Here is a 69,592-nt window from a genome sequence, read left to right on the forward strand (position 1 = left end):
GAAGGAAGGAAGGAAGGAAGGAAGGAAGGAAGCAAGCAAGCAAGCAAGCAAGCAAGCAAGCAAGCAAGCAAGCAGGCTGAACAGATGTCTCAGTGGTTAAGAGCTCCTCTTCCAGCACCACACGGCAGCTCACACTGTCTGTAATTCCAATTCCAGGGGATCCAACACCCTTACACAGACATGCATGCAGGGAAAACACCAATGTACACAAAATAAAAATAAAATCTTAATTTAAAAAAAATTGTTACATCTACCTTGGGTGTTCTTGCTTTCTCTCTGTTATTAGTAGATAAAGCCAGCTGTCCTCTCCTGAGGGCCCAAGGCAGCCTATGAAAAATTTACCTACCAGTCAGGTGAGTGAACTTGGAAGCAGATTCAGCCCAGTCAAGCCCAATGTAGCTGCAGCCCAGATCAACACTTTGATTATGATCCCAAAACAATCCTCCTAGTGAGTCATTCCAGGATTCTGGTATAATAGATACTTGTTACTGTAGCCCATTAATTTATAATAATTTTATGCAATAATAACTAATAGAAGTCCTAAATCATTGGTGGATTCTGTATCGTGTGCTACTGAATCATCTTGGAAATTCTTTTGTATTGTATGTCATTGACCCTTCATTTAAAATTCTATCATACTCAGTTGCTATTATATTGACACATGGCTAGGCTATGTATAATAACATTTTCAGGACCTGGAAAAATACGGATGGAATCTCACATATTTATAAATATTTAAAAGTTCCAAATGAAGCTAGCTAGATACCTATTAAAATGTACTTTATTCTCTGTCTTGACAGAGGTGCCCTGAGATTCTAGAAAATCAGGTTCCCAAATTTAAAACTACCAGACATTTAGGAGATTAACACATTGTTGAAGGAAATCCAGGCCCCCAGTTCCTGTGCACAATGAAATGTTCAGAGAAGGAAATTGAGTCTTAGTAACAGAACTTGTTCCTTTGTTAGTTTTATTGTGACCAACTGATGATATAGAATCCACTGGGTTTTTTTTTTCCAACTGGAAAAAAATTTACCTAGCCTTTCCAATTTCCTAGTTGTTTATAGTCGGTCTAGTTTGGATGGATGTATCAAAATGAGCACTATTCAAATTATATGCTAATTTACATTTACACACAGCTGCCCATGGGTGTTTTTCATGTTAACCTGAAACAGAACTAACATATTAATTAAAATGAGGTTCTGAGAAACAACCAGCTTAGCATCCCTTTGGCCTTATTCAGAGAGAGATGGTGGAAATGTCTTCAGAGGAAATACATAGGCTCATGTTTGTGATCAAGCTGTGGATGGATGTAATTCTCTCACTAAATTTGGGAAATTAAGGTGATTCACAGAGAACATCAACTCGCCACGAAGTTACAAGGAAAGCCAGCATACTTCCAAGAATTTTAATGTGTTAATCTGGTCTATTCTCCTGAATAGTTTAGCCCTCTATTCTCAAACTGTTCACTGTAAACTACCTCAGTGGAAACCCCAGCAAAAAATAAGAAACAATCAAGAATTTAAATATAACAACAGCAAAGCTATTTCTTTTCTGCTGCATAAAATAACCTCTGGTATAACCTCCCATCTATAATACATTTTGAAATTTTCTGTATTCCAACTTGTGATTATTTAATATTATTTATCTAACCAGTGATTCAGTGTCATTCAGAATTTTGAATTTATCATGTAATAAAATTACATGGACAACCTCATCAAGGGTTACTATACAATGTTTTACAATTTTTTAAAATAACTTAATGATAGTTGATTTTTATAAGTTGAACCCAATAATCTTTAGAACTTCTAAGTAGATGCCAAGATGTTAAGATCAGCATAAGTTATTTGGCCTTCCGAAACATAACACAACAGGGTAAGATATATTTTAACTGCATGTTGAAAATATTCAGGATAGGAATCATAATGTTGTAACTGAAACATCAAAATTTTATATTTTTAGCCACAAAGAATATATATATATACATATATGATAATAGATAGATAATAGATACATAGGCAGATGCTAGATAAATGATAGATTTATTGATAGATGACAGATAGCTAAAATATAGATGATGATAGATAAATTGATAGAAGATAGATAGATAGATAGATAGATAGATAGATAGATAGATAGATAGATAGATAGATGTGTGCTTTTCAAATATCTTTGGTACATAAAGAAAATGGAGGCACAAATGCTTTCTTTCCATGGACTTAAATGGCACTGAGAGTACATTTATTCATTCGGCCAATCAGCAAGCCGATAAGCATGACTTGCACACCAGACTCTAAATACTTTGAAATTAAAGACATGCTTCCTAAGGTGCTTACTAAGCACTACAGGGGAAACATGGGGGAATTGTATTATAACCGGTCTCAGTACAGAGAACACTAAGGTGAGAGGGAAAAGGTCAGCAACCTGGAGTTGGAGAATCCTTGCTAAGAAGCAGTAACATGAAAACTGATCCCAGAAAGGCATTACAGATGTACAGAACTGAAATAAGAAATTTCTGGAAATAGAACAGAGGCTAATGAAGAAACAGAAGATTGTAATTGCTTAGTATGCTGAGGAAACTACAAGCAGATACACATAGGAAGCTAGATCTGAAGATTAAAGTAGGAGAAAGTAGATCTCCTATACAGAGATCATACAGTGCACACAGAAGCACACACACACAGGTCACACAGTGCACACAGAAGCACACACACAGGTCACACAGTGCACACAAAGAGGGCACACAGTGCACACAGGAGTATACACACAGGTCACGCAGTGCACACAGGACCACACACACAAGGCACACAGTGCACACAGAAGCACACACACAGGTCACACAAGTCACACAGTGCACACAGGACCACACACACACAGGGTACACAGTGCACACAGGAGCACACACACACACACACAGGGCACAAAGTATACACATGAACACACAGGGTACACAGTGCACACAGGAGCACACACACACAGGTCACACAGTGCACACAGGAGCACACACACACAGGTCACACAGTGCACACAGGACCACACACACAGGTCACACAGTACACACAGGAACACACACACAGGTCACACAGGTCACACAGGTCACACAGTGCACCCAGAAGCACACAGACAAGTCACACAGTGCACACAGACATGTTTACATGCCCAGATCATATATCACACATGCAAATTAATAATAACAATAAATAGACTAATTTTAATTCACACTAATTAAAATGTAAATTAAGGTTGTATGGGTAACAAAATTCTTAACTTCTCATAGACTGTAGGGAAATTCATGTTTTATATAAATCTCATACACATGCACCTTCAATCAATGACTGGTTCACATCTCCTCTTCCTCTTCCTCCTCCTCCTCCTCTTTCTTCTCCACCTCCTTATCACCTTCTTCTCCTCATCTTCTGCCTCCTCCTCCACCTCCTCCTTCTCTTCTGCCTCCTCCTCCACCTCCTACTTTGTTCCTCCTGCAACCAAAGGCACTGGAAAGAAACATAAGCTTCTCTTATGAGAAGCGACAGCAATGCTGGTCTCATGTTGAGTTCTCCATGAAGAATTCTGCATTCAGAATATTTGATAAAAGTCTTATCAACACTGTCTCTGCTTCAACTTTGATTTCCATTCTTAACCCATAGTAGGAGCCCAAGAAACAGTTGTACTAAGTACATCCACGTGCTATTATTAATATCTTTCCCATAGTGTCCACAGTCACTGTTTTTAGCAGACAGTTGATATTCATGCAAGCAAGCACAGTGACAGCCTTCTAAACATGTTAGAACACAAAAATACCATTTTAGAATTTGTTTGTTCCTGAAATAATATTTTTGAATAATTATCATTGAGAGCATGGAGTAGGTAGACTTTGATATTGTATGTAAGAAGTTATGTTCACTTAAGATTATTATACTTTTTATGACACCTAACATAGTTAATGCAGAATATATAGATGGGTTGATGAAGAGAAAAGGCATTAGGTGCGTCACTACTTAAGCTGCACTGGAAGCACAGAAATTATTTTACAAGAAAAAAAAAAAAACTAAGAGGAAAGCTGTCTCTACCTCTGCTGTGTTAATTAAACAGATAAAGCTTGTTCTGTCCCCAGATGGTTATGTGGTGAAACATACCAATTGTTAAAGGGAAATAAAAATTAAGGGCTTATTTCAAAAAGCCATTTCCTGGTCTAGGAGGAGGGAGAGAATGTAAAACTCCACAGTTCTATGAAGAGGAAACATGGCATTAGAGATCATGGGGGAATTCATGGGGGATCCGGGAGTGTCTTGGGAAGGAAGGAATGAGAGAGCAATGGGAGAGATCGGGAAGATGCAAAGAACCCATGTGTTTCCTGGGACCCCAGTCTTGTAATAAGCCCTGTGCCAACACATCTAGCAATGCCTAAATGTTCATCAAGATGTTTGGCTGTGGGTCTCTGTATCTGTTTCCATCAGATGCTGAATGAAGCCTCTCAGGAAACAGTTATGCTAGGCTCCCGTCTGCAAGCACAGTTGAGTATCATTAATAGTGTCAGGGGTTGGCTCTCTCCCATGGGATGAGTCTCAGGTTGTGCCAGTCATTGGCTGACTGTTCTCTCAATCTCTGCTCCACCTTTATCCCTGTGCATCTTGTAGGCAGGACAAATTAGCTCTGGCTGTTCTTGAATTTACGCTGTATACCAAGTTGGCCTCAAACTCACAGAGATCTGCCTGCTTCTGCCTCCCAAGTGCTGGAATTAAAGGTATTGGAATTAAAGGTATGTGCCACCACTGCCCAGCTTATTCTTTAATTTTTAATTCATTCTCTCTCTCTCTCTCTCTCTCTCTCTCTCTCTCTCTCTTTCTTTCTCTCTCTCCCCCCCACCCCGTGTGTGTGTGTGTGTGTGTGTGTGTGTGTGTGTGTGTGTGCGTGCACGTGCGTGTGCGTGTGTGTGAGTTTATGTCAGCAGAGGCCAGGAGAGGAGCTGGAGTTACAGGCAGTTGTTAAGTCACATGATGTGGGTGTTACAAATTGAACTCAGTGTTCTTAACTGTTGAGCCATCTCGTTAGCCCCTTGTTTCAAACTTTTAAACAATTTCTTATCCTAAACTTAGAACTGGAGGTAAAGTTTCCATGCTTCTAAGACCCAGGCCACAAGATTGTAAATCTTAAAAAGTAGCCAAAATCAGGAGGAGCTCGATTGTTAAACAGATTGGTACAGATGGCTGAAGGTGATACAATAGCTATCCTGTAGAGGCAGCAGAAAGTCCATCAAATGCTCTATGTCCCTTCTCTTTATAAAGCACGATGATATTTCGTAGGGATCATCCTGGGACGAATGGCAGTCATGCATTGTAATCATGAAATCTGAAGTTGTTTGGCATAGTCTCAGTTCTGTGAATGTCCCCTTGATCCAAATTGCTGCAGTCACCATGACTGTGCCGGTGACTTTCAAGGTGAGTCTGTGACAGAGGACAGAGGCAGGGTACACGGTATCAACAGCTGAGATGCCCTGTCCTCCTCTCCTATTTAATCCCAACAACTCTCTCACCAACTAAAAATATAGTAATAAAATAATAAAAATCAGTTTCTATTACATTTGAAGGCCTCCATGGGGAGGAAATTCTCTTCTGAAGTGTGGCCATGGAGATGACCACACTCTAGTGGATGGCCTCACACCCATGAGCACATAGGCAGCAGTAACCAGATTTGGGATGCTGTGAAGTTGGAAGGAGACTCTCTTGGGAGGAGGTCTGGCTAGAATTTGGGGGGAGGGTATAGGAGGTGGCTATCATCAAAATATAGCTATTAAATTCTCAAAGAATAAATAAAAGGTATCTTCCAAACTTATAAAGCCTATGATTAACATTTTTTTAAAAAAATGTATAAATGCAAAAAGAAAAAGGGGGCATGGGATAGGGGTTTTCTAAGGGGGGGAATGGGGAAAGGGGATGGCATCTGAAGTATAAATGAAAGATCTAATAAAAAAATAAATAAATAAATAAAAGGTATCTTTTAAAACCTACGCATACAATGCCATATAACTCAGCAATTCAGCATTTTTCCCATAGATAAGAAAATCCCATACAAACATATCAATCATGGTTTTATCTATAATAGTCAGAAACTAGAAATCGCCACACATCATTCCAAAGGTGAATGGTAAGACTGGGGTGCATATATACCACAGTACTCAACTGTGACAAAGGAATAGATTACGACATACACAACCTATAGGAATCTTTAGAAAATTGTACCAATGGGAGGAGAAGCCAAACCCCACTTGGCACAGACTATAGCTATATTGGTATATATCACATACGTAAATGGCACAAGACAGAGAGGAGACTAGTGTCCACCCAAGGTCAGGAATCACCAGTTATAACTCAGTAATGGAGAGGATCCTTGAAAAGACAATACAATTAAGTATCTAGATTACAGTGTTTGTTACATGAAACTATAATCATAATAGCAATGACTGAGTTACACACAGAGAGAGACCCACACACATATATAACCATGTATATACTTGTACCAACACTAGTTTCCTGGTTCTGATATTGTGCTTCAGTTATTTAAGGTATTAAAATTATCAGGCATTGGGTGCAAAGTGTTTTATCCAATTTTCAACTGCCTGTGTTTGTACAACCATCTCGAAATAGAAAATTATGTAAACAGCCCCAGATGCTGCACATTTGTCTAGGACATGTCTATACTGCAAATGCTCAGAGTGTGTCCCTTCTGGAAGTGGAGGACTGATGGGGCACACCTTCTTAGACAGATCTCCTTGACATTTATCACTTACAATTTCTGTTTTCTTTTAGCTTCTTTAACTCCAAGATCATGTTTAAAAAAAAAAATCATGTGTGAATACCAAAGTCTTCTTTTACCTGTCACAGAAGTGTTTTAAGCAGCAAGTGTGTATGTAATCTGTCTGTCTGTACCGGAAGTGGGTAGCATGTGGAATATAGTAATTATGGGAGACTCTGAGCTATGCCACCTACTTCCTGTATAATGTCAAGAAAGCTATCTTGTAGATCGATTACTTATCTGTAGAATTTGCATAGTGATCTTGACCACAAAATGTGGTACACTTGCAGAATTAAATGAGTTAACGCACACAGAGGATCCCAGAAAGGTGTCTGGTACACAAGAAGCACTCAATAAATGGTGACAATTGTTATGTCTCATTGTTACTGCACACCTGTGAACAGGCGGGTTCTATATCATTTTACATAACGGTCATGTGACTTGCCTAAGATGGGAAGGAGATGTATCCTGTTGTTTCAGTCCAAACCCTCATATTCTTCCTTAACATTTGACAATAATAACAATAACTCTAATAAAAGTGACATCAAGTGACATGGTTATACTTCATGAGGAAATTGTCACCCCGAGAGGTAGGTGTAATTGACAAAAAGATCCAGCTAATGAGTAGTGAGATCAAAAGCCATTCCTGGCCTGGAACCAGAGTCCGGGCTCTTATTGACAACACTGTAAATGGGCCATGGCTTTACCCCTCATCCCGTACACAATTCCTAGACACATCGTTTTCAAGATAGTGTGTTAGGTTTGAAAACAATAAAAGGCATGAAATAACCCTTGATGCCAGTAGTTTGCAATCCTATCAAGATAGGAAACTACATGATCTGGCAAATACCACCTTAATGGCACAAAATAGGTACCCCAGACTCACAGAGCAGAATCTGGCCCAACCAAACAGGTCGTATGCAGGACCAGCTGTCCAGGTGAAGACAGAGAGGGAGGAACGGTCCAGGCAAAAGGTACACCTGTGTAGACATATTGGAGCCAGGGAGAAGTTCAGTGTAGAGAGATTGTAATATATGTAACAGAAGAATAGGGGAGCTGGGAATCTGGACAGAAATTAGACCAATGGATGCCTAGATGTTAAACCAAGAAGTCTGAATTTTAGCATACAGCTAAGAGGAAGAAGCGAGTTTTTAATGCTATCTCAGTCTGGATCCATGTCTCTGGGTGTGCATTCAGAGTGTGTGTGTGTGTGTGTGTGTGTGTGTGTGTGTGTGTGTGTGTTGGGAGCCATTTTGTATGATGACAAAGAGCCTAGTTGGGATCCCTGAGAGATCCACTCTTAGAACCACCAGGGCTTCGAGACTAAGGGTGGTGCACAACAGTCATGTATGTCCTAGAGGAGACAAGGGAACAGTATGTTCTTTGGGAGTCAGAAAAAAACAGGAGAGGTAGTACAACCGATGTGGTATGTTGAATCATCATCACAGAACTGAAACACATGTTCCAATGTGAACAAAGATGTCAGTAACTCTAACACTGTTCTTCTTCTTCTACAATCTGAAATCAATGTTCCCAATAAGACTCAAATATTGTCACTGAAATATCACCACGGCCATTAAAAGTTATTTTCCCAAGGATGGCTGCTTTAAAATTCTGAACTGGAATGAATGTATTGTCCCCAGTAAATTAGTCACTGACTCTGCCCTGCCCTATTTTTTCCTCTCCGTGTCTCGTTTGATTATTCCAAGCAGGTTCATCTATTTTCTTCATTGGCAAGCAGACAAGGAATGAGGGATGGAAGTTATATTAAGAAAAAAGTAAATGCACTGCAGCGCCTACTTGAAAGCCTTTCTGTGATAAAAGGACGGAACTTGGTTTAGGGGAGTCACGGAGTCAAGCATAAATGCTTTCTCTACCTACCGGTGTGCTGCAGAGGGAGGGGCAACACATAACCTGGAAAGCTAGGTGGGCAATTATATCCCTGCCAGAGAGGTTTATGAGACAGTATCAGAGGGGAAGTGCAACCAGGCTGTGTCAAACCACAAACGGCAGAGGGGGAAAACGTGGGGTTTGCAGAGATAGGGACAAACACAGTTGGCAACAAGAAAGGCATTAGTGTAATTAACAGCCTCTCCTTTCTGCTGTCTGAATGGGAGCAGAATGTCCCTTTCAGCCTCCTCAGGCCACCTGGAACCTAGCAGATCGACAGGATCCTAGGGACGAAGCCAGACAGGAGAGAGAACGGCTTTCCAAGAGAAAAGTCGGGACCAGTCAGTAACGGGTGACATGGTGTGTAACCCCTCAAATGATGTATTTCAGCCTTCCGCCGTGTCTGAAATGGCAGGTGGCAAAGCTTTGACCCCAAAAGAAAACAATTTGCACTGTTTGCACCCATTGGGGGAATTCATGGACGGTTACTTTTTCTTCACGCTTGGTGGGCACCAGTAGAGGTCACTGAGAATCGGCACACGGGAAAGAAAAATTTTGTGTCTGCTGGGCAGCTCAGCCCAGTGCAGCCTCGGATACTGGAGCTGTGGATTCTGATTCTGACTCTTGTTGATTTCCTATGGGACCTTGGAAGCAGGTACTTCTTTAGTTTCCTTCTTGGAGACATAGTCCTGGACCTTATCAGGAAGGAAGGAAGCAGGCATGTCATTCCCAAATCCCACCCCACCAGCTCATGGGGTTAATCCCAAAAATGCTAAGTTGAAATGTTTCTAACTATAATTAAACTAGAAAAATTTAAATACTGACATGTGGGTAAATGCATGTTTTACTTCAACCCTAAAGGATTGACATGTTTTTTCCAAAATAATAAACATCAAATGGGGTACAATGTCTTTGAGTGAAGAAATATGAAACAGTACACAAATACCAGGTTTTATCTTATTATTACTAAATTAAGAAAAAATGTTTTATTATAGTATGGTATGTATGTATATGAATACACTGTAGCTGTTTTCTGACACAACAGAAGAGGGCATCAGATCCCATTACAGATGGTTGTAAGCCATGCCCGTATGGTTGCTGGGAATTGAACTCAGGACCTCTGAACCTTCTGTTAAGAAGCAGTCAGCACTCTTAACCACTGAGCCATCTCTCCAGCCCAAATTGTACACTTTAAATGAACCTCATTTACATTTTTTTAAATTAACACAGACAGCAACAGTCAAAAAGCAGGGACTGAAAATAATCTTTTTTTCTTTTGCCAAAGTGAGGACCTGCATCTCTCTGGGATGATGGGGGAGGGGATCTCTCATGGTGATGGGGGAGGGGTCTCTCGATGCTCTGTTCCCATTAGGAAGTGTCCCTGACATTCTTTATCATCTTACATTCTGACACTAAGAACCTGCTTAATTCAGGCTACCTCCAGAACAGGGAGTATTATCAAATTTTCATTAGCTTGGATGTTCACTAGTGATCTCTTCCCACAGCTGAGTAAATATTCTTCCCACATGAAACCTGAGAAACGAATTGTCTTGACTCTGAAATGTATTTTCACGTTGAAGTTCAGAGAAGTGTGACAGTTTCCTACTCTCCGCTCCTCTCTTGAATAATCTAGCATAGCTTGAGTTTCCCCCTTCTTCCTTCACCCTCAGGATGCTCTTTCCCAAAGACAAGTTGTTATTGATAGGAAACCATCCTCACGATCAGGGAGCAATGGTTTGCCTGGGAAGAGAGAGGTGACCTGACTGGAAAACCAAACAGCCTCAAGAAAGCTGAATTCTGCTTCTGTTTCTCACTGGATCGGAAGACCGAGGTTCACCCTCCCAACATCTCTCCATGTGAAAGGACAGACTGAACACCCTAAGAATCTCACTGTGGCTTAACAGATGAATTCCTGAGGGGGCTCACTAGGGAAAAGATCGAAGCAGAGCAAGTGTTTGTGTACTTCAGGAATTAAATCACTTCAGTTGGGGTCCAAGACTAATCCAATGTACACAACACTCTAAGTCATTAGATTAGAGTCAAGTAGTTGACTTTAGGGTTCACTTGGCATAGTATTGACCCACATGTTTCTTGTACTACTTTAAGAATGTAATAGGGGAGCCGGGCAGTGGTGGCGCACGCCTTTAATCCCAGCACTTGGGAGGCAGAGGCAGGAGGATTTCTGAGTTTGAGGCCAGCCTGGTCTACAGAGTGAGTTCCAGGACAGCCAAGGCTACACAGAGAAACCCTGTCTCGAAAAACCAAAAAAAAAAAAAAAAAAAAAAAAAAACCAAAACAAACAAACAAAAAAAAATGTAATAGGGGGTTGGAGAAATGTCTCCATGGTTAAAAACAGCACTTACAGAGGTCTAGGGTCTGGTTCCCAGCACCTAGTAGTGGCTAACAACACCTGTAATACATAACACTCAGGCGCACACATTGAATACATACATCTCTTTAAAGAATGTGATTCAGATAATGATACGTGTCAGCTTTGCAAATCACCTGAAATTTCATCTTCACTTGCTTTGGGTTATTCCATTCTTTAAATGCACACCTTACAGACAAGTAGGGCTCTCGGCCTTACCCCTCGTGACATTCTGAAGTGGGGGGATTAAGACAGTTGCTTTTTGTGACAGCCCACCTATCTCTGTGGTGAGTCTGGCAACATCCTTGTCTAACCCATACTGCCAGAAACAATACTCACCAAACCCATGGTGAACAAAAGCTCTCTGGACAGCAGCAAAAGTCCCCTGCTGGTTTCAGCCACAGCTATGGACAACTGCACACCATTTGAAGTTCCTAAGCAACCACCATCCCTCTTGCCTCCTACCTGTTAGGATGCCCTCCATCCCTGAGAGATGGCACAATTCTTACCCACGAGTCTCCTGTTGTGTGGTCCATGAATGTAGTGCTGTGAAAGTTATCTGACTCCGTCCCTTAAAAACTCCAGCATTGCTGAAGAGATGAAGCTAGAAAGGCTCAAATCAAGCTTGAGGGAGGGCTTGAAGATGATGGGGTTTAGATAAAATCAGAACCGACTAGACACCTGCACCATGGCACAAAGCGAGTCTACTGAAACCCTTCCAGAAAACTCAGAGCAGAGAGAAGCAGAAGTGCATAATCTTTACAGAGAAGGTCACTCACTTCACAGGCGCTCGCTCCAAGGGCAGAGGGCAGAGGGCATTGTCAGTGTGTCACATCCTACATCATAGCTCCTGAGCTCTTGTAGAAAACAATAACAATTCTTTCCAAAAGCCATTCCTGAGTCTACGTGGCAAATGTGTCTAGTTTCGGTCTCACCAGAACTATTTCCCACCCCTTTCCACCCCAACCTCAACACCAGCTTCATAATCCCTGCAAAATGATGATGTAATTAAAATATTCCAGAGCCCAGGTCACAGGGAGCTGACACAGCCTGTCCCTGTTTGTCTCTCCTCTTCACGTTTCCCAGCCTCGCTAATGAGTGTGGGGGAGTATTTCTTTCTAACACCAAAAAATAAATAAAAATTTTTAAAAAATAACTTGGCATTAAAAAGAAAGGTGCTTCCACCCCTGCCATATAATTAGGCCTGCAAATGGGCATGTTCATTTTAGGTGAAGATAAATCTATTTTCAAATAGCCGGAGCATGATCTGAGGAAGGGCAATTTTACGACGAATTAACAGCTCTATACGTTCTCTTAATTGAGCGCGCATCTCTTGTGTTCTCCAAGGTGAGAGGCAGGCAAAGACCAATAAGTAAAATTTCAGTTCTTCTGTCCCGACCATCACAACACACGGAGAACAGGATCCGAGACCACGTGCTTAGGCGCAGACGTGTATTGTTAAGTGTGACATGCTCAATTTATCATTAGTTATGAAGTGAGAACGGATGAATACACATTCAATTTAGTTCAGCCGCTCTCTTCATTTATCACACTCCTCCTCCATCCATCATCCTCCCCCGCCCTTTTGATGCGAACAAATAACACACTTTCATAAGTTTAATCTAATTAATCATAATTGTAAGGTAATGTTCCCTTAATGAACCATACATCTGATTTTATAAAGTTTGTTGCAATTTTAATAAAATGTGTTACAGATAAAAATCTGCAAATTTTCTCTTTGAAGTCAGACTATCTCATCATTTCTCTCCCTGTGGATATACGTACACACACACACACACACACACACACACACACACTTTGTTCTAGGTCTGATGAAGACACACCACCATCGAAAGCCGTCAGAGCATGTGGCCTTAACGACAACCCTTTCTGCAAACTGCGACGTGTCCGTGGTTTTATGAGGTAATGTAGGAAGTTAAGAAAATTAATAGAGGAATAATGGGACTGCCGAGGATTCCTCTCTGCCGTTATTATGAATTTGAAGCCAGACTTTGATGGTCAATATATTGATAAAAACTCAGTACTGCTTGCCTAGCCTACATGAATCCCTGGGTTCCATCCCTTAGCATGTATGAGAAGCACTCCGGAGGCAGAGACAAGAGAACCAGGAGTTCAAGATCATCCCCAGCTACATAACAAATTCAAAGCCAGCCTGGGCTGCATGAGACTTGAAAGAAAAATAAATAAATAAATAAATAAATAAGATGAAACAGTAAAAAACAAGCTGTCTGTTGTGTGTGGTAAAGTTATGTATGTATGGTATAACTCACAGAACCTCTCTTCCTAATGAAACTCAAAAAAGTCCATAGGAGAGATGACGGACTAAATCTGTTAAAGGCTTAGTTATTCCCTATATTTGTGCGGAAAGACTGCATGGTGCCTTCACTGAACTTGTGCAAGCTATGGTTAAGGTGACGAGAGCATCAGAGACCCTCCACCCCAAGCCAAAAGAACCATTCTAACTCTAGCCTTTGAATGAAGTGAGGAATGGAAGCAAGACTTCCGGCTGCCGTTCTAGTTTCCCACCGTCTGCACCACAGTCACCTCCCAGGCCTGTTAGCTGTTTGATCCACTGCCTTCCATTAGGAAGAAAAATAGAAATTCTGTAGAGCCTGTGTTAATACGTAGGAGCTATTGTATAGCACTTTATAAGTTGCTTGTCACACTGCCACAATCAAAGATGGGACAGGCCCTCATGCCCTGTGGGGAGAAAAAAAAAAAAGTAGGCTGCAGTGCGCATGCGCTCCAGCACTCCTCTTTGCTCTCCAGCCTGCTCATGCAGCCTTTGAATGACTGCTGTTCTTTACCTCTCTCCCCTGGGCCCAGGGACCACTCCCCTTTACAGTCTCATTACTGACACTACATCATTCACCCTAGCTCCTTCCTTGTGTTCCTGACATTCTCGGGCCAGGATTTTTCTTAAATACCCTTTCTCCATGTAACGGCAGGACAAGACACTGGCCAAACTGAGGAATCAATTAACATAAATATATAGAATAGGACCTATTAGTCATTCCCTCGCTTTATGGCTTAAGGGCAGAAACCATCCAATAGTCCTGACATCCACCTTAGCAAAATGCTTCTCTGGCCTAATACTGATTACAAATTTCATTCATTATCCGCTGTGGAGCAGGTCTCATTAGAGATCAATGAATAAGAAATGACCACATCCTCACCAGCAAAAACACATGGCCCGGGTTAATTCTTTCCTAAATGAAAACCAAATAAATCTGCTGATACTACTCTTTTCACACGCTGACCAGTGTGAGCCTCCAGTCTTTGGGTGGAGTGTGGTGACGGCTAAGCCAGACCCATAAAAGAGTGGGTTTTGCAAACCCTTTGACAGAAAAATTCCACTAGCAGCAATTTGCTCTCAGTTAACAATCGATGTATTTCAGCTGAAAAGTTTGGGCCATTATTATATTATTAGAACAAGGCATTATTAGCTAATAAAAATGATATTGTAGCAATAATACTTCCAGACCCAAAGAAATGTTCATAATGTATTAGGTTTTTTTTTTTTTTTTTTTTAAGCCAGGCTAGAAAATAGTACAGCCGCATGATCTCTTGAAATCTGAATGACTATATTGCCTTTAAGACTAAATTGTAGGGGCTGGAGAGATGGCTCGGTGGTTAAGAGTGAGAACCACTCTTGCAACTGACTGAATCTCAGTTCCCAGAATTCACAGGCGGCTCACAACCACCTGTAACTCCAGGGGTTTTAACACATCTGGCTCTCAGGACACCTGCTCTCACACATGCATAGGCATACTCACATGTGCATACGCATACAGGCACAAGCATGCACACTTTTAAATTATAAAAACAAATGCTTTAAAAATAGCACATATCAAAATATTGATACTATATGTAATAATTATGGAAATAATAATTCATAATTATTAATTATTGAATAATCATTCAATAATAATAATAATTAGTATTATTATTATGTAAGCCATAATTACATTTGAATCACTGTGTAAGACTTGACCTGTACTATTTATGGTTGTCACTGGTGTTTGCTATGTACCCAGAAAAAGACGACAACTCAATAGGCACCTTCAGAGTGAGTGAAACTGAGGTAGTGGTGGTTGTTGTAGTTGTTGATGTTGTTGTTGTTATGTTCGTTTATATTTGCAATCCCTGCATCGACTGATTACCCCTTTGTGATAAGAAATGCAGCAATACGTGCATTTCCGCTTATTATCTCATCAAAAAGTCTTGACATGGAATCTTCTCCTAAGAAACAGTACCAATGGCTTAGAGAGCCTAGTGAAAAGTTCATTCATCTGGAAAATCAGTGGAAATTAGATAAGAAACTTACATAATGCAAATCAGATATCGGTGCTGCTAAGCATGCGAGCAGGTGTCTCTCTCCCAATCGATAGCTAATTGAGCAGGGGCTGCGCACCAGGCATTCTAAAGTTCCTTAGGATGCAGGGGGCCGGATACAGGGAGAACTACAGGAAAAGGAGCCTCTGGAGCCAAGGAAATTATACATTTTATTGGCAGAACGGAGCTCAAACACATGTAATTCCGTCTGCAATACAGTGAAACGTGCCGCAATACCCGTGAGCTGAGTGCCGTTTTTCAGCAAGAGGAAGAATGAAGGAAACCACAGTTAGCGTGGGGGAGGCCCGAGGAGGCTTCAAAGCCGAGCTGGCACCTTAGAAGATCCGAAGCTGAGCTTTGATAGATGGGAGGAGTGGGAGGTCTTTTCTACATTTAACCTTGAATTAAAATAAAACTAATTCCCAATAGGCTGGCATTTAATCACTGCAGAATCAAAAGGCCAAGCAGACTCGCTAAACACTCAGGAACAGATTTTTTTTTCCCCCTTAAGGCAGAGGGCATGCAGCAGCAACAACAAATTACAAACTTTGCCCCGGAGTCCAATGCTCGCTCAGGCCTCCCCTGCCCGGCCTGCCGAGGAGCGACAGGTTCTGGGCATTCAATTTGTTTTCTCCAAAGTACATTCCACTATCACCTGACTAGCATACTCCGGTGATTATTTGCTTATTGTCTGTTTCTACCAGCCAGAAGGAAAGCTGAAAGAAAAAACAAAGCAAGCCAAGGCTTTATTCTGTTTTATTCCCATCTGTATCCTCCCGACCTGTGACAGTTTCTAGTCTATGGTAGGCATTCAATACGTGATGCCCTACTGTGAGTAGCTCACTGCAAGGCATTCTGCTCTGCAGAGACTTCACTACCACCCTAACAGTCCCACAAGATAGGTGACCCCTGTAAGCATGTGGATTCAGATCAACAAATTTAGAATACTTCAAACGAGGGAGTAGCCAGAGGTTCCCACATTCATCACCCTGGAAAAGATTTTAGGAAGCTGGGGTCAAACCCTACAGAAGTGCTGTCAACTTCACTATATCTCCTCTGTCCTCCATCATGTGTTCACTTAAATATTAATTTACCCTTGTTCTATTTAGAGTATTGGTCTATATAATAAAGAAGATGTTCTTGTCCCAGGTCCTAGAACATTCCCTCACCTTAGCAATTTTCCTATTGTTGAAAGTGTCCCTGTGGCTCATGCTGTGTCTGTATCTCACATCTGAGTTTATGCTCACAGGCCAGAAAGTCCAGCTTTGTGACCAGAGAGCTGAAGCTTTGAGCCTGGGGATTCCATGCAATCTCCAGCAAGGAAGGGGCAGTTAGAGACCACAGCCAGCGGTTGAATGACCAGTGAGGGCTCTGACAAGCAAACTCTTTGGGATCATTTGCTTAGTGGATGTAAAGCCCTGTGCTCAATCTCACCAAAGATAGGGGGGCTTCAAGAAAAACATTGGATACTGAAGCTTGGTGAGCTTCCTGGTCGGTGAAAGCATGGAGATGCCGGAAGAGGACACTCACCTTACTAGATGTGGAAAGAATGTGGAAGGCTGTCTCTTCCAAACCGCCAAGACTCCACCTCTCATCTGTGCTTTTTACAATGAAACTGTCATTGTGAGTTATCCTGCACACTTCTCATGCTAAATGACCAACCCTAGACAAGCTGTGGGAACCCCTGAATGTGTAGTACACTGCTCAGCAGTACGTATAGCCCGAGGATCTTCTAATCTGTCTCGAGTGTTCGAAGTGGGAGCAATCCTGATGGGCGCTGAACCTTTAACCTGTGACATTGGCATAAACTCTGGGTGGTGAGCATAGAGCATCATTACAGTGTTCGAGTGTGGGGCAGAGTTCCTCACCTGTACAATGTCACATAAAATGATATTAAGAATTTAGTTAAATACTATACCACCCTTGTGTAACTATTAACTCTAAACCCTCAAATCAACACTCTGGCCAGAAATGATGATATGTATATTGTCATGGATTCTGTGGTTAGGAAAGCCATTTTGACATTAATCTCCAAAGGATACTTTAGAAGGAAGACCCCAGTTTCTTGCCTCTAAAATAATAATGGCAATCTATACCCCACATGCCATAAAATATTGTTGGGAGGCAGAGGCAGGCAGATCTCTGAGTTCAAGGCCAGCCTTGAACTGGTCTACAGAGTGAGTTCTAAGACAGTCCAGGCTACATAGAAAATCTTGTAGAAAGGAAGGAAGGAAGGAAGGAAGGAAGGAAGGAAGGAAGGAAGGAAGGAAGAAAGAAAGAAAGAAAGAAAGAAAGAAAGAAAGAAAGACTCTCTTTGAAATGTGTGCCCTGATGTGTTGATAAAAAGATAAAAAGATTTGGGATATGTTCTGTGGGTGTGTGGTGAGGTATGGGGGAAGGGGATGTCTCAGCAGGCCCATGACAAGGCATCTCTTCCCCCTGAGGGACCAGCCACATGGCTGTATAATACAGAATAGAGTTTATTCAGGGCATGGGGAGGGGAGTTAAGAGGGTAGTAGAGGCAGAGAAAGACACAGAGAGAGAGAGAGTAGAGAAGTAGAGGCTGGCCATGATCATGGAGAGAGGGGGGGAGGGAATGGGAAACTGTGAGGGACAGAGCAGGAGCAAGAAGGGACGAGACAGAGACCAAGAGGGCAAGAGAGAGAGGAGGGGAAAGCATCCACTTCTATAGTGGGTCAGGCCTGCCTGGCTGCTGCCAGGTAACTGTGGGGCAGAGGTTAGACAGGATGCTAACATGCCCACTGTCAGATACGGATTTCTAAGATAATATAGCCTAAGGAGCTATTGGATCTGAGTCTACTACACAAAACAGTTGGTCTGGATCATGTCCATTCACACAGCTTTTTCTGCTACCTGGTCAAAGTTTATAGCATGTGTTAGAAGCCAATATTCTGTTAGAAGACAGAGATTGTGATCTGTGAGACATTCACAGAAGAAAGCTGGGAAAAACTTAAAACAGAAACAATTAAATGAGTCATTGAGTATCTGTCGCCTTTGCTAAGATAATTCGACAGAATTTTCAAGAAAAACTGGAAATTGGACCAAGAAGGTCATACAACGAACAATTTTATACTAAGATGCTGAATTCAGTAATGTACTGAATATGCTTAATGTGGCACGTCGCTATTTCATTTCGTTTTGAGGGTACTGTTTTACCTTTCTACAATACTCCAAGGCTTTGTAAGTTTGATGCCATAGTCCAAAGATGCTATCAATTTTTCCAGGGTCACAGAGCCATCAAGGGCCACCTGCAAACAGCAATTTGATAGAGGACAAAGCAGCCCTTTTTGACTTAGCGCTTCTAGAGGTCATAATCACTCAGCGTTTCCTGTGTCTCATTCCTCTCCTTTCCCCCAGTCTCTATGAGGTCTTAATGCTGTCTCACTGAGGATCTGGGAAATAAAAATGCCGCAGAGTTCTTCACAGTCACACAGCTAAGATGTGACAGAATTGACTCAAGCCAAAAGACGAGTGTGAACCCACCACGTGCCCCAACAGCAAAAAAACACACACAGTGATACTCGCCTTGCTGGGTTAGTGTGATTCTGAAGAGCTGAAGTGCTGAATTTCATGTCTGTGACAGAATCTACGAAGTAGGAGCTCCCTGTGCTTTTAAAGAGCCAGGCCTTAATTTTTTTATTATTATTATTATTATTATTATTATTATTATTATTATCTTTAATCTTTTTTTTACCCTCCAGTCGTTATCCCCCTCCCTGTCCACCCTTCAACAGTTCCTCATCCCATTCCTCCTCCTTCCTGTCTCCAAGAGGTTGTCTCCACCCTACCCCACCCCACTAGGCATCCCTACTCCCTGGGTCTCAAGTCTCTCCAGGTTTTTTAGATGCTTCTTCTCACTGAGGCCAGACCAGGCCATCCTCTGCTGTATATGTGCTAGGAGCCTCAGACCAGCTAGTGTTTGCTGCCTGGTGGGTGGCTCAGTGTCTGAGAAATGTCTAGGATCCAAGTTTGTTGAGACTATTGGTCTTCCTATGGGGTCACGCTCCTCCTCAGCTTCTTCCAGCCTTTTCCCTAATTCAACTATAGGGGTTCCCTACTTCAGTCCATTGTTTGGGTGTTAAGTATCTGCATCTGTCTCAATCAGCTGCTTCTTGGGCCTCTCAGAGGGCAGCCATGCTAGGTTCCTGTCTGTAAGCACACCATAGCATCAATAATAGTGTCACAGGCCTTAATTCTTGATCAGATTTTTTTGCCTGACTCTAATGGAACCAATGAGGTTCTGAGGAGTTGCCAAGGTTTGAATGTAAAATGCCCACCAAGGTCATGTGTTTGAACCCTGAGCGCCCCGTTGATGACTGTTTGGGGGCTGTGGGATGTGTGTATAATTATTTTTTTTAAAACAATCTACGCTAACTGGGGCTACTTGTCAGCAACGGTGGTCTCCCAGCCCCCATGGCTATACCCAAGTGTGATCCGCCCACTTTCCCAAGGTTCGCTTGCCACAGAACTGCTTGCATTCTCAGTCATCCATCCCCAGCAGTTAGTCTGCCAAGACTGGCTCTAAACCCCGAGCCCAATATAAAGAAAACTCTAGAGGCTTATAATTTATCAGTCAGATTTATAACAGTAAATCCTCAACCCCCAAAATATCCACACAAAGAACTCAAAACTCAACTGATATAAACACAAGCTGCACACCTAGACGGGGCAAATGCACCCTACATTACTTTATTGTCCTTCTATGATATCCATAGCTACCTGTGACTCGAATCGTGGATCAGGTTCATCTTCCTCTCATATAGGTTCCATCTTGTCTCTGTCTCTCTCTGTCCCCTCTCTAAGACTCTCAGCCCACCTTCCTTTTCCACTGCCCAATCACAGGCTTACCTCTCACCTGCCCTCGCCACGTACAGACGGTGATCACAGCAGAATCTTTAGAACGTGGAGTCTAGGTAGAGGAAGTGGATTGTTGTGGGGAGCCTTGATAGCTGTAACCCAGACCTGCTTCCAGTCTCTGTCCCCATCTTTTTGTTTCCTGCTCCACGAATACATGAGTCACAGCCTCTTGTTCCAACCACTATAAATGCCTTTTACTCTGCCATGCCATCCTAACACAATAGACCATACCTTCAAACAGTGAGCCAAAATAAACCCTTCCTCCCATAACATATGTCAAGTATCTATCTAATCACAACAAGGGAAAAGAAGCTAATAAAGGTTCTAAGAAAGATCTATTTATCAAAATGTCAGCAAAATCACTAAATTAGAATGTAGTAAAAATCAAAGCGAAATCTTAGTATATACTTGGCCTTTTAGGACTTAAGGATCATATGCTCTAATGCATACCCACGAACAAATACTGGCCTTACCTAGTCCTGGTCCTGTCAACCTAGGGCTTCAGGTCACCTTAACTATAAAACCTCCCTTCTAAGGCAAATTCTCAGAATAAAATAGCATAGGCTTCCATTGTATCTTAAAGTGAAAGAACTATTTTAAAGAATCAAAACTCACTTCCAAGTATGACAACCACAATGCTGGAAATATAGAAAACATTTGATATGTGTCTTAGGGTTTTATTGCTGTGAACAGACACCATGACTAATGCAAGTCTTATAAAGGACAACATTTAACTGGGGCTGGATTACAGGTTCAGAGGTTCAGTCCACTTTCATCAAGGCAGGAGCATAGCAGGATCCAGGCAGGCATGGTGCAGGAGGAGCTGAGAGCTCTACATCTTCATCTGAAGGCTGCTAGCAGAATATTCACTTCCAAGTAGCTAGGATGAGGGTCGTAAAACCCACACCCACAGTGACATACCTACTTTAACAAGGCCACACCTACTCCAACAAGGCCACTGAAGGAATCTCAGGCCTCAGCTGAAGATTAACTTCTCTGGGCTCCAGAAGCACATTCCAAAGACTTACACATTCTAGGAAGGGCCCAAGATAAGGGAGTTAAAAGGTCATCAGGAAGCTGGGCCCTTAGTGCAATAAACCTGGGTAAACAGGAGCTATGATAAGATAGACTCAGCTAACACTCACTGTCATAGGATAATGTGTAAATTTGAGTTGCCAGGAAACCAAGCGTGGGAGTGGCTGTTTGAGGTCAGCCTTTGTGGTTAACATTGTCTAAGAGGTGACTGTAAGATTGCCCTCATAAACCCTGTGAAAACTGGATAAAAACTGCTCTGAGCTTTAGCTCAGGGTTCCTCTAGCCTGCATTGGGGGAACCCCAGTGCACTGGAATCAATAAACCTCCTGCTTTTGCATTGAATCCCCTGTCCTTGAGTGTTTCTGTGGGAGCTCGTCCCCCAGTTTGGATCTTAGGGTCCAACACCACACCTCCTAAAAGTGCCACTCTCTGGGCCAAGCACATACAAACCATTAGTATGCATGCATGGAGTCAATCAATAGTGAATGATACAAACAAAAGGTATCTATTACCCTTTATAATTTTTGTTCTCATTTCTCCATGTGTGGAAAATGACTTTCTCTTGTGGCTTAGATTACTTTAAACTTTTAAATTCCTTGATATTAGGAGACATACCATCTAGATGAGCTCAAATTCATGGATGCCAGTGCATAGTTACCATTGAAGACCCCCAAACTCAGGAGACCCTTACTCAAGTCTCGGGAAGTCACGGCCACCCAAAAATCGCAAGACACCTTATCTGGATGCAATCAGCAGAGGTTTATTAGGGAGAGTTGGCCGGCCAAGGTCAATTCGTTCACTCACGCAGGAGCTGAATTAACAAAGCCAGTCAGTCTGAGAAGGGTTTTTAAAGGGGGAAACCACAAACCTGGAGAGTGAGGAGAGGGTGAAGGGTTGCTAAGGAAATATAACATAATAATAACGGAGAATTCCAGAGGAACCCCAATCTAAGTGAATCAGGGTCATGTGGAAAACACTCTGTATACCCATTCCTCTCAAAAATGTGGTCTTGTCATGTCACTTGCTCAACTATTTCTCAGTTGTTGCCCTGTCACTTGCCCAACTATTTCTCAGTTGTAACCCTGTCACTTGCCCAACTATTTCTCAGTCTCACCTAGATGACCTGCATTTTTCTTTGTAGTCAGGAATGTGTCTTTCTGCTTTGGGCCTTCCCCACCCACAGGTGGGTTCTCTTCCCTGAGGCTTGAGGACTGTTAATCCAGCAAGTGTCCTCTGACTCAGGGATAATGTACTCTTCCCAGAATGTATCCCGGGGCAGTGAAGGCCTGAAATCTTACATTCAGTTCTGCTTTCTGGAACTAGTGAACCTGTATTCTTTTGTTCAGGTCTAGGGGTAAAGAAAAGGCCTGTATATGTTTTATAAAGTGATCTTTATAATTTTTCACTCTACACCATTAACATATGAACTGTTTCTAAGACGTGTCCTAGCAGCTGAGGAAAACAGGTTGTCTTTACTCTTGACCCTTGTATTTCTCAGCAAATTGGTCATGTTATAAAAAGTATGAGTTTTATACAGTATCAAATCTAAATAGTCAAACTATTGAGTCAAAGTATTTAGTTCCCTACGTAATGATGACCATCCATGACTGCTCTCTGTTACCTTAGTAAAGTTCATTGTTTACATACATCTGAAGTTGAGCCACTACAAAGCTCCCAATTCTGTAAAGCAGCAAGTTCATATAATTCACCCAAACACTTGAGAGTTTTGAGGGTTTGGCAACCAACTATATGTGACATTATCCACATGGTTTTAAACTGCTGATTCACAGACAGACTTGTAACAAATACTTCTATCTACTTTCTATAAGGCTTCCAAGCAGCTACAACGTTTCTTTCTCTTTGAAAACCTTTCCATAGTGTCACACACATTGAGCCAAGCAATAAATGTCTTTTGATTGAAACATGGTTATTTATTTATCTGTTTACCAAGAGATAGAAGCTTCAGTTTAGTGAGTGGAACGCATCCTAATAGTGACAAATTATATCTAATTTGGCACAGTTGTTAAAAAATTTTTAAATTTTAACCAGTTCAAAGCATTTTCATTATAATCAATTCAAAATTCCAAGCTATCTCTCCACCAGAGGGTGGCCTACCAAAAAAACCTTATCTGCCTAAGTGAACCATACTTTAAGGTAACCAAACCAGGATACCCTTCCTTCTCTTCCTGATGTCCTAGGCTTAGGCCCAATCTGAACCAACTTCTAGTTCCACAAACTATAACTCCCTGTGGCCATGGACCGACCAGGCTCTCCTGAAAGGGGGGCTGGAAATGAAAAAGGGATGGAGGGCAAGAAAAGATGAAGCCAAGACAAAGTTCTCTGATCAAGGCTCAAAGTTTAATGTTTAGCTCTCAATTTAAAGGGAAAGGCCCACCACTGAACCCCTTCTTGTTTCAGCAGGAGATGGGTGGGGGAACCCATCCTTGGTCACTGTGGGAGATGTCTCAAGGCAAGCTCAATGCGCAGTTATTCTTCTAAGTTCCTGTAGCAGGCTGCATGTGCAGCCAAGGTGGGCAACTCTAGCAGTCCTATTATTTGGTCTATTGTGGTAAATAGGTCTTTCAGGCCTGCTCAAGGCTGGGGGAAGGGCACAACCAACTAAAAGACAATGGTGGGAAGCACCATTAACTCACTCTGAATTAATTCATGGAGAATTTCACAGAAATTCTCATGTTGAAAGATGAGCAAATGGATTCAAAGATGCACGGTTAGATTTTAAAGGTGGGTGAATGGAAGAGCAGATGGAGCGAGACTGACAGTAACAGGCACCAAAGACCAACCTCCACTTGAAAGAGGGTTGGTGTCTAGAAGCAACAAAACAAATGACTTGAAGTCAAATCGTGGGTTACAAGCTGATGGCCCATGTTCTACTCAAGACTGCTTATTAATTGATTGTTTTCTCTCTCTGTCTCTCTCTCTCTCTCTCTCTCTCTCTCTCTCTCTCTCTCTCTCTCTCTATCTCTATCTCTATCTCTATCTCTATCTCTATCTCTATCTCCAGACAGCTCTCAGCTCAAGACAGCTGTTTTGCAATTCTAAAAACTAAATAAAATAAATAAAATAAAACACCTCTTTGGATAGCTCATCTCTTGCAGATCAAAAGCCCGAACTTTTATTTTACATATCATATCAGTCATTACACAAGGTTCCATCTTGATTATCCCATGAATCAGTATCTCTCGACCTCAGTCTCTTAATTCTTAGAAAGAGACAGCAAGGACAGCACAGACAATATAATAGCTGCGTGGGACCCCATCCTGAAATTACCATTCCTATCATGCCTAGGCCAAACTCCCTCTGTCCAGGCTGACCTTGAACTCAGGAATCTGCTCACCCCTGTATCTTTCTGTCTCTCTATCTTTCTGACAAGCTGGCTCACAGTGCAGCTGCCTCTGTTTTTTTAGATACATAAAGCTCCTTATACAATTCCTAATGCACCCTCGTATTTCACATAGTTGAGAAATTATATATTTTTAGACTCATGATCTTAGAATCCTGTCCCATAGCCTTAAGGGCTGTCCTAAAGATCTCAGCGTGTACCATTTTGCTGAGACATTAGCCACACCCTTGCCTCTCAGACTCTGTTGTCTCTGATTATCTTGGAGTCATTAACCTTGGCAGAGAGGACATTCTTCAAAGAAGGAGCAGGGAAATATGTACATTATTATACAAACAAACCTTACGCCCACAGCAACCCCCAACATCCATAAAGGCCCACGCTCTTCTGTCTCTCTTCCAAGGGTAGAAACCATGTCATTCTGTCCCTTATATGGCCATGCTGGACTCAGCAAACAGGTTCATGTGAGAAAGAAAATGAAGAGACAAAAGATGCAATTCCTGTGTGTTGCTGTCCACAAATACACTACATACCATTCGGTACAAACCCTTTCTTTAAAAACTGTAAGTATTGTCTTCTTCCTTATGAAAGATATTATATCAATTTCATAAAAATGATAAGTAGGGACACCCATTTGCTGGGTGAAGGTATCTATTTTAAAGCACTTCTGCTTGGGCAAAGTTCGATTCTGCTGAGTACACTCTGCTACAACGAAACCGACCAAAGCTTGATGATTACTAAATAAGAGCATAATTAATTATTTCTTCAACTGAATAGTCCTGAATTCTACCACAAATCAATCAGTTCTTCTAGCCTAAGAAGCTGTGACTCTATTTTAGCTCAATGAAAACAAAATCAATGAAGGCCAATTACAACCCATCTCGTTAGAGTGTGTAAATGTATGCCTGCCATACAAACGTGCAGGAGAGGCCAGAAGAGAAGAGCGTGGGCTGCTACTGGCCCCTAGCTGCCCAGGACTCACAGTACGGCCATGCCTGGAATCTTCCAGCAAAGACAGAGGTAGCCAGCCTGGCTGGCTGCCTTCTTTCCTTTCTTCCTCCCTTCCTTGAGTATGTCTTTGGAAATTCCCATGAAGAAAGCATCAAACTGGATGATCTAGGTTCCGGTGCGAGTCTGAGAGCCGGTATCTGATATTCCAGTCTATTGATCTTTCGTTTAGCATAATATCTCAAAGTTCTTTTTTTCTTATCATTCATAAGTTTATAGCCTGATTATGTGGTGCCTGGAAATTTCTAAACAAGGATAATGTATATGTCACAAAAGGCCAAGCATGCCTCAGGGACAGACACAGGGTTGATATGCAGTGAACATTAAAGGAATACAAAGTAAGGAATACAACCCCACACCCTGGGGTTTCCTGGCATCCACTGTGGCCTAGCCATAGGACTGAAACTCTTACCCCGGACCCCTTTCAGGATTAAAGGTTAAGGCGCTGCTTCTGCAGAGGGTCCCTAATGAAAAGCAAAGGCATGAGATGGCAAGAGTGGGTTCCTCAACAACCATTTCCCAAACACCAAGAATTTACATCCCACATCTCCCACACCCATCCTGTCAGAGCACTGCCCCATGGTACTACTAATTTACTTATATTTTTTAGTCTGAAATACTCTGAGGTTGACTATTCCTGATGTCACCATGAATGTCAACTAAAGGTGGGACATCCCTCTAAGCGCACTGCGGGACCTAGTCCACGGCTGTTCTAGGGGGTGTATCTTTTGCATGATGTACCATGATTTCAGAGCATATAAATATCAGGAAAATGTGAACCTTTACATTCTGTGAAACAAAGTAGTATTTCTCCCTGTAAATCAGCTCGCATATTTTACTTAATAAATTTCTTTTTTTTTTTTTTAAAGAAAACTTAAAACACTGCCCTGGAAACCAGAATCCTTGGCATAAATAACAAAGATGTATAAATAATTGCAAGGAGAATGAAGGAATAAATTTAAATTCTAGCTAAAATAATTAATCATGGTATATATTTTTATTTATGCCCCCCTTTGTGTGTATATTATACCTAAATTCTTTTTTTTTTTAAGTCCAAGAAATAATGTTAGTTCTATAGGCTTTGAGCCCAGATCCTACACTTGCTTAAACAGGGAGAAATAGCCAGCTAGGGTGGTACCTACCTGTAATCCCACCTCTCTAGAGGCTGAACAGGGTGATCCTGAGCTTGAATTCAATCTAAGCTACCTTGTTGAGACCCTTCTTCAAAGAAGAAAGGGAGGGAGGGAGGGAGGGAGGGAGGGAGGGAGGGAGGGAGGGAGGGAGGGAGGGAGGGAGGGAGGGAAAGGAAGGAGGAAGGAAGGAAGGAAGGAAGGAAGGAAGGAAGGAAGGAAGGAAGGAAGGAAAGAAAGAAGAAGTTGAGGCTAGAGAGATGACTCACCAGTTAACAGCACTTAACTAGTCCCCAGAGGACCCAGATTTAGTTCCCATGACCCCATCAGGTGGCTCTCAAGTCTGTAACTCCATGACCTCCTGGGATTCAACACTCTGAGGGTCTGCACATATGTATCATATACTCGCATAGATACACACACTTACACATAAATAAAAATAATAAAAATAAAATGGCATGGGTCTTCTGGTTCTTGGTTTTTTGTTTTGGTTTCGGTTTGGGAGTTTGGGGTTTGTTTGTTTTTTATATGTTTGTTTGTTTGTTTGTTTTTGTTTTTTGTTAAGACCGGGTTTCTCTATGTAGCCCTGGCTGTCCTGGACTCTGTAAACCAGACTGGCCTCAATCCACCTGCCTCTGCCTCCTGAGTGCTGGCATTAAAGGTGTGTGCCACCATGCCCAGCTCCCCTCCAATCTTCATAATATCAGTATATAGCAACTCCATCATGTTCAGGAAACAGGAAGGACAATTAGCCAGAGTAATTTCACAATAATCATTCTCACACATGTAGTATCTCCTTTCTAAAATAAAACAACCCACAATCCACTTCTTGTAACTGAGACGTGGCTGCATAGACAAAGAACATGCAAGGATGAAGCCACGTGGCTGACTCCAGAGCTGGTACTAATGGTTGAGATGGCAAGACTGGGAAATTTCTGTTCTCAGCTGTCTGTGGGCTTCCTGGGTAACTTTCGTTCTCGGCCATCTTTGGGCTTCTGGGGTACTGTTCTGTACCTTTCATCACTTCTCGTGATTTCCTTCAACCTTGTCTTCCATTCCAACACACAGAAAACAAAACCCAAAACTCTACCCTAAATTACAGTTGGTACCCGCCAAGTGTCAGAGCGTGAGTCCCTGCCCTTTACATCCCTTTCATGTTGTACCCTTGTTAATACGTCCCTCCCTCGTGTTCCGTTTTATAAATAATAGCATTACATATTGCTGACTCATACTCAATTTATGGTCCACAATGCCTCAGCCAATTCTTTTAGTACGGTGAATGTGAACCATCAGGGCCGGCACATTTAGATACAGACCTCATTTATTCAAATTGCCTGCCTGTATCTTCTTTTTTGCCGGTTTATTCTCTTCAAGTATGCGTTACCTGCTCCCGCAGCCCCAGTCACCTGATCATGCAGAAAGGTTTTTCAAAAGGCACTGGGCGCCCTGTGACCTTTTGAGCTCACTGGCGAACCTCCCTTTCCTATCTAATTAAAGGAGAACACTCCGGACTTTTCTTGCTCCTGATAGAGTAAAAAAAAAAAAAATGTTCTGTTTCACTTTTGGAAGTTGCATGTCATTTCCTGCGTTAATAAGTCTGACCTTCCTTCCCTGATTTTCCACAGATAATTGTCCTTGAACTTCCAGCTCCCCCTGGACTCTTTTCTATTTCCGAAGCTATGTAAACCAACACGATGTTTTTTCCCACCCCCAAACTCTGTCTCCCTTTGCCCTTGACAAAGATCTGCTAATGTATTTTGAGAACTCACATGACTGTGTAAGTAGGTGACAGGAAACAAAGAAAGAGCCTAGAGATGGTGGTAGAGGACCCATCATTCCACTGCTAAGCGTGACCCCTAAAGCATGCTGTTTTGTGAGTGTTGACTTGTCAAGGGAGGGTTATAGTCCTAACAAATGTACCACTTTGTGGGAGTTATTGATATCAAGGGAGAGTATGCATTTAGGTACAGGGAGGATATAAGGATATACACTCAGTGGCAGAGGGAGAGCTTCTCCTTTGTACATAGCCCCTTGTTTGATTCTCAGCATTGTTGGGGGGTAGAGCATTTCTTCCCGATTTTGCTAAGAATTTGTGAGAAAACAGGCCCAGCTATTCACATTTAATCACTGTTAACTTGATTTTTTTTAAATCTAATTCTCCCTAATATAAATATTATGATTCCCTCTTGCCACTCTCTGGAGAAAAATGGGACATTTTACTGTGAACCTAAAACTACTCTATAAAATTAATATCTGTTGCAAAATGGGCAAAAGGAAGGAAGGAAAGAAAGAAGAGGAGGGGGAAATGAACGCTGGTTTTCCGCTCTCTAGCTGTAACTTCTGGTTTGCCAGCTGAGTCTGCTCCCTCCTGTAACTGGCACAGCATAGTAGGAATGAAAACTGGATTGTTAGAATTCTTTCTCATTGAAATTATTTGAGAATTTACATAATGTCTACTTCTCCATGTCCCTCACCATCCTACATCCTCTCTCATTGACAATCCTATTATTATTGTTACACACACACACACACACACACACACACACACACACCATGCTGTTCCTCCAGCACCACCGACATAGAAAGTGCACAGGAAACATTTGTGGACACTTTTTTAAAAGAATAAAGGCTACGAATGACTGCTAAGTAGAATATATATTTACTTTTAATGATGGGAAAATTTGATGTCTCTCTCATCCGGAAGAGTATTTTTAATACTATTGGTGTTAGTTCACGCGCGCGAGCGTGTGTGTGTGTGTGTGTGTGTGTGTGTGTGTGTGTGTGTGCGCGCGCGCGTGTGAAGGCCAGAAGCTGATGTTGAGTGTCTTCTTCCGTCTCTGCCTTGCCTATTGAAGCAGGGTATCTTACTGAACTGAAGTGGCTGATTTGGCTAGTCCAGGTAGCCAGATACCCTGTCTGTTCCTCCTGCATGCTAGGATACCAAGTAGGCAGCCACACCCTGCTGGCATTTATGTGAGTCCTGGGAGATCCAAACCCCAGACTATGTGTCTTAGTTTGAGTTACTATTGTGGTGATGAGACACCATGGCCAAAAACAATTTGGGGAGAAAAGGTGTTTTCCCAGCTTATGCTTTCATGCCCATAGTCCATCACTGAGAGAACCCAAGCAGGGCAGGAACCTGGAAGCAGGAGCTGATGCAGCGATCATGGAGGGTGCTGCTTCCTGGCTTGTTCTCCTCAATCAACCTGCTTTCTTATAGAACTCAGGACCACCAGCCCAGGGATGGCCCCACCCCCACTGGGCTGGGCCCTCCCCCATCAATTACTAATTAAGACAATTCCCTACAGGTTTGCCTACAGCCCAATCTTCCAGAGGCATTTTCTCTGTGGGGTTCCCTCCTTTCAGAGACTCTAGCTTGTGTCAAGATGACATGATATTAGCCAGGACACTCAACCCCTTGTCAACTTGACACACAATATATTTTAAGACATAACCTTTTTTTTTTTTTTTTTCCTTTTTGGTTCATCCCCCAGATCTCAGATCAATAAATATCACAAATACAAAACATAGAAGTTAAGTCTCAGGCCAGAGAGATGGCTCAGCAGTTAAAAGTATGTCGAACTGGGGTTCAATTCCCAGCACCCACATGGCAGCTCATAGTTGTCTGCAGCTCCAATTTCAGGGGACCTGGAACCTTCAGACAATCATGCAGGTAAAACACCAACGCACATAAAATAAAATAAGTAAATCTAAGAAAAAAAAGTTAAGTCTGTAAAATCCAAAGTCTTATTTATTTATTTGTTATTCACTTTACATCCTGCTCACTGCCCCCTCCCAGTTACGCCCCCTCCCACAGTCATCCCCTCATCCCTCTCCTCTTCTCCTCTGAGCCAAAACCAGTGGGTGGGGCTTGGGGACTCTCATGGAAGCATCGGAAGAAGGATGGCAGCCCCCAAGAGGACAGGAACTCCACAGGAAGACCAACAAGAGTCAGCTAACCTGGCGCCTTGGGGCTCTCAGAAACTAAACCACCAATGAAAGCGTCTTTTCAAAAGACAAAGTCTTACCAGACATGGTAGATCACGCTTTTAATCTCAGCACTCAGAAGCCAGAGGCAGGCAGATCCCTGTGAGTCTGAGGCCAGTATGGTCTATATAGAGAGTTTCAGACCACACAAGGCTACATCTACGTTTTAGATGAGACCCTATCTAAAAAAAAAAAAAAAAGTTCAAACTCTCTCAACTGTGGACTTTTACAAAATCAAAAATAAGTTAAATACTTTTCTACTTCAAGAGAGAAGACCCAGGACACAGTTACAATCTGAACAAAGCAAAACCACTCTCCAACTATACATAATTTAATGACCAATGTCTTGGATTCACTCACGATCCTTTTGGCTCTTCCAAAAGGCTTGGGTCACTTCTCAGGCTCTGCCCTCTGCTGCACACACAAACACAGCTTGCCTTCTGGCTGGCTCCACTCCACTAAGGCTACTATTTTTGGTGGTCATCCCACGGTACTGGCATCTTCAAAATGCTAGTACCATGGTACTGCAGCTGGACTGCACATTCACAAATAACGACTCCTTGGCTCTCTTCATGATGCCAACCTTCAACTTTTCTCCATGACCCCTTCAGTCCCAGGGCCTCAACTGTCACTGAGGCTGCACCTTCACCAATGGCCTCTCCTGGTCTTTCACAGTGCTGAGTCTCAGCTGCTCGCCATGACCCCTTCATGCCCTCAAAATCAGTACCACCTGGGTGACTCTTACACATTATCAAGTCCGCTGTCAGCATGGGGTACAACCTTGGCCACCTCTGAAACACAGCTTGCAAGTGCTGACCCCAAGGAAACATTTCTCAGAGGTTTCATTTCAATGATGCTGGTCTCTAAACCATAGCTGATTCCTTGGCCCTAGCTGACCAGCATCCATTGTCTCAGAAAAACAAAGGCTTTACTTTAGTGGTCCAGGTTTCTTCTTAATCACATCTGCTCCTTCAGTCCAGCTAACCAGGACCACAGATTCTTCAGACATGTGGTTCTATAGAGTCTTTGCTTCTCTCTGAAACATCACAAGCCAGTCCTCTGCACTGTTCTCAACATTCTTATCACCCAAGCTCCCCCAGAACAGCTCACTGACCTCAACACTCAGTGATTTTCTAGCACAAAGTTGTTCCAAAAACATGATCAGGTCTGTCAGAGCAATATCACACTATCCTGGTACCAATTTCTGTCTTAGTTTAGGTTGCTGTTCCTATGATAAAGGACCATGGCCAAAAGCAATCGGTGGAGGCAGGATTTCATTTTGCTTATGTTCTTACATCCATAGTCCATCCTGAAGGAAGTCAGGACAGGAACTAAAACAGAGCAGGAGCCTGGAGGCAGGAGCTGATGCAGTGGCCATGGAGGGTACTGCTCACTGGCTTGCTCCCCATGGTTTGCTTAACCTGATTTCTTATACCAGCCCAGGGGTGGCACACCCACAATGGGCTGGGCCCTTCTCCATCAATACTAATTAAGAAAATTCACTTCAGGCTTGCCTACAACTCAATCTTGTAAAGGCATTTTCTCAGACGGGGTTCCCTCCTCTCAGATGACTTCAGCCTGTGTCAAGATAACATAAAATTAACCAGCATCCCATGATTTATTCACTCAGTATCTCCAGCCCCAACAACAACAACAACAATAATAATAATAATAACAAATTTCAAATAAATAATATTAATTGATCTCACTATGTAGCCCAGGCTAGCTCTAACCTTACGATCGTCCTAACTAAACCTCATGAGTGCTGGGATTACAGGTCTGTACTTCCAAGGCCAATTGAATGAGTCACTTAAAAAATAATAGGGATGTTTATAAAACAGGCTCAGGGTATCACAGACAATTATTTCACTCTTTAGAGGTTTATTCCAGACAACATCTGGCCTCAGATGAGGCTTGCATACTGCTTCCTAGAAGACAAACTGTAGACACAGGAAGGATGATTCCAAGGACCTTTGCCATGCTGGTGGTTTATGATTTTTTTTTAACTTTTTGTTTAATCATTCATTCATTCATTCATTCATTTGTACATGTGGGTGTGTGCTCCATAACATATATGTGGCAGTCAGAGGACAATTCACAGGAATCAGTTCTCTCCTCCAGGTAGATGCCAAGGATAGAACTCAGATCACCAGCCTTGTCCACAAGTGCCTCTATCCACTGAGACATGCCCCAGTCCCTGACCCTGGACTTCTCTCCAATTCTTACCACACTCCTGCTTTCCAGGATTCCAGGACTCAACCAGAATGGCTTCCAACAGCATTCCATTTCAGTTACATTCCCTGGGAAGAGTGATGAACTTTGTAAAAATCTAAATAATTCCAATCCTGTAATAGAAATGCATCACAGGCACTTTGTTTTTCTGATGACAGAGTATGTTGGTAAGAGTTCTCTGGAGGAACAGAATAAATACATAACACACACATACACATACACAGCATATACATATATATTATTTATTTATTTAGATTTATTACAGAGGCTTACAGGCCACTGGTCCAACAATGACCACTTACCAACAGAAGATATTGTTCAATCCATGAGGCTGGATGTCTCAGCTGATCTTCAGAATATACCAGAATCCAAAAGAAGTAGACTCTGTACCAGCGAGGACGTGGACTTGCCAGAGAACGAAAAAAGGCAAAGAACAAGCTTCCTTCCCTCATGTCCTTTCTATAGACTGCCTTCAGAAGGTGTGGCTCAGACTAAAGGTGGATCTTCCCACCACAAAAGATCCAGATTAAAAGTTGGTCTTCCCTTAGCCAGGCAGTGGTGGTGTATGCCTTTAATCCCAGCACTTGGGAGGCAGAGGCAGGCAGATTTCTGAGTTCGAGGCCAGCCTGGTCTACAGAGTGAGTTCCAGGACAGCCAGGGCTACACAGAGAAACCCTGTCTCGGAAAGAAAGAAAGAAAGAAAGAAAGAAAGAAAGAAAGAAAGAAAGAAAGGAAAGAAAGAGTTGGTCTTCCCACTTGGTATTATTTAATTAAGAAAAACATTCCTCAAAGGTATACCCAGTTGCTTGGATACAGATATCCATCACCACGGGAGCATTGTTTGTTTGTGTGCTTATTTTAGACAGATCTCACTGTGTAGCCCAGGCTGACCTCAAACACATGAAAATCCCCCTGTCTCTGCCTCCCAAGTGCTGGGATGACAGGCCTGAACCTCAGTGCCCAGATTTCCCACTCTTCTTTCTATGAATACAAATAAAAACAAGCAAAACAGAACACACGTCCTGCTTCCCCAATTAAACTTCTGTGTTAACAAGAGTTCTTAGATCTCCTCAGCTTCTGCTCCAACCTGTCTGCCCAGCCAGCTTTCACTGCTGACAGGTAACCAATAAAAACCACATATCTCTGACTCCTTTGCAAACACGGTTGGTAAGATTTAAATTCCAGACTATGTTGTTGTGCAGAAGAGAGAGAGGCTTCCCTCTGTTGTAGATTCAGCAAGCAGATCACAGCCCAAGCTGGAGCCAGCAGCCTGATCCCGGATCTTAGCCCCAGATGGATGTCTCTGAGATTACATTAGAGACAATGGCTTCTAATAACCTGTGACTAACAGTGGGTCCTGGGGTCTGCTGGTTCTCCAAGGTCCTGCCTACATTAAGGTGACCTTGAGGTGAAATTTTGGAAGTCAATACACAGCAGGGGTCTGTGGCTCTGACCCTTCCATGTATACCCTCTGCTCCCTTTCTCTTGGTTATGAAAGACTGAGGTGGTTTTTGCTACATGCAACTGAACACTGACAACCCAACCTAGGAGTTAACTGCCAAGCCTGAGTGCCCTCTGCCTTGCCACAGACAGAGTCCGATCTAAACAAGACATGTGTCTCAGGGATTCTCATTTTATGCTACTTTAATGACTCCTTAAAAAGAACATAAAATCCCTTTTATGTCTCCTTGTCCTCTCTCCTCCATTTTTAGCCAGCCTCCATTTCCTGGGTCATGGTAAGCTCCTTGAAGTAGACCTGTTAATGCAAGGGCAATAAAAAACAAGACGTGCCTTGAAAATATTGGATGGGGCTGGGTGGAAGTAGGAAATTCCGTTATTTTACTTTTTAGTACAGAGTATTTTGTTTAAAGATCTCTGCCCATTCCCACCCCCACCCCCACCCTGGTGCCAAACCAGAATCTATCAGTCTAATCTGAAGTCTTTTATAAAGACAGAACACATGGTAACAAAGCCATGTCTTCCTAAGTTGTCTGAGACAATGAAATATTTAGGTCCTCTCTTTTTGTTTCATTTGTTGTTTTTCTACAGTGTCTCACTATATAGACCAAGCTGGCCTCAAATCCATAATCCCTCTAGCTCCAGCTTCTCAGATATTAGGATTATGGGTGTGTATTACCTTTCCCTGATCCTTTCTCTGCAAGTAAGTCATGTATCATCTTCCAGCATGTAGAGCAAAATGATTAATCACACCAATAAGAAAGCCTCTATTTGTTGAGAGCAATGCTATATAATAGTTCAGTGGCCACTTAAACCTCACATCACTCTGATACATTGTTTCCTTTCTGAAAGGAAACAACATAAATAAGAACAAAATAAAGATACAGAGTAATTGTTTTATCTCCAAAACTACTCAGCTTTCCAGTTCATCCTTCCATCCCTCATTCAGCTCCTAGTACAAAGAGACCACACCCTTCAAGGGTCTATACCTTCTGGAGCGAGAGTGGAGACTGTCTATGTATGGGTCTGACACAGTTCTGCAGAGGATGGCCCACTGTGCCCCCGGGCTACTATTTAAAGAACCCTGCATGACCAACTCTCAAGGTAGAGACCCCATTTCTCTTAAGGAACCAATTGCCACTCTTACCCATTTACCCACTTCCTTCTCCATCCCTCTTTCTCCTCATTCCCCTCCCCCCCCCCCCCCCCCGGCTAGCCTCTACTCCTCTACTCTCTTCTCCTCTCCTCTTCACCCCCCTCTCTCTGCCTTTTTCTATCTCTACTACCCCCTCAACTCCCCTCCCATGCCCTGAATAAACTCTATTCTATAAAAAGAAAAGAAAAGAGCACATTGCCTCGTTCTGATCTCCTTTCTGCCTGTACCTGCAGCTAGGCACTACTGCTTGTTAGCTGTGCAACCTCAAGCCAACTGTTGAAACTCACTGTGCCTTGGTTTCCTCGTCTCTCCAATGAGCTAGACTGACCTAAGGATCAAAGATGAGCTCATAAAGAGGGTGTGTATGAGCGCTGACTTGCAGTACATCTTATTCGGTTGTTGTGGTTACATTATGAGGGTAACTGCACATCTCATTTAAAGCATATGGGGGTGGGGGGACTAGAGAGATGGCTTCCTGTTTCCTGCTCTTTCCAGAAAGTTCAGATCCCAGCACCCACATAGGGTGGCTCACACCTGTCTGTAACTAACTCCAGGGAATCCGATCCTGTCTTCTGCCTTCCATAGACACCTGCATATATGTGGCATCCATTCACTCAGACTTGTAAATACACATAAAGAAAAATAATAAATCTTGGGAGAAAAGTACACAGGTTACTATTTATAAGGGTATGAGAAGAATCTTAAGGTACACCCTTCCCACCCTAAAAACAATATGTCACGGGGGGGGGGGGGGCGCGAGATACCATGTCTGTCATCTCAGCTTCTTGAGAGTGGGTAGCATAAGGATCACAAGTTGATATTGCTTAGTAACATAACTAGATTCTAAAGTCTAACTTAATTACTTAATTACTTAATAACTTAATTACTGGGAGTTGCCCAGTAGTGAAGCACTTACACGCAAAAGCTCTGGTACCAGCACCTTCCCAGAAAATGTAGATCATTCATTTTAGTCTGGCTTGGTTTCAGCTCTAAGCCTGTCCCTGATTCCCAAAACAGTATGGTTTGCTTTCACAGTTCACATTGACTTGTGGTTCCCGTCCCCAAGTCAGAAGTCCTTTGGTGCATTCCTTATCTCTCAAAAAATAAGTCCCTCTGAAACAAATTGGGACCCAGAAACCACATCTTAATTTCAGGACTGAAGGATTTATTCCTGCAGCCTGAGGATGCCTCGCCCCCACAGCTCTCAGCTCTGAGCCCCTCGGAGCTGCCCCTGTGGCTGACAGCATTCATGTGACCAAAGACATCCCCTCTTCTCAGGGTAACCTGGGATTCATTGCGTAGTTGGTATAAGAATGTCAGGTCTAGTCTGTGAGCTCCAGCTGGAGACAACACCATGTCGACATGCTGGCTGCAAAGTTCCAAGCTCCCTGGGTCACCGTACCACAGTGTAACATCTTCCCAATCTCTCTCTGGCAATCACCAAAACCCAGAGCATGCTTCAACCCTGCTAAGCTGAGACTCCAGGTGCCATGGATTGCTGATGTCTCCCCAAAGTGCATGTGTTAGGAACTGGGTTCCTAATGCAACCATGCTGAAAGGCAGAACCTATGACCAGAGATTGGAATGAGTTAGTGTCACAATCTTGAGTAGATTAGACACCATGAAAACAGTGTCCTGACTAAGGATAAATGTGGCACCTTCTCTCTAGGATACACATTTCCTAACTCTTCCCAGTCTCAGTCTTGGCCTTTGCAGCGTGCCGAACTGTGCAGTGAATAAATGTGCATTCTTTGTAAATTTCCCAACCTCTAAAATTCCATTTTGGAAGTAGAAATGGGAACTAAGATGCCCCAGCATCCATGGCATAGATGTAAGCTTTAAACTTGATATATGCCTGTCTTCAAAGCCACTCCAGAGCTCCTACCAGCCCCCACCCCAATTCAGCAGCATGGTCCAAGGTGAGTCCTGTCAAGGAAGCACCTCCATCAGCTCCTCTCTCACCTTCTCCTCTTGTTTGGTCTAATCTATTCAATAACATTGTGCTTGCAGAGGTTCAGATCCTGAGTTGTTCCCCTCATCAGCTTCTTAGACCTTTGTTTGGGATTGTTCTCACGAAGCCTGGCTCCTGCCTGGCATAGTTGAGCCTTTGCCATGAGGCCTCCCGGTGCCTTATGCAGACAGACGTCTGTCAGGATCTCTAGAGCCCAGCTGCAGACACACTCGTGCTCACACAGCTTGGCCAGTCCACTTGATTTACCTGAACTTTTTAGTGTCATTTTCTGGTAGGAAGAGAGCATAAATACTTGTCTTTGGAGCCAAGCAGTGTCTAATTCTGACAAGTATAAATACTTTCTAGGGCCTGGAGAGACGGCTCAGTGGTTACAAGCACTTGGCTGCTCTTCCAGAGGACCTGAGTTTGATTTCCAGCAACCACAGCAGCTGATAAATATCTATAACTCCAGTCCCAGGGGATCCAGCACCCTTCTGGTGCTACCAAAGGTACTGCACACATACAGTGCACAGACATACAGGCATGCAAAACACAGGTACGTATAAAATAATAAAATGAAACTGTAAATTTTAAAAATTATAATTTCTAAAACATTGGATGACTCTTGATTCTCTTTAAAGCCAAAAAAAGCTAGTGAGATGGTATAGCAGGCAAAAGCACTTGCCAGGCAAAACCAACACAAGAGTGCCTAGATTCCAAAGTAGAAGTATAGAACCAACTTCCAAAAGTTGTCCTCTGACATCTGCACACATGTACATATCACATACACACACATACATACTTACACACACACACACACACACACACACATATACACACACTCCTAGATAAAATAGTCAAAAGAACAGTTTTACCTGCAGAATCCACCCACAAGGGTAAACTTAATCCATCTGCTCTCCAGACTATGTACACTTCATAGCTTCTCAGTAAGGAAGACATGACAGATTTGCTCTGTGACCCAAGCAAGCACTTCAAATGTCTCTCTTCTTCCTTGAGCAGTAGTGTCCACTTCATCATGCCCAGAGATCTTGTGGAAAGTCAGTCTCCATTGCTAGTCATCATCCTGGTGCAGGAAAGTCAGTTAGACTAAAACTGGAGGAAAGAGAAAAGCAGCTGGTGGCGTGGCTGTGTGGACTTGCGAGTTTAGCTCTACAAGCGACCCCTTGCTGGTCACTCTTCTGTGCTGTGCTAACAGCCACATGGTTTTTGTCTTAGGTAACATTGTTAGCATTCTGTCTAAACTCCACCCCCACAGTTACCTGGCAACAGCCAGGTATGCTCCTTCCCATAGTTACCTGGCAACAGCCAGGTAGGCCTGGCCCACTATAAAAGGGGCTGCTTGCCCCCTCCTCTCTTCTCTTGCTCTCTCTTGTTCCTGCTCTCTTGCTCTCTTGATCTCTCTGTCCCCTCGCCCCTTCCTCCTTCCCTTCCCCTCTCTCCACATGATCATGACTGGCCTCTACTTCTCTACTCTCTCTCTCTCTCTCTCTCTCTCTCTCTCTCTCTCTCTCTTTCTCTCTCTCTCTCTCTGTCTTTCTCTGCCTCTACTACCCTCTTAACTCCCCTCCCCATGCCCTGAATAAACTCTATTCTATACTATCCTGGTGTGTGGCTGGTCCCTCAGGGGGAAGGGATGCCTTGTCATGAGCCTGCTGAGCCATCTCCTTCCCCCATACCTCACCACACACCCACAGAACATACTCTATTTCTCTTTATCTTTTTATAAACACATCATTAGTTCTGAAACCCAAACATGAGCAAGGTCCTTGCTTCTCAGCCATGAGAATACATAGGAGTGTATGTGTGCATCTGTGTGTGCATGTGTATGCATATTCATGTGTGTGTACATATGAGTATGTGTATGTGTGTGCATGTGTGTGCAGAGTACACTGTGTGTGTATGCATGAGTATATGTATGTGTACATGTGTACATTCTTGTGTGTGTTCATATATTATGTGTAATGTGTGTGTACATGTGGATATATGTGTATACATTAAATGTCGAAGAAGACTAACTGTATCCCAAATGGAACTCAGTCCCTCTCCCAGAAGCTTATTACTTGTGAGAAAAAAGTCCAAAACCCTCTTTTGTTAATACGGATCAAATTTTAAGCCTGGGAGTTATCAAATGAATGTTCTGTGCTTTAATCTGTGCATCAACTAGAAAACAGCTCGTATGTCTAAGGATAGTTTGAGTTAGGAGAGAAGAAAACATGTCAACACAAAAGAAAAGAACCACCCGTGTTAATTGATCCCAGCAACTAAATGAAACTGTTGCTTAGTGATAGTATCCATGGCTACTGTGGGGTGAGCACTTGGTATCAGGCCTTCACATTCCCTCATTTAATTCTGATGACTAGAAGACAGTGAAGGAATTAACTCTTGGTTTACAGCTAAGAAACTAAAAGCTTAAACAGACTCTCCCACACAACTTCACCAGAAAGTAATAGGAAAGGACCCTAGCCTACAGGCTGACTTATTTCATGTCTACTCTCCGGCCATCGTGCCTTCCACACCTTCATGACGCAACCCAAGAGAGCTACCCTGTAGGTGGCTACTCCTTCCTTCTATCTCAGTGGCCCTACCTGATGCTGGCATTTCCTGGTTGACCCAGAAGATGGCACACCTGAGCACCAGTGGTGAGTCATAGCAGCCTGGCTTCTCCGCAGATAGGATGCTCATCCAGTCACATCCGAAGTCCCATGAGCCTGACCATGTCAGAAGTCACAAGGACGATCCTAGCCACCCGTCCAGCCATGGCAGGAAGGTTGCTGTGTTGGAGGCTCCGACTCATTTCCATCTCCCAAGTGCTCAGTGAAGACCAAGACTTAACCTGGAAGGCAGGCCGCAAACTCTTTCCTTATGTAACTGTATCTTATAACAGTAAACACTTGTGTATTAACCTCCATGCATCCATAAGGTCGCAGATGATGGTGGTCCCATAAGATTACCTCACCTGGTGACATCATAGCTATTTAGTCTGTGTAAAATCAGTCTGGGACACTTCTCCAGTGGTGAGACCCTGACAGCACAGTCCTCAGAGGGCATCCCTTTACTATGCAGCACATGTCTGTACTTACATGGAATTTCTGGACTTCAAGTATTCTACTTTTAGTTGAGAGAGATAGAGAGAAGGAGAGGGAGAGAGAGAGTTTAAGTATATCTTACCCCCATTTCCAAAGCAGCTGTCTCTGATTTTACTGCCAACCTTTGCAAGTGCCTCTTCGACCCCTCATGTGTGCCCCTGAACCTGCAGCTGGCTGGGAGCTGTCACTTCCCCCCTGTTCTGGGCCTGTGTGTCCCAGGGCACATAGTCCTACAACCCCCTACTGCCACTATCATTGAGGTAGTCAGGTAGCCTAATAGCCAAATGACAGGTTTAACTTCCTCCCACCCTATAAGGACATGTCCACTAAGCACCTGGAATTCCTCTTCATGCAAATAAAGCATTCCCAGCATCCCAGCCCCAGCCAATGATGAACAAACAGTCACCCTGAAAACCCCTATCCACTCCCCAAGGTTTATACAGACCTTGTTACTCCTGAAGAAAGAGAGCTGTAACACTGTAAAACATCTTGGGCAGGTCTTCTTCCTCCCTGTGGCACTCAGGACAACTAAGTTTCTGCTTGCGGACCCATCCCAAAGGACAAGCCTTGTTCCTTTCATTCTGGCCTGGTGTGCAATGGTGCCTGAAGGGCCACAAGGCAAAAACAGACCCCAGACTGCACCCAACGTTGTCCTGCACACACATGTGCACACACAAACATAGATAGATAGATAGATAGATAGATAGATAGATAGATAGATAGATAGATAGATAGATAGATAGATATGTTTGTCCCACATCTAGCCTAGTGGCTCACTCCTGGAATCCTAGAATTTGGGAAGCTGAAACACCAGGATTGTCATGAATTCAAAGCCACACTGGAGTACACAGTGATTTCCAGGGCTACCTGGATACAAAATGTCATCTTGTCTCAAAGAAGCAACAACAGAAAAGAATTGGTCTAAAGGTATTTCCTTTGTCTTCATCACATTGTGACTACTGAATGAGACAAGAGAGAGGCAGGTTGAGGGAGGCAGGGAAGAAGTCAGACCCTCCATGAGTATCACAGTGGACCACCAGGGGACAAGAACTAAACCAAACACACTGTGCACGTGTTTTTTTTTTTTAAATCAATTTTTCTTAAGAGCCAAAGGGTTAAGAAAAGGTCACAGGCGCAGTTGGAGAGCCCGAAAGCTGGGCATTATTTTTGAAGAACCATCGAGGCTTGGTGATCAGTTCAAGACATCACAGTCATTCAAAATGATGTCTTACATGTACTGGCTTGTCTGCAAAATGAATTTACCTTTTCATTATTATTTACTGAGTGAGCCAGTATTTCATTTGTATGGATTTTATCCAGCAGCTAGGGGAGGGAAACACAGAAAATCTAATAAAAAGATGAAGCGGTTGTACAATATCTGAAGTCTGTATCCAGCCTTTGGAGGTCACATCTCTGTCCTTTTATGATGTCCGTTTTGAGAAGATGAGAAGGAATGTATTCATATGGAGATGGGCTGCTTCTATAGTCTAATCAAGGGTAACTTTGACCCAACAAGTGTGGAGATGCACTTATCCAAAGGACAGCAGCAAGGTAGTGACAAATTCAAGGGACACACTCATAGGACAGGTGGCCCTCATCAGTTGTCATCTGAGTAACAATATGGAGTCCTGTCTGCCTGCAAAGGCTTCTCAGTTCTACCTGCTCAAGATGGGTGGCAGGAAGACAGTACCGTTGGATTAGACATGGCGTAACATGTAATCAGAGAAAATTGGACCCGGAAAGGAAGTTCATTAAAAGCTCCCCACATTCTCAAAGAGACCAACACTAAGCCCCCAACACTCTCATTTCTCATGACCCTCTGGTAATTGAGACTTACATGGTCACACACATACTGTTCTGCCCTCTAGGACATAGTTTATTGTTTAAAACCTTTCAAAAGTAAACTCTCATGTACAATGATTTTAAAACCTGTGCGCCCAAGAACTGCGGCCACCTGGGGTGGCCTGTGATTCTACTATACATTGTTTCTATGAACATATATGGTCCTTTCTTCTAATCATCAAAAATTATTGTCATCTATGTGTTCTTAAACTTTGTAGCACAAAAAAAGAGAGTTCTCATACTGAGAAAGGTCAGGAACCACCTGCCAAGTAGGAAAAGCATGGAGGGCACAGAACCCAGAATTCATGCTACCACAGGGACCCGGAATTTGTCTGCCACAGACACCACCTAGCTTTGCCTAGCTTTGCTTCCAGGCAGTTTGTCCCCTCTGTGCCTCCTGCTCAGCTTTGGACAGATAAAAATAAGTAGAGAGAAGGAAATTTACTCCAAAAATACAAAAACAAAAAATATTAAGCTGTGTTTCATGACCTACTCAGATCCTGCCACATCACTGAAAAACAGGATTGGGAATGAAGACCCCCATACTCGGGAGACCCTTCCTCAAGCCTCTGGAAATCGAGACCACCCAAAGATCACAAGAAACCATACCTGGATGCAATCAGCAGAGGCTTTATTAGGGAAGTAAGCCGGCGGTCAAAACGACTAGCTCTTCAGCTCCAAGAGCAGGGTTTTGGCCCTGAGTGGTGGGTTAAAGGGTCTTTTAAAGCATGGGGTCGGGGGAGGAAGGCATTTTCACGTGCTTACACATGAATGGTTGCATTTTCACACGCTTACACATGATTGGTTGTTTTACAAATTTTGAACATAGCACTGGGAAGACCAAGGGAGGGGTAACCAAGAACAGTGGAACATTTCAGAGAATCTAGCCCAAATGATCTAGAGTCATGTGAAAATCACTGCACACTCATTCTTCTCAAAAATGTGGTTTTTTCCATGTTATTGTGTCCTATCCTGCCATTTACCAACTATTTCAGATGAACTATCTTCCGGCTATAGCCCCACCTAGGTGGCAGCATCTTTATCTGTAGTCAGGAATACCTTCCTGCCTTGGGCCTCTCCCACCCATAGGTGGAAGAGGCTTGAGGAATGTAATCCAGCAAGTGTCCTTCACCTGGAATGTGAAGGCCTGAAATCTTATTTTCAGTTCCGAGTTCTGTAAGGCGAAAAATCTACACATATTTCATAAAATGGCCTTTATAATTTTTCACTCTACAGGATCTGAGTCAGCAATACTCACTTCTCAAGTACCATCCCTACCTGTAACCATTGGGGTGAGTCCCCAAGTCACTAATTAAGGGGTTCATTCCAGACTCCCTTCTGGTTGCCAGTACTTGACTGGACTATGTTTTCCTAGCTCACGAGCCTGAGGATGCTAGAACATGAATGGATAAACAGCATTCCTCACAGCACCCAAATCCATGCAGTGATTTTCCCTCTACGCAGCACGGCAGCTGGAACCAGCAGGATCCACGACGTAGGCAGCTCGAATCCCATAGGCTCAGAAGGGCAAGTCCACAGCCTGCCAGCCATCGGACACATAGCGTGTACCTGCACAGAGGTCAAACCTGAGCCACCCTCACTAGAGGTGGGGAGCGGTGGACTTGCTCTCCGTGCAGCTGTTATAAAATCCCTGCTGACTGATGATTTGTCCCACTTCGAGTACTTACATCAAATCTTAAACCCTCACTTGAGCCAAAAACCAAACTTCATGCAAAAATCAGAGGCGATTCTGAAAACACCAGCGTCTGGATCAGCGGGCGCAGTACCCAACATCTAAATGTACCTGTCAAAAATCCAACATCTTAAAGGTAATGTTCGGAAATTCGATACAAGCAGGCGACTTGAGACACAGCCCTGCAGGCCACCTCAGGAAAAAACAATAGCATTTTCGTTTCTGTAAAATAACATTAAAGACAAATAAAATAAAATACTAACTGGTTCTGGCTGATTAGAACTCTGTATAATGCTTATGTGTATATTAACAGAGATGGGAGATTATTTTGAATAATGAACATGTCTTAACATTTATTCATTTTTGGTAAATCTGTTTACTTTTGGAAAGAAGTTAGGGTTGGGGAGAGAGAGATGCATGGAAATTCAATATAAGCTGAAGTGAACCCGTTTTAAGCAGATGGCTCTGTGGTGTCATACCATGAAGTGCTCCCTCAGAGGGCCCTCAGAACTGACCATCCATAGTCAGTGCCCATTGCATTATCTAAATCCAGCAATCAGTCCTGGTCATTGATCCCCCCATCTCCGTTCTCTGTATCTTCCTGTCTGCCCAGACTGTAAGTTGCAAAATGTTACAGAACCAAAAGTGTGTCTCCACTGGAGATGGGTAAAGTCCCCCAAATGTCTAATCAGATGGACCCATCCATCAGGGCAGGAAAGACACAAAGCCAATCAAGAGCGGAGACTCTCGGCGTATGTAAATGCTGACCTTCTCCCAAGCAACACGCTCTCTCCAGCTCCCACACATGTCTAATCACCAGGGACTTGTCTAGCTACACGAATTTTTCACATTTGTCAGCTAAATCAGCGCTCCAAATGCACAATGCAGCACTTAGAAACATTATGTGAATTTATTAAATTCTCTGGAGGACTTTGGGTCCATAAAGCAGTAAATTGATTACAGAGAACCGAGGCCATAATATTTTCATCAGCAACAAAAGCAGCCATGCTCCCATATTGCCCGTGGCACGGGAAGAGAAGCAGTGCCTCCCTCAAGCCAGCAGGCTGAGACTCCTGGAGAAGTGAGAGGCTCTGGGAAGAAGCCACCAGGATGTGTCATTTAATCAGTTCCTTTCAGGGTCACAGCTTGCAGGGACCACTCACCATGAATAAGAAAATGCATGAGAAACACCAGCAGACTCTCCCTGCAGGGATCTGCCTGTGAAGCTCCCACAGTTAGCTGCTCCTTCACTTTACCATGAGATAGCCCTATTCACTTTGCCACCAGATAATACCAGGCTGACATTGAAAAGACGAAGGAAACAGGAGAAAGGACAACTGAAACATTGTGTAGAGTGTCTGGCATGCAAGAAGTGAGTGATCACGGGCGCTTTCTGTATGTTCTGTCACCAGCTTTAACAACTTTCAGAGCAAGGAACTCTGGCTCCTGCTTCTCGCTGAGGAAAACAAGACTTAGCATAAGTGGTTCTTCCTCTGGTGTATACCAGCATGCTGTATTCCCAGAGGCACCGCCCTACAGCCTCACTCCGGGTTCCGCTGTTCCTTTCCTCTCAAGCATTTGAGCCCTCAGAAGGTAACCGGGCATCCTCCTCTGCTGCTGCTTGGCAAACAACCACCCCTCAAGCCTTTCTGGGGAAAGAGGGCAGGCAACATAAGTACCTCAGAGGTGACATTTCTAACTCTTCGATTCTCTTGAGCCTGCCTCGTGGTATGACCATCAAATTCGGGCATGATAAATGATCATTGGTCTTTCAAGCCAAGCCTAGATGTGTGTATGTGAGTTGCATGCTTTTGTACATGTTTGCGTATGTATGCATTGTGCATGCAGGTGCGTGTGCGTGTGTGTGCATGTATGCATGTGTGTGCATTCGCATGCACATGTGGGTGGGTGTGTATGCGTGTGAGTGCACGTGTACATGCATGTGTGTGTGTGAAGACCAGAGGTCCACATGGAATGTATTCCTCAGGCGCTCTTCATTTATTTTCTAGGAAAGGGCCGCTCACCGAACCTAGAGTTCACAGATTCGATGACACTGGCTATTCCAGAAGCTTTGAGGACTGCGCTAACTCCTTCCAGAACCACCTCCCATCCCACTCTCAACTCACAGGAGGGCCACAGGTGCATCTGACCACACCAGACTGAACAAAAGCCCTGCACAGGGAGGACTTGCAAGAGGTTAGAAGGCATACTGACTCCTCTCCTCGTACTACATGCCCCAGACTGAGTCCCCTGGCTGTGACGGAGAAAAGGCAGGGTCTCCCTAAAGAAAAAAAAAGTGTCTTAAAGGCTCACACAGGATGAAGGAAGAGCCCACAGGTCCCCACAGATCCCCGGTACTTGGCTGGCTGCCTGCCGTGCATAGACTCAGAATAACTCTTTGTTAGCTTCAACTGACATATGAAGAGGCTCGTCCAGACTGTGATGCAGCCCGGTTGGTAAGGTGCCCACCCAGTCCACACAAAGCCCTGGGTCAACCCTCAACCCTACATTCAGTAGGAGTGGTGACAGACACTCCTGAACTTGGGAAATGTAATCCCTGAGCTTGGAAAAAGGAGGCAGGGGGATTATAAACTCAAAGTCATTCTCATCCATGTAGAGAGTTCAACATCAAAGCCAACCTAGGCTACATGTGACCCCTCAGAGAAAGGGGGGACAAAAGGAAAACACAAAAAAATGTTGGGCCAAGTGTCGAGTTACAAATAGATTATTATCTATGTTTCAATACAGAAATTTAGCAATTTTGGGGCATCGTACGTAGTTTATCTTAAAGCTGTTTGTTCAAGCAGCTCTTGACTTTTTAGCAAAACATACACGCTCTCTATATTATATCAGAACTTTGCACTCCTGTGTCCTTTCAGAATAGGCTTTCAATACCCAGCCTGCACCGGACAGACAAGCATCGTCGAATCAGCTGCCTCCTGGGTGTTTCTTTCCCCGTACACTGTCAGCTGAAATGGTAACTGTATTTCCATCTGTCTTTTCCTTATGGGAAAGTTGGTTGGTCTTTTTTTCTTCCTTTTTGCTTATCAGATGCTAAAATTCCTGTCGAAGTCGGTCTAATATTTTGAGAATAATGTTGTGAACCCTTTCTAAACTCAAAAAGCTTCTGATGCCACCTACTGGCAAGATTGTTGCATTATGTCGTGTCCTCTGCCGGGTAATTGCTGAGCAGATGAATTCTCTCCAGCTGAAGGTTTCCCAAGTCCGCACACAAACGGGACGGACTGGGGAGAGTTCAGGTATAATTAACCCCCTTCTGTGGTATAGGGGGCTGGTACCAAGGCCCCGCTCAGCCGAGGCACATGGTCTGCCACCAGTACATCCCCAGTCCTTACGGTGACTTTCTTTTGCATTTTACCTTGGAGAAAACTACTGCCCACTCACAATATTCATTTAAAAAAGGAAAATGTACAATCTGCACCTTTTTCCTTAGACCACAAAGTTGTAAAAAGCAAGAGTTTCCTTCAAGCCTGACACTGGCTCCAGATGGGGCTTGCTGAAGCATTCCGTGCCTGAGTTAAATGTCTTGGAAATATTGTTCCCTGCTTGGTCAATGTATTTTCCTTGCTAAACACTCAGACTAGCTTTCATAGTAATTATGAAACTAAAGGGTTTTTTTTTCTACTCTGGATATTTACTTACTCCTGAGAAGAATGCTTATTCAACATATATTAACTGGTCAGCTAGTTTATTCTCTCTAAGTGAACCATCTGGATCTTTCCTTGCCCACGGAGTTTATAGCTTAAGAAAAAAATACAAAATCCAAACAAGAAAGTACATTTTATGGTGGAAAAACAGATCCATGGAACTGCAGAGCAGAGGCGCCTAACGTTGTGAACGCTTTCTAAACTCAAAAGGCTTCTGATGCCACAAGGCCTGTCAATTATATTTATGGGGGAAATGCCAGCTTCCAGAAGACAGGCTTCCTTGGGAAAGAAAGCAGCGCCTGAGTCTCAGTGACTCCTATGTGTGAGTGATACTCCCCCTGGAAGGAACAAAGAAGCAGCATTGAAGGGCCAGACAGGAGAGCGCCACCTGCTGGTAGGATAAGACCACAACAGCAGGAAACAGCACCCCCACACACCCTACCAACCTGTCAACCCTCCGCTCAAGGAGCTGTATTTTCCTAGGACAGTAACTCCCCAACACCACACTGGATATAATAAATTGTTTCTAAATTTTTAATTTCTGTGTTCTCAATACTCAACCCCAGGTGACATTGGTCCCCAGTGAAGACTACAGTAATCAATAGTATGAACAACAACCATTAAATCGATATTCTGTTTGTCATTAATAAATAGATTTTTACCCACATAATCCCTGCCTATAACATAGAAAAGGTGTTTTGTTCTGATTTTTATTGTAAATATTTATTGAACCTTTGCTCTGTGATAAACCATTGCATATTTATTTAATGCTCACAAAGGTCTGCATTCTCCCTGATTACTCAGATGGTGAAACAGAGGCCTCTAAAGGTCAAGGAGTTTGACAGAGGTCACTCCACTAATAAAAGTGACATCAGAACTAGGCATGGTCAATCGCAAGTCGAAACCCATCCTCGATCAATACACTACCAATCTGTCCCGCCCAATCATTAAACAGGACGCATGCTTTAAAGATAACTCATTTGGTTTGCTTTAAATTGCTTTAAAATTGCCAACAGGACAATGTGCTTCAAAACTAGCACTGAATAATGCAAATTGATTTAAATATTCTTCTTCGTGATAAATTGGTCTTCAGGTGCGCCAACCAGACTCTGCTTCGTACAAAAGACCAAAGCAAATAACAGAGACGATAAGCATACGGAAGGAAATAAAAGCCGTCGCTAAGTATCTTCCGATCTGAAATCAATGCTGATCATTCCCTTGAGTCTGGAGGCTGCTATCTCCCCGGTACCTTTGTCGGTGAGGTTTGTTACATCAGTGGTTTGGGGGTTCAAAGCTCCAGCTATGAAATACACACACTTTTCTGTAAATGCTCTAGGTAGAGCATTCGTGAGGTCCGTGCCGAAATCCCAGCTTTTTAATACTGTGTACTATAAAACTATGACTAATACTGTGTACTATAAAACTATGACTATAGCTTACATCTTTAAGCACATAGAAATCGAGGACACATTCCTTGACCCCAGAGCAATAATTGTCAAGTACTTGGGTCTCAAATAACTGATTCTTTGAAACAACAAATCAGATGAGGGAACCTCTTGGAAGCCTTTGACCCGATAAAGCAAGACCCCTTCAAGAATCTCTTGGGGTTTTTATGTTATATGAACTCAAAACACATCAATCCAAACAAGTTGACTTTATTGTCATTTTTTTTTCTTGTTTAAAGATTTATCTATTTTATTTTCTGTGTGTGAGTGTTTTGCCTGCTTGTTTGGATGTGAACCACGTGCAAGCCTGTTGCCTAAAGAGGAGAGAAGTGGGCATCTGGTGCTCTAGAACTAGTGACAGACTGTTGGGAAGCTGTCGCGTGGGTGCTAGGAATGAAAACCCCAGTCCTCTGCAAGAGCAGCCAGTGTGAAGACATCTCTCCCACCCCAAGAGTTTTCCTTAGTGGACACAGATTCGAGGGCCAGGAATGAATGCTGTATTGGAGCCTGGGGAACACACAGCATCTTGAAAACCCAGACTCTTGTTGAGTAGTTCAGCTCACTGTGCCTTCGAGTTGTCTCCTCCCCGGGGTGAGGAAGAGCTCTCGTGTTGTCCTCAGGAAAGCAATGAAAGTTAGAATCTTTCAAAACTGGGGAGAAGGCTCGGGCTGGGCCTTTGGAATGGAACAAAGTGGGGTGGGTTACTCTTTAAAGGTCCCACATTCTCCCAATAAACATTCTCACTACAACCACCCCTCCTGGGGTAACATATCCTACCATCTTTCCTCTACCCTCAACCACAGGGATAGCCACTGGGTTCAAGCCAGCTGACTGTGGAGTCCTACCCACCCAACTGCATGACTAGCCTGTGGCCCAGTGAGGCCAGAGTCCTTAAGGTTTTATTTTTTCTATACAGCTGAGTCACAACGTGAAAAGCTATTTGATTTGAAATTGTGGCAACAATCTATCTTCCTGATGCCTACATAAAGCCAGGTGGAAATAATGAAGAGCTTGCACATTCTGGTGGACCTTGAGTCTACCCAGGATCTGCCGTCCAAGGATTTGGTTCCCATGGCAACTCCTTCACTTCTGTGGGATCTGTTGAATCCAGCTGAAACGTTTCCCGTTTCCAAGTTTTAAACTCTGGCAAGTTGAACCCAACGTAGTCACGATGCTAAACATAAAGTCCACAAGGTGGCGCCCTCCTAAAGCATTTTCCCCCCATGGCTTCCCAACCAGACATCCAAGCTGATAGACATCCAAGCTGATAGCCACATTCACAAATCACAAATCGTATTAGGTTGAAAACTCTCGATGGTTCTGAATGCACTCCAGTAGTTACAGCTGTGCTGAACGGAGCACCCTGCATGGAGTGCTTAAAAAACAAGCCGAGAGATGTAGTGTGGTCACCTCTTTCAGGATGGCATCAGCCTGCAATGTGTTCAGGAGATTTTGTATAACAAAAGGCTCTGCCACAGCTAAGGTCACAGAGCCCTGTGACCCACCCACCCATCCACTAACCTGATTAGCCTTTATGGCCAAAGAGCTTCATTGTAAGGTTGTTACCTACTGGGATATCACAAGTCTGTGATCCTATCTCAGCCCAGATTTAATGCACTGGTGAGTTGGAGAAGTCTTTTGAAAGCTCACCTATAGTTTCCAGTTCCGGTTTACTGCCCAAAAACATTAAATAACAATGTCTTTACATGAGGTTTTTTTTTTTTTTTTTTACATATTTACCTATTTTATGTATATGGGTGCTCTATCTGCATGTATACCTGCATACCAGAAGACAGGATCAGATCCCAGATGATTGTAAGCCACCATGTGGTTGCTGGGAATTAAACTCAGGACCACTGGAAGAGCAGACAGTCGTCTTAACTGCTGAGCAATCTCTCTAGCCCCTTTACATGGGGTTTTAGTGGGTGTTTTTGAAAATGGAAGGGCTTGACCCCTTGGATAAAATATAAGGCTCTAATCACCATAATAAAAGTTTTGTACACTCTATAAAAATCTCCCTTCTTGGACGGGTGTCAGTGGCACACAACTTTAATCTCAGTGCTTGGGAGGCAGGTGGAGCTCTCTGAGTTCAAGGCTAGCCTGATGATCTACAGAATTAGTTCCAGCCAGGGCTGCAGAGAGAAATCCTGTCTCAAAAAAAAAAAAAAAAAAAAAAAAAAAAAAGCCAATCTTGACTATCACATTTTTAAGCCAAATTTGAAGCAAACTTTATTAAATACTGGCCAAGACAATGGACATTGGCCAGATCCATACCTCAGATTCCCAGAGAATGGCTGCGAATTACATTAGTTTGGTCAAAACCCACAAGGCTACAAACTTTCAGCCTTCATCCAATCAGGGACAAATATACATTATGACATATTTCCTGCCTGCATACCTCCAGCCTATGTGTGACCAAGCACATCCCCTGCAGCAGGGGCTGTCAACCTTATTTGCAAAAGTGAAGAACTCCTAGCTTGTTATCTTACATGAACAATAGCCCCCAGGATTCTAGGAAGTTAACTGTCCTAGGGCAAGGGAGGCTTACGGGTTAGAGGCATTTTTGTTTTATAGATCTCTTAAGCACAGTAATTAAAACTTGGAACATTGTGGGGTGGTGGGATGTGAGAAGCAGCTGGGTGCTTGGCCGAGCATGAGCTTGGAACCCTGGACCATTATTGGGCGACGGGAGTTCTGCTCTGCTCCCGAGCCCTGGTTCTTTTCATTTAGCTTCAGCCCTCCACAACCCCTCCCACAAAGAAGTCTATGGCCATCAATCACAAGCAACAGGCCTCAGGCCCTAGAGAGATTTACATACTAATGAGATGCCTGAAGGCCAGAGGGTGGAGCCAATTAAACATTCTTCCCCAGCCCCTCCCCCTTCTCTCCCTCCCTATTTAACTCAGGTCTGCCCTGGGTTTCAAGGGGGTGCATCCAGATCCATCTACATCCGCCATGACATTAAAGCCTGTAAAAACCCATGGACTTTCTCTTGTCATTGGGGCCGCGCTGTGAGGAACCGTGGAGCCACAGCAGCCATGCCTAACTACCCACAGCCTGGAGGAACCCTCAGTGTTCCCAGCCACAATTACCCACAGAACATGACTTTAGCCTCACAGACTTCCTTTGGCAACCAAATGCCACGCCATTATGTTCTGACCACAGCTTATGGTTGTCCCTTTGGTCATTTTACATACACTTCTATTTAATTCCTTGTTTCCTTCTCTATCGTTATCCATCTCATCTCTATGAGGGAGGAACTGTATTTTGTATCACCAAGTATTTAGTAGTTCCATACCGGTCTCCGGCTCACAATCCTCCTGCCCCAGCATCTTAAGTGTCAGTGTTATAATCACGCGCCAGATTTAGAAACCACTTTCTACTGAAAACTCTATTTCCTTTAGGATAGGAGGCTATTTTTTTTTCCCAAGAAAGAGCTTTCATCTCACCTGGGGAGGTCTGTACATTGCCTTGGAAATCCCACTGGGCTTTACATAGGCCATTTAGAGAAGACGGATGTTTCACAGAAGCACATGGGAAATCTCACTGACATGTGTAGTTAAATGGCCTGTCTTTGGCACTGTGGAAAAAAAGGGGCAGGGGGGAGGAGGACTCCATTATACAAACAAGGTATTTTAACAATCAACTCAAAATATTAGTCTCTTAACTAAACACATGCATGGCCTAGTATCGTTCTTTTGCATAAGCGGACAGCTCAGTGTGAGGCCAATGCGGAGAGAGGCATTTGGTTCGAATGCACAAAGTCCTCCAGCAAGTCCCACCCTCTCCCCACTCCTAGATGCTTCAGCAGGATGGAAAGACAATCGGACAGGAGATGGAACGCTTTAGGCTTAGCCCCATCTCTACTCTCCACACCGACCTCAACTCATATAACCACTCTGTAGCTTCAGCACCCCGGAAATGAAGAATTCCTTCTCCAGTTACTTACCTCCGGGTCACTGTAAAGACATTGTGATTGAGTCATGACCATTGAAAATGTGCCGAACGATTCATTCAATCACCACAACTTTATCTCCATTTCTGAAATAAGAAAATTGATAAAAATGTTAAACAGATAAGTTGCTGCAATACAGAAAACCCAAGAAGTCTATGGCTTAACACCATGAAGGTTGGTTAGTTGGTTGGTTGGTTGGTTGATTTTCTGCAGTCTGATGTCATTCAGCTGCTCCCAGTCAGTGGATAACCTCTCTTTATGTGATAAGGTCAGGTGCCAGGGCTCCTCTGGTGTGGGGCTCCTATGAGCCCCGCTCTTCGGCTCCACAGATTCTGTAAAGGCAGCGGCAGATGAAGCGTTCTCTTCCAGGAAAGCACGTGAATCTCTTGGCTTTGATAGAAAGCCCATTAACTGAGGACCAAGGAGAGAGAATCTGTTACTCTCATTTGAACTCAGAGTTCTCAAAAGCACCTTCTATTGTGTTTTATAACAGAAAGGCAGGATATGTTTGATAAACCAGGTATGGTGAGGTGGGAGGGGTGCCTCCGCAGGCCCATGCTGAGACATCCTTTCCCCCTAAGGTACCAGCCATACAACAAGTATAGTATAGAATAGAGTTTATTCAGGGCATGGGAAGGGAAGTTGAGAAGGGAATAGAGACAGGGACGGAGGGAGGGAGGGAGAGAAGGAGGGAGGGAGGGAGGGAGAAAGAAAAGGATGAAGGGAGAGAGGGAGGGAGAGAGGGAGGGGGAGAGAGAGAGAGAGAGAGAGAGAGAGAGAGACTGCCAGAACACATGGAGAGAGAGGGGGAAGGGGAGGAGAAAGGGGAGAGAGGGAGAAAGAGGTCAGGGAATCAGAAAGAGTAAAGGCAGAGAGAGTAAGAGCAAGGAGGGGCCAAGCAGCCCCTTTTATAGCAAACCAGGCCTACCTGGCTGTTGCCAGGTAACTGTTGGGCGGAGCCTAGAGGGAAAGCTACCGCCTTCGTGCACACCTACAGCTCTACCTATTCTTACACAGCACAGGGGCTATAGCCAGTCAGCCCTTCACAAGAAGGAGCCAGGCTCAACCCTCACTCACCCATCTGGGGCCTGGTTTCATCCCCTAGTTCATGACCTAAGACATCTAACCAAGAGGAAAGAGAGAACACAAGATTGCCAGCAGACAAGTTGAGGTCACCAATGCTGGGACAGGCCAGTCAGAGCACTCAAGGAGGAAAATAGTTCTGTCTTGCCCAGAAAACATTTTTTTCCCCAAATGAGCAAAGAATGAATGCATACATACGCTAGTGAGCATCTAACGCGCCCCCCTGGCGCTTTTGCGTCCGCGGAGAAATCACGAGACGCAGAGAACAGGTAGTTACTGTAAACGAGGCTTTTAATCTTTATCACCCACGTGGAGAAACGTGGAGAGACGCGGAAGGAAGGGGGAGGGAGAGAGAGAGAGAGAGAGAGAGAGAGAGAGAGAGAGAGAGAGAGCCAGAGTCAGAGAGCGAGAGTGCCAGAGTCAGAGAGAGACAGAGAGCCAGAGACAGAGAGAGCGAGCTGAGTGAGTCAGAGTCAGAGAGAGAGAGCTGAGGAACGGGTCCCCCGCTTAAGTGCAGTCTAGAGTGACGTATTCACTTTTTGATTGGCTGTTCGCTCACCACCCAATATGCCTCGGGATTGGCAGTGGCTAAGGCACGCCTATCTGCCTAGCAACTGCGCAGCTAACAGCAGCTTCCTACATGTAAAGTCCTTGCTCAGAAAGATAACATTATTAAACGGGTGATTAATCCAAAATTTATTTTGATCTGTTGCCACAGGATGCACTCCCTAAAGTTCATCCCTAAATCACAGAACAAAATCTTCTGTACCAGAAAGTATTACAACATGTAAGAGAACTGACTGATCTTTGGCTCACTCCACAAGAGGAAACCATGCTTGCTACTCCTAACCCAGTCAAAACTCCATGACAGCTTAGGTCCTAGGGGAGACCCTATAACAGCAAAATGTCTTCTTTTTTTTTTTCATATATGAGGACATCATAGCTGTCTTCAGACTCTCCAGAAGAGGGCATCGGATCCCATTACAGATGGTTGTGAGCCACCATGTGGTTGCTGGGAATTGAGCTCAGGACCTCTGGAAGAGCAGTCAGTGCTCTTAACCACTGAACCATCTCTCCAGCTCAGTAAACTGGCTTCTAAATATCTGTGTACACACTCACAGACAAAGGCTGCCCAGGGTTAATGAGAGAAGCCTTGCTTTATGATGAACAGAAGTGAATGCAGAGACACACTACTGCACAGGATCCCAGGAGTGAGTGACTGAGAGCTGATGGATCAGCCCTGGACAAGACTTTTCCACCAACCTCTTAAGGCCTGGAGACCATTGTACACATTGTACCACACACTGTAAGATAAACACCACACAGCCATGCCAACCATGAACCCACACCACCTCAGTCACTGGCACTGACCAGCACTGGGTCTACCTAAGACTTCCCTGACCAACAGATGGGACAGGGGCTCATGGGACCTTACTGCTTACTGCTGAACTATGAGCAAGTGACAGATTCTGGGAGAGGGAAGGCGTCGTATCCAGTTTGTACTCACCAGGTACCACTGGATCGTTGCAAATTCACAGACACACCTGTAGAGTCAAACTCATGGAACATAAAAAGGAGTCAGCAATATGGGAAAGAGATTTCTAGGGGGTGGAAAGGCTGGCAGCAGCGAGAAGGAGGTAGTAGGGGAGAGAGTGATCAAAATATATTATATATATATATATATATATATATATATATATATATATATAATTTTGAAAGAATAAGATGTATTAGTAATCTTTTTCTTTAAGTCATCATTTAAAAGAAACTGCAGAGCTGGTAACAAATCTAAAGGTGTGGGTATATAGCAACCCCTGCAACTTCTGACCTGACACATTTACTCTCTTAGTAGAATGGAAAGTTTGGCTTAAGATCTTGACTTAGTCCATGAAACTGAATTGCCTTTTAGTGATGTAAGGAACTACTTGACAAGATCATGTCAAAAATGGCATCAGTTCTGGAAGGGCTTCGTGCTCTAACACACATCTAAGAATAATCTGCAGAAGCACTTGAAATAAATCTATTCTTTAAAAAAAAAAATCTAATTTGGACATCACTTCAGTGAGCGTTGTGCCTTTCTTAGCCGAGTGACTTTTGCTGCCTAGACACATGACTGTAGTTCAGGACGACCTCGGCAAGGGTTTAAAATAGCAAACCGGAATGAACTGAGCAGAGCAACCTGAGCCAGGCATGTGCTGAAGGAGTCACACTATAAATAGAACAGAGAGAATGGAGGGAAAAGGTTAAAGGCACAGCCAAAAAAGCTTCTATTTAATCCAGACCAACTCCCAGGGCACAGCGGGAAATGGACTCTTTCCCTCTTCACTTTCAAATACTCACTTTATGTATTAGCATGGCTGAGCGTGAATGGACACATGCGCACAGAGGCCAGAATACGGAAATGGGTACTGGCTTGTTATGGGGGCGCTGGGATCAAACTCGCATCCCCATGACTGAGCAGCAAGCAATTTTACCCACTCACCCATCTCTCCAGACTGCTGTTTCTTACATCATCTTTATTTAAGGCCACCGTGACTCATTCCTCTTGGATTCCAGATGGTTCTGTAAAGTTGAATTCCCTCCTGAAACATGCACCGCTAACATGCCCACCTTCTTATGCTCGCCTGAAAGGAGAAAAACATTCCCGCAGAACCTCCGTTTCCTGGGACAAAAAGTCCCGGTGAGTTTCTGTTCAAGTGAGTTATCTCTTTTATGTTCTGTGAGATTTGACGCTTCCCGTAGCAGGCTAACCACTCTGCAGCTCAGACAAACGTGTTTGGTGTTGGATGTAGAAACTCCCCTCTGGCTACAAGGGCGTGAGCGTGAGCCAGCAATGGGAAATATTCAGGGCCTCAGAATGTTTATTGCTCTCTGGCACCTCTCATAAAAGGGGGTATGGGGGAGGTAGAATTTGAAAAGTCTTGCTCCTGTCCAAGTTTTCAGAGACTCTCCTTGGCGCTCTGCCCTGCACCAAGCAGAGAATGTGAGCCGAACAGCTGCCAGAGAAGCTGACCACCACAGCAATCAATCCTTGTTGTCCCGCCAAATACCCACACGTTATTTTCTGCATCAGAGAGGAAACTTCCAGAAGCTCCTGGGCACAGCCGCCTGTCTAGAGTCTGGTTTGATTCAGTTAATATTTAATCTAGTGCGAGGGCTAAAGTTATGCTTTAAGATTTAATTACCGTGATTAAGAGATCCATAAAACAAAATGCCTCTAACCTGTAAACCCCACTTACCCAAGGACAGTTAACTTCCTAGAATGCTGGGGCTGTTGTTCATGGCCGATAACAAGCCAGGTGTTTTCACTTTTGTAAACAGCGTTGGTTGCTCCAGCTGCACTGGATGTGCATGTGGAAGTATGTTAGGATGTACGTTTGCCCCTGATAGGACAAAGGGGGGAAGTATACAGCCTTGAGGGGTTTGCCTTTATAAACACCAAACTAATGTATTTTGCAGCCATTTCCTGGGACTCCCAGGTATAGACCTAACCAGTATCCACTGTCCTAGCCAGTATTTAATAAAATTTGCTTCAAATTTGACTCAAAACTTGGAGTAGTGGTCTTTTTCTTACCCAGTGGGATTGGCACTAGCTTAATAGTTTTATATTTCCCAAAAGTTACTCCAGGGGAGATATTTATATTCTTTAAATGTTCAACAAAATCTGTAGTAGGTGTTTTGTGTTTTCAAACATAAAACCAGGTCCTACAATGAATCGAGGAAATCCTATAAATTGCATAGTCCCTGCTCTAAGGTTGGGTTTAATCTTTGCTTTGTAGAGCTCTTGGGCTTCCTAAGGTACAGCAGAGAATCAAAGGTGTCACAGAGCAAGTGAATAAGCACCAGGCATTTCAAGCCCCATCCTCAGTCCATCTGAAGTACTGTATTATCTAAACCAGGTCTGTGGTACATTTCTGAAACACCAGCAGTTGGAAAGGAGGCAGCTACACCAGAAGTTCACGGTCTCTCTGTCAGGAATGCATTGAGCTAGGGGACAGCCTGAGATGCAGAAGACCCTGTCCCAAAGATGGGAGTGGGGGAAGGTACCATATTCTGGAGTTTTAGGGAGGATTGCATTTTGGAGGAAAGACCTCTACAGCAAAGAAAAAGGAAAACTAGAACTGGAAGAAGGAAAGTTCAGGCCCTTTGGTGTGGGAGTGTGACAGTTAATATTACAGGATCTAGAATCACTCAGGAGACAGAACTCTGGGTTGGTGAAGGGGCTTCTAGATGCAGTTAGTGGAGATGGAATGGCCTGCTCTAACTCTAGGCACCACTTCATTTATTTGTCTGTGGTCCCATACCGTGAGAGCTGCTCTTACGTCAGTTTAGCACACAAAAATGGTTATCTGAAAGAACAGAACCTTAGTTGAGAAAATGCCTCCATAAGATCCAGCTGTAAGCCATTTTCTTAATTATGGATTGATGGGGAAGGGCCCAACCCATCATGGGTGGCTCCATCCCTAGATGGGTGGTCCTGGGTTCTATAAGAAAGCAGGCTGAGTAAGCCATGGGGAGCAAGCCAGTGAGCAGCATCCCTCCATGGCCCCTGCATCAGCTCCTGCCTCCAGGTCTGTACCCTCGATGCTTTTGATGATGAACTGTTACAGAACTGTAAGTGAAATAAACCCTTTCCTCCCCAAGTTGCTTTGGTCATGATGTTTCTTCACAGCAGTAGTAACCCTAAGACTTATACTAAGTAAAATGGAGAAAACAGTCTGAACACAGGCCTTCATCACCCTCCGTTTCTGGGCTGCCTACACAGTGTAACCAGCTACCTCACATTCCTGCAGCCAGGCCTTCTCAATAATGGGTGATGCTACCTTCAAAATGAGAGCCAAAATAAGCCCTCCGTCTCTTACGTTGCTTCTGGAGAGTATTTCTGTTCACTGCCGTGAGAAAAGTAACCGGTACCATACGTACAATGCACAAGCATGTGCGGTGTGCGCTAGACAAGTATATTCACAAAGCCATGTGTTTTAGGATGATTTAATTTGCATCTCCCCACAGGCGTGAGTCCTCTTCTGTCTGGACTACATGAAGGACTGGATTTTAATATACGTGGAAACTCTAAGGGTTCTCTGGCTTCCAGTGCTTATGAATAAAGAGTATCAGACTGTGTCACCAGGAGGAGTCTCTTTTATTCTCTCCTTTCATGCATGTTGGCCTTGTTTCTAGAAAGTGCTGTCCTGGTGGCAGCATAGGTCATTCTCAGGATCTCTGGGCCACCACCCAGAGATAAAGAAGAAACAAGAACCAAGTCTCCTGGTATCCCCGTTGGTCCTCAGGAAAGAGTCTGCTTGAGGCTCATTGATTGTGTTTCCATCCTTAGGCCGAAAGAAATCACCTAACCAGCTAGCCAGGGCTCATGTGCCAACCTTTGTGGAAGGGAATGATATTATCCAATAGTGTGGCAAGGCCACGGGGAAAAAAATACACGGGAGATAAAAGGCAATATTCAACAACAGCATGACTGAAACAAGTCGGGTGGGACAGTGTGTCACAAAAACATTTCCAAAATGAAACCTGCAAGCATGACTTTAGAGCGGTTAACAGTTTTCCATGAAACTGGCCGGATCATGAACAGACTCAATAGCTTCAAGACTGGAAGCAAAACTCAAAGGTATTTTTGAGCTTGCCTGACATGCATGAGGCCATCAGTTGGATGTCTACCATCACAGAAAGTAAGAAGTCTTAACTTCGAGAGGTCTGTCCATCCACGTGTACCCTAAAGAAACATAGACAAGGGAAAATAAAGGTCGGAAATAAATAAGAAAAAAAAAAAAAAACAGCAAGACTTCTTGTGTTTCTTTTCTCCTATCCTTCCCCTTCGTTGAACAACACAGTCCTGAAGCCACAAACAACACCATCCTAAAGTCATAAGTTGGCAGAGCAAGAGGGACCTCCACATGGGTGATAGGAAGGATATGGCAGACCAGCAAAGCTGGCCAGGCCTGTGCAGAGGACTTCCCAGAGCACCAAAACTAAAGAAAGTGGTCCAGCTGAGGACCTTGCATTGGGATGTAAGCACATCCTTACTGAGAAGAACCAGCAGAGAAGCAGGATTCAAGCTCAGAGGCTGCACAGCAGGTTCACCTAACGTATGATCTGCCTCTCCTGACCTGGACCCTCATGAAAGAGGGCCCGGTACAAGCAGACAGACGAGAGGGAGAAAGATGCCTATGTGGGGTGGGAAAAGCAAAGGTAATGAGATGGATTACCAGTGAGTAAATATCAGGGGTAGAAAACAGATTCCTCCCAGGAAGAAGAGACACAGAAAAGTGGAGAAACTAATGTGTATCCTGCTGTGTTGGATTGGAAATAGTTATAGAAGAGAACTTGTGTTTTTAAAAGAGATAGACAGAAAAAAGGGGGGAGAAAAAAGGGGGGAGAAGAAAAGGAGACGACTGATGATTAAAAGGTACATGATGATAGATACATATATGTACACACATACATACATACATACAAAATAGACACACATATACATAGATACAAGATACATACATGATAGATGATTAGATAGACGATAGATAGATAGACAGATAGATAGATAGATAGATAGATATGATAGGTAGATAGTTACATACATAGACAAAAATACAGATGTAAGGTGTGTATGTATATGTGTACATACATACATACATACATACATACATACATTCATACATTTTCCTAGTTCTGTCCACTGACAGAATTATGAGAATGGCAACACCCTGGAAGCAGGACACATACTAGTACAAACTTTGGGTTCTAAATACCATTTTCAGTGAAAACAAAAAAATAAAACAAAACAAAAAACAAGTCTCTGGGAGAATTGTTAGTATAGGGTCAGGGGCAGAGAACACCCAGCGTAAGCTCAAAACAGCTCATGTCTAAATGATGAGCCCTGAAATAATGGGTTATTTCAGAAGGACAGAGAAGCTAGAGAGCTCCAGAAATTAAATTTGAGACAAACTTTACATCAAAATAACCAAAGCTGGTCTGGAGAGATGGCTCAGTGGTTAAGAATACTGACTGCTCTTCCACACGTCCTGAGTTCAATTCCCAGCAACCACATAGTGGCTCACAACCATCTACATAATAAATAATTCTAAAAAATTAATAAATAAACAATGCTAACAATGGATTTTAATGTATGGTATGAAATAAAAATGGATTTCATAATCATATATTATGAAATAAGAATGGATGAACTGAAAGTTTGCAGAATGGATACTTAGTTTCAAATATCTCCTCCCAAAGGACTATCAAAGGAAGAGAAAGTTTTCAGTAGGAAAGCTTAGCGGACTCTACCTTCTACAGACTGATTTACATCCCTCTGCTCCCACAACTCAGGGCTGAGGCCCTAGCCCCCACCCCCAGCACCTGAATGTGCTACTACTATATTGAAACACAGCAACTTTAAAGGAGTCAGAGAGGTAAAATGCAGTCTTATAAGATGCTCATCCAATATGACTTATAGGTTCATAGGAAAGAAGATGGAGATACACAGTCCATTCTGGAGCAGCACAGAGCCTTAGGACTAGAAAACTGACCCAGGTATGCATTGTCTAAAGTCCTTGTAAATGTCTAATATGGCGCCTTTACACGGACTATTTCTCCACAGGGCTACCAGACCAAGTAACAAAGTAGATAAAGCTGCATTCTCTCAAATATTTGGCACCATTAGTTAGTCAAATTTCTGTAGAACTTTCTAGATAGAAATGGGTTCCCAGAGAGTCATTTCTTCTCATTTCCTGAAGAAGCAACTCCTGAAGCTACTTTAACTACCATAGAAAATTCTGAATAAGGTCTGATAGAGCTCTATCCATACCCACTGTTAGCAACAGACAGGTTCCTGGGATGCACGCTTCAAAAATGGCTCCAAAGATAATCAGACTCACACCACAGCCAGACTTAGAACCACAGGAGACTTAGAACACAGGAGTACCTTCACAGACTAGCATGCTCCCTGCTCATGGTCACATGATTGATTTGACCATTTGATTGACACCATAAAAAAAAAAAAAAAAAAAAAAAAAAAACACTGATCTTGTAGTTTCCTTTTAACAGCTTCCGGCCACAAGGTATCTATGTCCTCTGTGTGGAAATATCCAGAATTCCCTGTGTTGATTCACATCTTACTGTATGTGGTGATTTGAATATACTTGACCCAGGGAGTGGCTCTATTTAGAGGTGTGGCCTTGTTGGATGAAGTGTGTCACATGGGTGTGGGTTTTAAGACCCATATCCTAGCTGCCAGGAAGTCAGTCTTCTCCTATTGGCTTTCAGATAAAGATGTAGAACTCTCAGCTCCTCCTACACCATGCCTGCCTGGATGCTGCCATGCTCCCACCTTGATAATAATGGACTGAACCTCTGAACCTGTAAGCCAGCCCCAATTAAATGTTGTCCTTATAGGAGCTGCTTTGGTCGTGGTGTCTGTCCACAGCAGTAACACCCTAAGGCACTATACCTCACTTACCATGTAAAAGTTCTTCAGCAAAATTTTAATTTGCAAACACTGTAGCTCAGTTGGCACAGTACTTGCCCCCCATGCAGGAGGCTCTGGGTTTGATTCCCAACAGGGCATAAAGCCAGGTGTGGTGACACACAGTTGTGATCCCAGCCCTTGGGAAGTGGAAACAGGAAGAACCAGGTCAACCTCAGCTACTCAAGTACCAGGCTAGCTTGAACTAGACTATAGGAGACCTTCTTTCTCCAAACTTGAATAATTTGCAAAAAGCAAACACAATAAAACCAGCACTGGTTCTAAAGGAGCATGTTCGATCTTAATGACCAAACTCAGGTTAAAAGACAGGAAACATTTCTTCTTAAAAACTTACAGCTATCTCTTCCTAGAATTTTTGTTTCTCTAAAAAACTCACCTCTCCTCCTAGGTGATAAAAGAAATTATGTAAATGCCTTCATAGACTAGCAAGTGGGGCCAGGTATGATAGTACCTGCCTTGAAACCCAGCACTCAGGAGACAGAGGCGGGAGGATCTCTGTGAGGCCAGCTTGGTCTTCATAGAGAATTCCAGGCCATATACTGTAAGAATCTTGTTTCAAAACAAACACAAAAGCACAAAATAAGAAACAAAAAGACTAGCAAATTAATCTGGACTGCTCAAGTTAAATACCAAGCAAAGCCAGTTCCTGCTCAGAAGTCAGAGCCCAGGATCAACTGGGGACAAGCCCCTTCAAGATGGGATCTCCAAAAAGCTATGTGCCTAAGCAGGAGGTGGAAGCTACCCATCCCCCATTCACAGATGTGAACAAGGCAAGTGGCCTGAGTCAAACTTCAGTGCTTAGTGACAGCAAAAAATAATAGTCCCCTAAGGATTTAAAACCACTCAGCAATTAAAGTTAATGATAGGCTTAGAGCATAACATGGATTCATTTCAAAAATATAAAGCAGAGGGGCTGGAGAGATGGCTCAGTGGTTAAGAGCACTAACTGTTCTTCCAGAGGTCTTGAGTTCAATTCCCAGCAACCACAAGGTGGCTCACAATCACCTGTAATGGGATCTGATGCCTTCTTCTGGTGTGTCTGAAAACAGCAACAATGTACTCATATACATAAAATAAATCTTAAATATATGTAGAGATAGAGATAGAGATAGAGATAGAGATAGAGATAGAGATAGAGATAGAGATAGAGATAGATGAGGCAGAGAATTGAAACCCACAAGATGGCTATTGTTGAAGCCTTAATACTTACATGGACAGACAAAAGTCAGGCTAATAATGGGATTCAAGTGGACCCAGACCGATAGAACACATGTGTTTCCTAGACCCTATGCAAAATGAAGGGCAGCACACTATGCTTATAGGCAGTTTAAGGAATGAAGAACCTGACTGGACCTACTGAAGCTTTGGGGGCCTCATGGTCACTGTGGCAAATGGGCAACATTGTGGTTGCAAAACAAAGGTAGGTGGAGACTCTGTGTGAGCAAATCTATATTTACAAAACTAGAGGCTAAGTGCAGGCTTTGATTTTTCAAAAACCCATTTTAATAAGAGTTCTTAAATGCTTCAACCTCCCCTTGAGGTTGAACCCAACCACATAAACCTTCAACCAACAATTTGTCCTGCCTGCAAGATGTGCTGGGATGATAGCAGCTCAGAGCTTGTGGGAGTGGCCAACCAATGATTGGTCCAATTTGAAGCCAGCACTTTGAGAGGGAGTCCACACCTGATATTGCCTGGGTGACCTGGACCCAAATGCTGGGCAGCCACAGACCCAGGATAGAACCAAATAAGACTTGAGGGGAGGCAGGGAGGCAGTGAAATTATTCCTAGTGATATCCTGCTATATTCATAGATCAGTGCCTGACACAATCGTCATATTTCATCCAGCAACTGAAGACAGCTGTTCTCACATGAAACCAACAACTTCTGTCTTCAATTTTCAAATGCCTACAAAATACCTTAATTGCCCCCCCCCAACACCCACATCCACACTAAAGAAATGACAGTCATGGAGATTGTCTAAGCCTGGAACAATCTGACCACACAGGAACCTTCCTGAAGATGTCTCTCTGCACAGTCAGTCCCACTACTTCCTGATAGTCACTGTTCCACACAGGGCTTCTCATCCAAGCCCAGGTTGTGTCATGCTATGTCAGGATCTCTGAGCATTCCTCAAACCTGCCAAGTGTAAACACAGCCAGGACAAAATGCTAGAATGAGAAAAAAAAAGGCCTACTACCTTGTCCTTGGCCCATGTCAGATTCTTGCCAAGCAGCCTTAAAAGCTTTCCACCTCTCCTCCTTTTTTATTTCATTAACAAGACTGAGTCTGTCTTCCAAGTGCCTATTAGTGACTTAGTCTGTCACTCTAACAAGAATGCCTTCCTTACCCATCATGGAATATGCATTATCAAAAACAATGCACTTCTGTCTTAGGTTGGTAAGGCTCTGTGCAGAATCTTACCCGTCATTGGCTTGCCAGCCTGTTAATTTAATAACTCTGTCTGGGGGTCCATTTTCAGGTTCAAGCCGTGTACTTGGCTGCCAACATGTTGATGTTGTTGAAGAAAAGCTTTTAACATAATGGGCAGGAATAAAAGTATTCCCAGGACAAAAAGGGCTAGCATGATCAAGCTATATATGCCATTTTTTGAAGCTTGACCAAAATAGAAATACTGACCTCAGGCCATGGGTAATTTTATCTGCAGTATCTACCGCATCAACGCCCATCATTCTTAAATTCATAAGTTCCCTATGTATGTTAAAACATCCCGAGAGGTGTTAGAATTATGCCAAATACACTGCACGTGTCATTAAACTTCTTCCTAGTTATAATGACTACCACTGTAAATTGTAGAACTAACATGAATCCAATAGTGTTTGGCATGACACACAAGATGGCTCTTTACCCTTAAATTCTGAACCTCTTTCCAGTAATTTGAATAGGATAAAGAGCATCAATCCTTTCTTCCAAGTGCCTATCTAAATCCTCTGGTATATTCAACACATTAGTAACATTTTTTGCTAAATGATTAACAAAAGTAGCTGACATTGGCCAAGGACAAGGAAGTAGACTTTGAGCAGGAATCTGACATTAGGCTAGAACAAAGACGTAATTTCAGGTAGGAGTCTAAATCTTTGGCTAGAATAAAGAAGTAATCTCAGGCAGGAAACTAAATATTAGGCTAGAACAAAGAAATAATTTCAGATAGGAATCTAAATTTTAGGCTAGAACAGAAAGTAGGCTTCAGACATGAAAATGACTTTGGGCTAGGACAGGGACGTAGGTTCAGATATTTTGGTCATCCTGGTAAGCCCTTAGAAACAGTGATTGTGGGAGTGATCACAGAACTTTGTTTATTGCCTTGCTTGTTCTTTGACTATTTGTATTTATTGTCTTGCTTATTCCTTGACTATTTGCATCTATTGTATTGCTAGTTCCTCAACCTAGAACTGACCTTAATACATACATGTAATCAAAATGGTATGAAAGCATAAAGGAGGAAGGGGGATGGGATAGGGGGTTCTAGGGAGGGGAAATAGGGAAATGTGGTAGGTCATATCTGATGGGAATTTTCTAGGAAGCCTCTGATACCTCATAAATTACTAAAGATACAGGAAAACTGGACACCGACCCGACTCTGCCTTTCTCCTACCTCTCTCTGCATGAGGGTGTATGTTTGTGATGAAATCTCACACTGCAGTCTAAGTTGGTCCAAAACATATTGCCAGCCTCAAACTCACAGCAGATTTGGCCTTCCAAGTGCAGGGATTACAAGCATGCACCAACACTGTGAAGCTTTGAAGCCTGTAATAGCATGGCAGTAGTTTGTCTAAAGGATCTCCTGTAGCCCAAGCTGGCTTCAAACTTACTTTGTAGCCAAAGATGACCCTGAACCTGTTTTTTTTTTTTTAAATTATTTTCATTTATGTCTGCATAGCTACACGTGGCTATATGGACCCGAGTGCAGGTGCCAGGGGCATCGGATCCCTTGGAGCGGATACAACATGAGCTGCCTGATATATGGTGTTGAGCTATGTCTTCAGTCCGTGACCTTGAACCTCTGATCCTCCTGTCTGTGTGCTTGGGTTACACCACAGAACACAGCATTTATAAAGTGTATATAACACAATATTAGAGCTGGGAATGTGGCTCAATCGGTAAAGTGCATGAATGCATAGCACGCATGGTGCCCTGGACTGGATTCCCAGCACTGCATATGATAATAGTAGCAGATGTAATAGTAATGGTAATTAATAATAAACATAAATAGGTACGGTGGTGTAAGCCTGGAATCCCAGCACTAGGAAACTGGGACGCAGACGTAGGATAAGTTCAAGGCCAGCCTTGGCTACATAGCAAGTTTGAGGTTACCCTGAACTACATGAGACCCTGTCTCAAAAAAAAAAAAATATTAGGACCAGACATGGTAGTGTACACCTTTAACCCCAATACTCATGAGGCAGAAGCAAGCCAGCCTCGTTTGTACAGTGAATTCCAGGCCACCTAGGCCTTAGATAGGCTCTGCCTCAAAATAACACCTGCATAACAATAGGAGAGACCTAAGGTGCATGGTCCAAGTTGGAGCAGCATTAACTTTCCAAAAACATGCTCTCATCAGCAATGTCATCCTGCAAGAACTCAGAAACTAATGCACATCAAAGCCTGCAGAAAAAGTTCTGACAGAGGCAGCACCCCACTGACTGGCATCAATGCCAGCCTCACTGTTCCCACACACTCTATGAAACACACATTTTATCTGTGTCCAAGCACAGGAACTCTTCTGAGAACCGAAACATGGAATAGATTTGGTAATTCAAGCCTGACTGAATACAAAAAAGTAAAAACAAACAGGAACGTCTCCTTCTGAGGGAAAAAAAATTAGAACAAACAAACAGATCAAACAAAGAGTCACTTTAGCACAGTTGGACTTGGATCTGACAGGATCACCCTGATCCAGCTTTAGGAAGAGCTGAAACGGAAGGGACATCAGAGGCGGAGGGAGGAGGGGAAGGACAGAAGGTGCCGATCATGAGGGAAACCCATGTGCATGGTTTCCTTTGGGATCTGACCCATCTCAAGGCTGACAGTGTGTGCCAGTCCTGACTATCTAGTCAATTACAAATAACTGCCTGAGTTTACCTGCAAAACACCCCAAGCCTGGGACTTGGTATACAGTGGAGTTCAAGGGACAGACTCCAAATAGCTAGACCATAGACCGTGGTGAAAAACAGGCTGCTGTTGGAGGTTCTACTACATCTCAGTAGTGGTAGTAGTAATTAACGTCTTAGTCATCACATCTACTGCTGTGATGAAGCACCATGACCAAAAGCAACATGGGAGGAAAGGATTTATTTCATTCACAGTTCCATAGAATAGTTCATCATCAAAAGCAGCAAGGATACAAACCTGGAGGCAGGAGCTGGTGCAGAGACCATGGAGGGTGCTGCTTACTGGCTTGCTCCCCAAGGCTTGCTCAGCCTGCTTATAGAACTCAGGACCAACAGCCCAGGGGTGGCACCATCCATGATAGACTGGGCCGTCCCTAATCAATTACTAATTAAGAAAATGCCCCACAAGTTTGCCTACAGTCCAACCTTATGAAGGCATTTTCTCAAGTGAGGCTCCCTCGTCTCTGATGACTTGAGCTTATGTCCAGTCAACATAAAACACCCTCCACTGAAACAGAAGCACTTGTTGGCTACAGGAAGGGGAGGGGCAGAGGAAGAATAATGCAACACTCGTTTAAAAATATAAAATTTATTCATAGTCAGTAAGACAGTTCACTTTCTATACAGGGCTGCTCTCGAGCTAACAGCCTCAAGAACTCACAGCAGTAATAGATTGCTATCAAATACAGCTCCTGCTATTTATTGGACTTGGAGAATGCTTGTTTCCCCTTTTTAAAATGTTAAGGCTCAGTTTCGAAAAGGTAGTTATACCATTTAGTTTCCTGCTGACAAGGCTGGGGAGTTTGGGGCTAAACCGCTACAGGGAGTTGGGGGTAGGGCATAGCTCGCTTTTGCATCCTGCAGAGATTTGTGATTCTTTTTTTATAGGCTCCTTCCCTTGGGGAAAAAAATCATTTTATTACAAAAAAAAACAAACAAAACAAATAACAATCACAAGACAAAAGAAATCTTTGGCATACAAACAAGAAAAGCTAACAGTGCTTTTTCCACTGTGGCTGGATGAAATGTGTTGTGGGAACAAGCATCTGACCAATCAGCACCGCTCCTCGCGGTTCTTAAATGAATCTGACCAATCAGCACTGCTTCTACACGGTTCTGAAAAGAATCTGACTAATCAGCAAGTGGTTTCCCAACACCTGAGGAAAAATAATCTCCATCCCATTCCTTTCAGATCAGGTAACCAAAAATTTGTCATTTCCCTAAAAATAATCCCCCACTGTTTTTTCAACCTGGTAGCAGAATGAAACCGTGATGGGAATGCATTATGGTATGATGACGTCACTATGGTACTGAAGTTAACACCTAGGTGTGGTTATACATGCCTGTAATCCTAGCACGTGGGAAGTGGATGGAGCCAGGACAGTCAGTTCCTAGCCAAGCTTGGCTACATAGTGCATCTGAGGCCAGCCTGGGCTATATAAATAAGACACTGTCTTTAAATAAGAATAATAATATAAAGATTAACGAAAGGGAAATCAAATTAAAGAGTTCGGAGTCGTTATTGAGAATTATCCTATTAACATGTTCCAAACATACTCTAGAAGCACTTTTTCTCC

The 69,592-nt window shown here is 43.3% G+C and overlaps 1 protein-coding gene and 2 long non-coding RNA genes across 12 annotated transcripts in view; all 3 read right to left on the bottom strand.

Moving 5' to 3' along the window:
• Nucleotides 1–30,649: 30,649 nt before the first annotated feature.
• Nucleotides 30,650–41,350, bottom strand: LOC143439796 (uncharacterized). 2 transcript variants are annotated; one of them, XR_013107830.1, is made up of 4 exons: nucleotides 40,244–41,350; nucleotides 38,472–38,709; nucleotides 33,026–33,099; nucleotides 30,650–32,377 (listed from the first exon to the last, which is right to left on the bottom strand). It is a non-coding gene; the product is annotated as an uncharacterized LOC143439796 (long non-coding RNA). The 2 variants fall into 2 exon arrangements; XR_013107829.1 differs by lacking the exon at nucleotides 40,244–41,350 and having other exon boundaries at nucleotides 38,472–38,833.
• A 1,827-nt stretch (nucleotides 41,351–43,177) lies between these two features.
• LOC143439797 (uncharacterized) lies at nucleotides 43,178–56,018 on the bottom strand. Of its 7 annotated transcripts, none has more exons than XR_013107835.1 (5): nucleotides 54,588–56,018; nucleotides 53,301–53,717; nucleotides 52,801–52,931; nucleotides 44,234–44,349; nucleotides 43,179–44,114 (listed from the first exon to the last, which is right to left on the bottom strand). It is a non-coding gene; the product is annotated as an uncharacterized LOC143439797 (long non-coding RNA). The 7 variants fall into 7 exon arrangements; XR_013107836.1 differs by lacking the exon at nucleotides 44,234–44,349 and adding an exon at nucleotides 44,350–44,460; XR_013107834.1 differs by having other exon boundaries at nucleotides 43,178–44,349; nucleotides 54,588–56,014.
• A 12,570-nt stretch (nucleotides 56,019–68,588) lies between these two features.
• The window catches only part of Gpat3 (glycerol-3-phosphate acyltransferase 3), a 52,510-nt gene continuing 51,506 nt past the window's right edge, over nucleotides 68,589–69,592 (bottom strand). For all 3 annotated transcript variants that reach the window (XM_076926353.1, XM_076926351.1, XM_076926352.1), the window contains one exon: nucleotides 68,589–69,592. This exon is cut by the window's right edge and continues 387 nt beyond it. The gene's annotated coding sequence lies outside the window, so the exon portion shown is untranslated.

Source organism: Arvicanthis niloticus, chromosome 27 (genome assembly GCF_011762505.2).
Source record: "Arvicanthis niloticus isolate mArvNil1 chromosome 27, mArvNil1.pat.X, whole genome shotgun sequence".
Lineage (NCBI taxonomy): Eukaryota > Metazoa > Chordata > Mammalia > Rodentia > Muridae > Arvicanthis > Arvicanthis niloticus.